Here is a 72,089-nt window from a genome sequence, read left to right as displayed (position 1 = left end):
GAAGCCGAAATACTTCATGAAAATATTCAACTTTTTTGAAGCCGAAATCTTTTCATGAAAATGTTCAACTTTTTTGAAGCTGAAATCCTGTCGTGAAAATTTTCAACTTTTTTGAAGCTGAAATACTGCATGAAAATGTTCAACTTTTTGAAGCCGAATTCTTTTCATGAAAATATTCAACTTTTTTGAAGCTGAAATACTGCATGAAAATGTTCAACTTTTTGAAGCCGAAATACTTCATGAAAATTTTCAACTTTTTTGAATCCGAAATACTTCATGAAAATTTTCAATTGTTTTGATGCCGAAATGTTTTCATGAAAATTTTCAACTTTTTTAAAGCCGAAAACCTGACATGAAAATGTTCAACTTTTTTGATTCCGAAATACTTCATGAAAATTTTCAACTTTTTAGAAGCTGAAATACTTCATGAAAATATTCAACTTTTTTGAAGCCGAAATCTTGTCGTGAAAATTTTCAACTTTTTTGAATCCGAAATACTTCATGAAAATTTTCAACATTTTTGAAGCCGAAATAGTTCATGAAAATATTCAACTTTTTTGAAGCCGAATTCTTTTCATGAAAATATTCAACTTTTTTGAAGCTGAAATACTGCATGAAAATGTTCAACTTTTTGAAGCCGAAATACTTCATGAAAATTTTCAACTTTTTTGAATCCGAAATACTTCATGAAAATTTTCAATTGTTTTGATGCCGAAATGTTTTCATGAAAATTTTCAACTTTTTTAAAGCCGAAAACCTGACATGAAAATGTTCAACTTTTTTGATTCCGAAATACTTCATGAAAATTTTCAACTTTTTAGAAGCTGAAATACTTCATGAAAATTTTCAACTTTTTTGAATCCGAAATACTTCATGAAAATTTTCAACATTTTTGAAGCCGAAATAGTTCATGAAAATATTCAACTTTTTTGAAGCCGAATTCTTTTCATGAAAATATTCAACTTTTTTGAAGCTGAAATACTGCATGAAAATGTTCAACTTTTTGAAGCCGAAATACTTCATGAAAATTTTCAACTTTTTTGAATCCGAAATACTTCATGAAAATTTTCAATTGTTTTGATGCCGAAATGTTTTCATGAAAATTTTCAACTTTTTTAAAGCCGAAAACCTGACATGAAAATGTTCAACTTTTTTGATTCCGAAATACTTCATGAAAATTTTCAACTTTTTTGATTCCGAAATACTTCATGAAAATTTTCAACATTTTTGAAGCCGAAATAGTTCATGAAAATATTCAACTTTTTTGAAGCCGAATTCTTTTCATGAAAATATTCAACTTTTTTGAAGCTGAAATACTGCATGAAAATGTTCAACTTTTTGAAGCCGAAATACTTCATGAAAATTTTAAACTTTTTTGAATCCGAAATACTTCATGAAAATTTTCAATTGTTTTGATGCCGAAATCTTTTCATGAAAATTTTCAACATTTTTGAAGCCGAAATACTTCATGAAAATATTCAACTTTTTTGAAGCCGAATTCTTTTCATGAAAATATTCAACTTTTTTGAAGCTGAAATACTGCATGAAAATGTTCAACTTTTTGAAGCCGAAATACTTCATGAAAATTTTCAACTTTTTTGAATCCGAAATACTTCATGAAAATTTTCAATTGTTTTGATGCCGAAATCTTTTCGTGAAAATTTTCAACTTTTTTAAAGCCGAAAACCTGACATGAAAATGTTCAACTTTTTTGATTCCGAAATACTTCATGAAAATTTTCAACTTTTTTGAACCCGAAATACTTCATGAAAATATTCAACTTTTTTGAAGCCGAAATCTTTTCATGAAAATGTTCAACTTTTTTGAAGCTGAAATCCTGTCATGAAAATATTCAACTTTTTTGAAGCCGAAATCTTTTCATGAAAATTTTCAACTTTTTTGAAGCTGAAATCCTGTCGTGAAAATTTTCAACTTTTTTGAAGCTGAAATACTGCATGAAAATGTTCAACTTTTTGAAGCCGAATTCTTTTCATGAAAATATTCAACTTTTTTGAAGCTGAAATACTGCATGAAAATGTTCAACTTTTTGAAGCCGAAATACTTCATGAAAATTTTCAACTTTTTTGAATCCGAAATACTTCATGGAAATTTTCAATTGTTTTGATGCCGAAATGTTTTCATGAAAATTTTCAACTTTTTTAAAGCCGAAAACCTGACATGAAAATGTTCAACTTTTTTGATTCCGAAATACTTCATGAAAATTTTCAACTTTTTTGAAGCTGAAATACTTCATGAAAATATTCAACTTTTTTGAAGCCGAAATCTTGTCGTGAAAATTTTCAACTTTTTTGAATCCGAAATACTTCATGAAAATTTTCAACATTTTTGAAGCCGAAATACTTCATGAAAATATTCAACTTTTTTGAAGCCGAATTCTTTTCATGAAAATATTCAACTTTTTTGAAGCTGAAATACTGCATGAAAATGTTCAACTTTTTGAAGCCGAAATACTTCATGAAAATTTTAAACTTTTTTGAATCCGAAATACTTCATGAAAATTTTCAATTGTTTTGATGCCGAAATCTTTTCATGAAAATTTTCAACATTTTTGAAGCCGAAATACTTCATGAAAATATTCAACTTTTTTGAAGCCGAATTCTTTTCATGAAAATATTCAACTTTTTTGAAGCTGAAATACTGCATGAAAATGTTCAACTTTTTGAAGCCGAAATACTTCATGAAAATATTCAACTTTTTTGAAGCTGAAATCCTGTCATGAAAATATTCAACTTTTTTGAATCCGAAATCTTTTCATGAAAATTTTCAACTTTTTTGAAGCTGAAATCCTGTCGTGAAAATTTTCAACTTTTTTGAAGCCGAAATCTTTTCATGAAAATTTTGAACTTTTTTAAAGCCGAAAAGCTGACATGAAAATTTTCAACATTTTTGAAGCCGAAATACTTCATGAAAATATTCAACTTTTTTGAAGCCGAATTCTTTTCATGAAAATATTCAACTTTTTTGAAGCTGAAATACTGCATGAAAATGTTCAACTTTTTGAAGCCGAAATACTTCATGAAAATTTTCAACTTTTTTGAATCCGAAATACTTCATGAAAATTTTCAATTGTTTTGATGCCGAAATCTTTTCATGAAAATTTTCAACTTTTTTAAAGCCGAAAACCTGACATGAAAATGTTCAACTTTTTTGATTCCGAAATACTTCATGAAAATTTTCAACTTTTTTGAAGCCGAAATACTTCATGAAAATATTCAACTTTTTTGAAGCCGAAATCTTTTCATGAAAATGTTCAACTTTTTTGAAGCTGAAATCCTGTCGTGAAAATTTTCAACTTTTTTGAAGCTGAAATACTGCATGAAAATGTTCAACTTTTTGAAGCCGAATTCTTTTCATGAAAATATTCAACTTTTTTGAAGCTGAAATACTGCATGAAAATGTTCAACTTTTTGAAGCCGAAATACTTCATGAAAATTTTCAACTTTTTTGAATCCGAAATACTTCATGAAAATTTTCAATTGTTTTGATGCCGAAATGTTTTCATGAAAATTTTCAACTTTTTTAAAGCCGAAAACCTGACATGAAAATGTTCAAATTTTTTGATTCCGAAATACTTCATGAAAATTTTCAACTTTTTTGAAGCTGAAATACTTCATGAAAATATTCAACTTTTTTGAAGCCGAAATCTTGTCGTGAAAATTTTCAACTTTTTGAATCCGAAATACTTCATGAAAATTTTCAACATTTTTGAAGCCGAAATACTTCATGAAAATATTCAACTTTTTTGAAGCCGAATTCTTTTCATGAAAATATTCAACTTTTTTGAAGCTGAAATACTGCATGAAAATGTTCAACTTTTTGAAGCCGAAATACTTCATGAAAATTTTAAACTTTTTTGATTCCGAAATACTTCATGAAAATTTTCAACATTTTTGAAGCCGAAATACTTCATGAAAATATTCAACTTTTTTGAAGCCGAATTCTTTTCATGAAAATATTCAACTTTTTTGAAGCTGAAATACTGCATGAAAATGTTCAACTTTTTGAAGCCGAAATACTTCATGAAAATTTTAAACTTTTTTGAATCCGAAATACTTCATGAAAATTTTCAATTGTTTTGATGCCGAAATCTTTTCATGAAAATTTTCAACATTTTTGAAGCCGAAATACTTCATGAAAATATTCAACTTTTTTGAAGCCGAATTCTTTTCATGAAAATATTCAACTTTTTTGAAGCCGAAATACTTCATGAAAATATTCAACTTTTTTGAAGCCGAAATCTTTTCATGAAAATATTCAACTTTTTTGAAGCTGAAATCCTGTCATGAAAATATTCAACTTTTTTGAAGCCGAAATCTTTTCATGAAAATTTTCAACTTTTTTGAAGCTGAAATCCTGTCGTGAAAATTTTCAACTTTTTTGAAGCCGAAATCTTTTCATGAAAATTTTGAACTTTTTTAAAGCCGAAAAGCTGACATGAAAATTTTCAACATTTTTGAAGCCGAAATACTTCATGAAAATATTCAACTTTTTTGAAGCCGAATTCTTTTCATGAAAATATTCAACTTTTTTGAAGCTGAAATACTGCATGAAAATGTTTAACTTTTTGAAGTCGAAATACTTCATGAAAATTTTCAACTTTTTTGAATCCGAAATACTTCATGAAAATTTTCAATTGTTTTGATGCCGAAATCTTTTCATGAAAATTTTCAACTTTTTTAAAGCCGAAAACCTGACATGAAAATTTTCAACTTTTTTGATTCCGAAATACTTCATGAAAATTTTAAACTTTTTTGAAGCCGAAATACTTCATGAAAATATTCAACTTTTTTGAAGCCGAAATCTTTTCATGAAAATATTCAACTTTTTTGAAGCTGAAATCCTGTCATGAAAATATTCAACTTTTTTGAAGCCGAAATCTTTTCATGAAAATTTTCAACTTTTTTGAAGCTGAAATCCTGTCGTGAAAATTTTCAACTTTTTTGAAGCCGAAATCTTTTCATGAAAATTTTGAACTTTTTTAAAGCCGAAAAGCTGACATGAAAATTTTCAACATTTTTGAAGCCGAAATACTTCATGAAAATATTCAACTTTTTTGAAGCCGAATTCTTTTCATGAAAATATTCAACTTTTTTGAAGCTGAAATACTGCATGAAAATGTTCAACTTTTTGAAGCCGAAATACTTCATGAAAATTTTAAACTTTTTTGAATCCGAAATACTTCATGAAAATTTTCAATTGTTTTGATGCCGAAATCTTTTCATGAAAATTTTCAACATTTTTGAAGCCGAAATACTTCATGAAAATATTCAACTTTTTTGAAGCCGAATTCTTTTCATGAAAATATTCAACTTTTTTGAAGCTGAAATACTGCATGAAAATGTTCAACTTTTTGAAGCCGAAATACTTCATGAAAATATTCAACTTTTTTGAAGCTGAAATCCTGTCATGAAAATATTCAACTTTTTTGAAGCCGAAATCTTTTCATGAAAATTTTCAACTTTTTTGAAGCTGAAATCCTGTCGTGAAAATTTTCAACTTTTTTGAAGCCGAAATCTTTTCATGAAAATTTTGAACTTTTTTAAAGCCGAAAAGCTGACATGAAAATTTTCAACATTTTTGAAGCCGAAATACTTCATGAAAATATTCAACTTTTTTGAAGCCGAATTCTTTTCATGAAAATATTCAACTTTTTTGAAGCTGAAATACTGCATGAAAATGTTCAACTTTTTGAAGCCGAAATACTTCATGAAAATTTTAAACTTTTTTGAATCCGAAATACTTCATGAAAATTTTCAATTGTTTTGATGCCGAAATCTTTTCATGAAAATTTTCAACATTTTTGAAGCCGAAATACTTCATGAAAATATTCAATTGTTTTGATGCCGAAATCTTTTCATGAAAATTTTCAACATTTTTGAAGCCGAAATACTTCATGAAAATATTCAACTTTTTTGAAGCCGAATTCTTTTCATGAAAATATTCAACTTTTTTGAAGCTGAAATACTGCATGAAAATGTTCAACTTTTTGAAGCCGAAATACTTCATGAAAATTTTCAACTTTTTTGAATCCGAAATACTTCATGAAAATTTTCAATTGTTTTGATGCCGAAATCTTTTCATGAAAATTTTCAACTTTTTTAAAGCCGAAAACCTGACATGAAAATGTTCAACTTTTTTGATTCCGAAATACTTCATGAAAATTTTCAACTTTTTTGAAGCCGAAATACTTCATGAAAATATTCAACTTTTTTGAAGCCGAAATCTTTTCATGAAAATGTTCAACTTTTTTGAAGCTGAAATCCTGTCATGAAAATATTCAACTTTTTTGAAGCCGAAATCTTTTCATGAAAATTTTCAACTTTTTTGAAGCTGAAATCCTGTCGTGAAAATTTTCAACTTTTTTGAAGCTGAAATACTGCATGAAAATGTTCAACTTTTTGAAGCCGAATTCTTTTCATGAAAATATTCAACTTTTTTGAAGCTGAAATACTGCATGAAAATGTTCAACTTTTTGAAGCCGAAATACTTCATGAAAATTTTCAACTTTTTTGAATCCGAAATAGTTCATGAAAATTTTCAATTGTTTTGATGCCGAAATGTTTTCATGAAAATTTTCAACTTTTTTAAAGCCGAAAACCTGACATGAAAATGTTCAACTTTTTTGATTCCGAAATACTTCATGAAAATTTTCAACATTTTTGAAGCCGAAATACTTCATGAAAATATTCAACTTTTTTGAAGCCGAATTCTTTTCATGAAAATATTCAACTTTTTTGAAGCTGAAATACTCCATGAAAATGTTCAACTTTTTGAAGCCGAAATACTTCATGAAAATATTCAACTTTTTTGAAGCTGAAATCCTGTCATGAAAATATTTAACTTTTTTGAAGCCGAAATCTTTTCATGAAAATTTTCAACTTTTTTGAAGCTGAAATCCTGTCGTGAAAATTTTCAACTTTTTTGAAGCCGAAATCTTTTCATGAAAATTTTGAACTTTTTTAAAGCCGAAAAGCTGACATGAAAATTTTCAACATTTTTGAAGCCGAAATACTTCATGAAAATATTCAACTTTTTTGAAGCCGAATTCTTTTCATGAAAATATTAAACTTTTTTGAAGCTGAAATACTGCATGAAAATGTTTAACTTTTTGAAGTCGAAATACTTCATGAAAATTTTCAACTTTTTTGAATCCGAAATACTTCATGAAAATTTTCAATTGTTTTGATGCCGAAATCTTTTCATGAAAATTTTCAACTTTTTTAAAGCCGAAAACCTGACATGAAAATTTTCAACTTTTTTGATTCCGAAATACTTCATGAAAATTTTAAACTTTTTTGAAGCCGAAATACTTCATGAAAATATTCAACTTTTTTGAAGCCGAAATCTTTTCATGAAAATATTCAACTTTTTTGAAGCTGAAATCCTGTCATGAAAATATTCAACTTTTTTGAAGCCGAAATCTTTTCATGAAAATTTTCAACTTTTTTGAAGCTGAAATCCTGTCGTGAAAATTTTCAACTTTTTTGAAGCCGAAATCTTTTCATGAAAATTTTGAACTTTTTTAAAGCCGAAAAGCTGACATGAAAATTTTCAACATTTTTGAAGCCGAAATACTTCATGAAAATATTCAACTTTTTTGAAGCCGAATTCTTTTCATGAAAATATTCAACTTTTTTGAAGCTGAAATACTGCATGAAAATGTTCAACTTTTTGAAGCCGAAATACTTCATGAAAATTTTAAACTTTTTTGAATCCGAAATACTTCATGAAAATTTTCAATTGTTTTGATGCCGAAATCTTTTCATGAAAATTTTCAACATTTTTGAAGCCGAAATACTTCATGAAAATATTCAACTTTTTTGAAGCCGAATTCTTTTCATGAAAATATTCAACTTTTTTGAAGCTGAAATACTGCATGAAAATGTTCAACTTTTTGAAGCCGAAATACTTCATGAAAATATTCAACTTTTTTGAAGCTGAAATCCTGTCATGAAAATATTCAACTTTTTTGAAGCCGAAATCTTTTCATGAAAATTTTCAACTTTTTTGAAGCTGAAATCCTGTCGTGAAAATTTTCAACTTTTTTGAAGCCGAAATCTTTTCATGAAAATTTTGAACTTTTTTAAAGCCGAAAAGCTGACATGAAAATTTTCAACATTTTTGAAGCCGAAATACTTCATGAAAATATTCAACTTTTTTGAAGCCGAATTCTTTTCATGAAAATATTCAACTTTTTTGAAGCTGAAATACTGCATGAAAATGTTCAACTTTTTGAAGCCGAAATACTTCATGAAAATTTTAAACTTTTTTGAATCCGAAATACTTCATGAAAATTTTCAATTGTTTTGATGCCGAAATCTTTTCATGAAAATTTTCAACATTTTTGAAGCCGAAATACTTCATGAAAATATTCAACTTTTTTGAAGCCGAATTCTTTTCATGAAAATATTCAACTTTTTTGAAGCTGAAATACTGCATGAAAATGTTTAACTTTTTGAAGTCGAAATACTTCATGAAAATTTTCAACTTTTTTGAATCCGAAATACTTCATGAAAATTTTCAATTGTTTTGATGCCGAAATCTTTTCATGAAAATTTTCAACTTTTTTAAAGCCGAAAACCTGACATGAAAATTTTCAACTTTTTTGATTCCGAAATACTTCATGAAAATTTTAAACTTTTTTGAAGCCGAAATACTTCATGAAAATATTCAACTTTTTTGAAGCCGAAATCTTTTCATGAAAATATTCAACTTTTTTGAAGCTGAAATCCTGTCATGAAAATATTCAACTTTTTTGAAGCCGAAATCTTTTCATGAAAATTTTCAACTTTTTTGAAGCTGAAATCCTGTCGTGAAAATTTTCAACTTTTTTGAAGCCGAAATCTTTTCATGAAAATTTTGAACTTTTTTAAAGCCGAAAAGCTGACATGAAAATTTTCAACATTTTTGAAGCCGAAATACTTCATGAAAATATTCAACTTTTTTGAAGCCGAATTCTTTTCATGAAAATATTCAACTTTTTTGAAGCTGAAATACTGCATGAAAATGTTCAACTTTTTGAAGCCGAAATACTTCATGAAAATTTTAAACTTTTTTGAATCCGAAATACTTCATGAAAATTTTCAATTGTTTTGATGCCGAAATCTTTTCATGAAAATTTTCAACATTTTTGAAGCCGAAATACTTCATGAAAATATTCAACTTTTTTGAAGCCGAATTCTTTTCATGAAAATATTCAACTTTTTTGAAGCTGAAATACTGCATGAAAATGTTCAACTTTTTGAAGCCGAAATACTTCATGAAAATATTCAACTTTTTTGAAGCTGAAATCCTGTCATGAAAATATTCAACTTTTTTGAAGCCGAAATCTTTTCATGAAAATTTTCAACTTTTTTGAAGCTGAAATCCTGTCGTGAAAATTTTCAACTTTTTTGAAGCCGAAATCTTTTCATGAAAATTTTGAACTTTTTTAAAGCCGAAAAGCTGACATGAAAATTTTCAACATTTTTGAAGCCGAAATACTTCATGAAAATATTCAACTTTTTTGAAGCCGAATTCTTTTCATGAAAATATTCAACTTTTTTGAAGCTGAAATACTGCATGAAAATGTTCAACTTTTTGAAGCCGAAATACTTCATGAAAATTTTAAACTTTTTTGAATCCGAAATACTTCATGAAAATTTTCAATTGTTTTGATGCCGAAATCTTTTCATGAAAATTTTCAACATTTTTGAAGCCGAAATACTTCATGAAAATATTCAACTTTTTTGAAGCCGAATTCTTTTCATGAAAATATTCAACTTTTTTGAAGCTGAAATACTGCATGAAAATGTTCAACTTTTTGAAGCCGAAATACTTCATGAAAATTTTCAACTTTTTTGAATCCGAAATACTTCATGAAAATTTTCAATTGTTTTGATGCCGAAATCTTTTCATGAAAATTTTCAACTTTTTTAAAGCCGAAAACCTGACATGAAAATGTTCAACTTTTTTGATTCCGAAATACTTCATGAAAATTTTCAACTTTTTTGAAGCCGAAATACTTCATGAAAATATTCAACTTTTTTGAAGCCGAAATCTTTTCATGAAAATGTTCAACTTTTTTGAAGCTGAAATCCTGTCATGAAAATATTCAACTTTTTTGAAGCCGAAATCTTTTCATGAAAATTTTCAACTTTTTTGAAGCTGAAATCCTGTCGTGAAAATTTTCAACTTTTTTGAAGCTGAAATACTGCATGAAAATGTTCAACTTTTTGAAGCCGAATTCTTTTCATGAAAATATTCAACTTTTTTGAAGCTGAAATACTGCATGAAAATGTTCAACTTTTTGAAGCCGAAATACTTCATGAAAATTTTCAACTTTTTTGAATCCGAAATAGTTCATGAAAATTTTCAATTGTTTTGATGCCGAAATGTTTTCATGAAAATTTTCAACTTTTTTAAAGCCGAAAACCTGACATGAAAATGTTCAACTTTTTTGATTCAGAAATACTTCATGAAAATTTTCAACTTTTTTGAAGCTGAAATACTTCATGAAAATATTCAACTTTTTTGAAGCCGAAATCTTGTCGTGAAAATTTTCAACTTTTTTTAATCCGAAATACTTCATGAAAATTTTCAACATTTTTGAAGCCGAAATACTTCATGAAAATATTCAACTTTTTTGAAGCCGAATTCTTTTCATGAAAATATTCAACTTTTTTGAAGCTGAAATACTCCATGAAAATGTTCAACTTTTTGAAGCCGAAATACTTCATGAAAATATTCAACTTTTTTGAAGCTGAAATCCTGTCATGAAAATATTTAACTTTTTTGAAGCCGAAATCTTTTCATGAAAATTTTCAACTTTTTTGAAGCTGAAATCCTGTCGTGAAAATTTTCAACTTTTTTGAAGCCGAAATCTTTTCATGAAAATTTTGAACTTTTTTAAAGCCGAAAAGCTGACATGAAAATTTTCAACATTTTTGAAGCCGAAATACTTCATGAAAATATTCAACTTTTTTGAAGCCGAATTCTTTTCATGAAAATATTCAACTTTTTTGAAGCTGAAATACTGCATGAAAATGTTCAACTTTTTGAAGCCGAAATAATTCATGAAAATTTTAAACTTTTTTGAATCCGAAATACTTCATGAAAATTTTCAATTGTTTTGATGCCGAAATCTTTTCATGAAAATTTTCAACATTTTTGAAGCCGAAATACTTCATGAAAATATTCAACTTTTTTGATGCCGAATTCTTTTCATGAAAATATTCAACTTTTTTGAAGCTGAAATACTGCATGAAAATGTTCAACTTTTTGAAGCCGAAATACTTCATGAAAATTTTCAACTTTTTTGAATCCGAAATACTTCATGAAAATTTTCAATTGTTTTGATGCCGAAATCTTTTCATGAAAATTTTCAACTTTTTTAAAGCCGAAAACCTGACATGAAAATGTTCAACTTTTTTGATTCCGAAATACTTCATGAAAATTTTCAACTTTTTTGAAGCCGAAATACTTCATGAAAATATTCAACTTTTTTGAAGCCGAAATCTTTTCATGAAAATGTTCAACTTTTTTGAAGCTGAAATCCTGTCATGAAAATATTCAACTTTTTTGAAGCCGAAATCTTTTCATGAAAATTTTCAACTTTTTTGAAGCTGAAATCCTGTCGTGAAAATTTTCAACTTTTTTGAAGCTGAAATACTGCATGAAAATGTTCAACTTTTTGAAGCCGAATTCTTTTCATGAAAATATTCAACTTTTTTGAAGCTGAAATACTGCATGAAAATGTTCAACTTTTTGAAGCCGAAATACTTCATGAAAATATTCAACTTTTTTGAAGCTGAAATACTGCATGAAAATGTTTAACTTTTTGAAGTCGAAATACTTCATGAAAATTTTCAACTTTTTTGAATCCGAAATACTTCATGAAAATTTTCAATTGTTTTGATGCCGAAATCTTTTCATGAAAATTTTCAACTTTTTTAAAGCCGAAAACCTGACATGAAAATTTTCAACTTTTTTGATTCCGAAATACTTCATGAAAATTTTCAACTTTTTTGAAGCCGAAATACTTCATGAAAATATTCAACTTTTTTGAAGCAGAAATCTTTTCATGAAAATATTCAACTTTTTTGAAGCTGAAATCCTGTCATGAAAATATTCAACTTTTTTGAAGCCGAAATCTTTTCATGAAAATTTTCAACTTTTTTGAAGCTGAAATCCTGTCGTGAAAATTTTCAACTTTTTTGAAGCCGAAATCTTTTCATGAAAATTTTGAACTTTTTTAAAGCCGAAAAGCTGACATGAAAATTTTCAACATTTTTGAAGCCGAAATACTTCATGAAAATATTCAACTTTTTTGAAGCCGAATTCTTTTCATGAAAATATTCAACTTTTTTGAAGCTGAAATACTGCATGAAAATGTTCAACTTTTTGAAGCCGAAATACTTCATGAAAATTTTAAACTTTTTTGAATCCGAAATACTTCATGAAAATTTTCAATTGTTTTGATGCCGAAATCTTTTCATGAAAATTTTCAACATTTTTGAAGCCGAAATACTTCATGAAAATATTCAACTTTTTTGAAGCCGAATTCTTTTCATGAAAATATTCAACTTTTTTGAAGCTGAAATACTGCATGAAAATGTTCAACTTTTTGAAGCCGAAATACTTCATGAAAATATTCAACTTTTTTGAAGCTGAAATCCTGTCATGAAAATATTCAACTTTTTTGAAGCCGAAATCTTTTCATGAAAATTTTCAACTTTTTTGAAGCTGAAATCCTGTCGTGAAAATTTTCAACTTTTTTGAAGCCGAAATCTTTTCATGAAAATTTTGAACTTTTTTAAAGCCGAAAAGCTGACATGAAAATTTTCAACATTTTTGAAGCCGAAATACTTCATGAAAATATTCAACTTTTTTGAAGCCGAATTCTTTTCATGAAAATATTCAACTTTTTTGAAGCTGAAATACTGCATGAAAATGTTCAACTTTTTGAAGCCGAAATACTTCATGAAAATTTTAAACTTTTTTGAATCCGAAATACTTCATGAAAATTTTCAATTGTTTTGATGCCGAAATCTTTTCATGAAAATTTTCAACATTTTTGAAGCCGAAATACTTCATGAAAATATTCAACTTTTTTGAAGCCGAATTCTTTTCATGAAAATATTCAACTTTTTTGAAGCTGAAATACTGCATGAAAATGTTCAACTTTTTGAAGCCGAAATACTTCATGAAAATTTTCAACTTTTTTGAATCCGAAATACTTCATGAAAATTTTCAATTGTTTTGATGCCGAAATCTTTTCATGAAAATTTTCAACTTTTTTAAAGCCGAAAACCTGACATGAAAATGTTCAACTTTTTTGATTCCGAAATACTTCATGAAAATTTTCAACTTTTTTGAAGCCGAAATACTTCATGAAAATATTCAACTTTTTTGAAGCCGAAATCTTTTCATGAAAATGTTCAACTTTTTTGAAGCTGAAATCCTGTCATGAAAATATTCAACTTTTTTGAAGCCGAAATCTTTTCATGAAAATTTTCAACTTTTTTGAAGCTGAAATCCTGTCGTGAAAATTTTCAACTTTTTTGAAGCTGAAATACTGCATGAAAATGTTCAACTTTTTGAAGCCGAATTCTTTTCATGAAAATATTCAACTTTTTTGAAGCTGAAATACTTCATGAAAATTTTCAATTGTTTTGATGCCGAAATGTTTTCATGAAAATTTTCAACTTTTTTAAAGCCGAAAACCTGACATGAAAATGTTCAACTTTTTTGATTCCGAAATACTTCATGAAAATTTTCAACTTTTTTGAAGCTGAAATACTTCATGAAAATATTCAACTTTTTTGAAGCCGAAATCTTGTCGTGAAAATTTTCAACTTTTTTGAATCCGAAATACTTCATGAAAATTTTCAACATTTTTGAAGCCGAAATACTTCATGAAAATATTCAACTTTTTTGAAGCCGAATTCTTTTCATGAAAATATTCAACTTTTTTGAAGCTGAAATACTGCATGAAAATGTTCAACTTTTTGAAGCCGAAATACTTCATGAAAATATTCAACTTTTTTGAAGCTGAAATCCTGTCATGAAAATATTTAACTTTTTTGAAGCCGAAATCTTTTCATGAAAATTTTCAACTTTTTTGAAGCTGAAATCCTGTCGTGAAAATTTTCAACTTTTTTGAAGCCGAAATCTTTTCATGAAAATTTTGAACTTTTTTAAAGCCGAAAAGCTGACATGAAAATTTTCAACATTTTTGAAGCCGAAATACTTCATGAAAATATTCAACTTTTTTGAAGCCGAATTCTTTTCATGAAAATATTCAACTTTTTTGAAGCTGAAATACTGCATGAAAATGTTCAACTTTTTGAAGCCGAAATACTTCATGAAAATTTTAAACTTTTTTGAATCCGAAATACTTCATGAAAATTTTCAATTGTTTTGATGCCGAAATCTTTTCATGAAAATTTTCAACATTTTTGAAGCCGAAATACTTCATGAAAATATTCAACTTTTTTGATGCCGAATTCTTTTCATGAAAATATTCAACTTTTTTGAAGCTGAAATACTGCATGAAAATGTTCAACTTTTTGAAGCCGAAATACTTCATGAAAATTTTCAACTTTTTTGAATCCGAAATACTTCATGAAAATTTTCAATTGTTTTGATGCCGAAATACTTCATGAAAATATTCAACTTTTTTGAAGCCGAATTCTTTTCATGAAAATATTCAACTTTTTTGAAGCTGAAATACTGCATGAAAATGTTCAACTTTTTGAAGCCGAAATACTTCATGAAAATATTCAACTTTTTTGAAGCTGAAATCCTGTCATGAAAATATTTAACTTTTTTGAAGCCGAAATCTTTTCATGAAAATTTTCAACTTTTTTGAAGCTGAAATCCTGTCGTGAAAATTTTCAACTTTTTTGAAGCCGAAATCTTTTCATGAAAATTTTGAACTTTTTTAAAGCCGAAAAGCTGACATGAAAATTTTCAACATTTTTGAAGCCGAAATACTTCATGAAAATATTCAACTTTTTTGAAGCCGAATTCTTTTCATGAAAATATTCAACTTTTTTGAAGCTGAAATACTGCATGAAAATGTTCAACTTTTTGAAGCCGAAATACTTCATGAAAATTTTAAACTTTTTTGAATCCGAAATACTTCATGAAAATTTTCAATTGTTTTGATGCCGAAATCTTTTCATGAAAATTTTCAACATTTTTGAGGCCGAAATACTTCATGAAAATATTCAACTTTTTTGATGCCGAATTCTTTTCATGAAAATATTCAACTTTTTTGAAGCTGAAATACTGCATGAAAATGTTCAACTTTTTGAAGCCGAAATACTTCATGAAAATTTTCAACTTTTTTGAATCCGAAATACTTCATGAAAATTTTCAATTGTTTTGATGCCGAAATCTTTTCATGAAAATTTTCAACTTTTTTAAAGCCGAAAACCTGACATGAAAATGTTCAACTTTTTTGATTCCGAAATACTTCATGAAAATTTTCAACTTTTTTGAAGCCGAAATACTTCATGAAAATATTCAACTTTTTTGAAGCCGAAATCTTTTCATGAAAATGTTCAACTTTTTTGATTCCGAAATACTTCATGAAAATTTTCAACTTTTTTGAAGCCGAAATACTTCATGAAAATATTCAACTTTTTTGAAGCCGAAATCTTTTCATGAAAATGTTCAACTTTTTTGAAGCTGAAATCCTGTCATGAAAATATTCAACTTTTTTGAAGCCGAAATCTTTTCATGAAAATTTTCAACTTTTTTGAAGCTGAAATCCTGTCGTGAAAATTTTCAACTTTTTTGAAGCTGAAATACTGCATGAAAATGTTCAACTTTTTGAAGCCGAATTCTTTTCATGAAAATATTCAACTTTTTTGAAGCTGAAATACTGCATGAAAATGTTCAACTTTTTGAAGCCGAAATACTTCATGAAAATATTCAACTTTTTTGAAGCTGAAATACTGCATGAAAATGTTTAACTTTTTGAAGTCGAAATACTTCATGAAAATTTTCAACTTTTTTGAATCCGAAATACTTCATGAAAATTTTCAATTGTTTTGATGCCGAAATCTTTTCATGAAAATTTTCAACTTTTTTAAAGCCGAAAACCTGACATGAAAATTTTCAACTTTTTTGATTCCGAAATACTTCATGAAAATTTTCAACTTTTTTGAAGCCGAAATACTTCATGAAAATATTCAACTTTTTTGAAGCAGAAATCTTTTCATGAAAATATTCAACTTTTTTGAAGCTGAAATCCTGTCATGAAAATATTCAACTTTTTTGAAGCCGAAATCTTTTCATGAAAATTTTCAACTTTTTTGAAGCTGAAATCCTGTCGTGAAAATTTTCAACTTTTTTGAAGCCGAAATCTTTTCATGAAAATTTTGAACTTTTTTAAAGCCGAAAAGCTGACATGAAAATTTTCAACATTTTTGAAGCCGAAATACTTCATGAAAATATTCAACTTTTTTGAAGCCGAATTCTTTTCATGAAAATATTCAACTTTTTTGAAGCTGAAATACTGCATGAAAATGTTCAACTTTTTGAAGCCGAAATACTTCATGAAAATTTTAAACTTTTTTGAATCCGAAATACTTCATGAAAATTTTCAATTGTTTTGATGCCGAAATCTTTTCATGAAAATTTTCAACTTTTTTAAAGCCGAAAACCTGACATGAAAATGTTCAACTTTTTTGATTCCGAAATACTTCATGAAAATTTTCAACTTTTTTGAAGCCGAAATACTTCATGAAAATATTCAACTTTTTTGAAGCCGAAATCTTTTCATGAAAATGTTCAACTTTTTTGAAGCTGAAATCCTGTCGTGAAAATTTTCAACTTTTTTGAAGCTGAAATACTGCATGAAAATGTTCAACTTTTTGAAGCCGAATTCTTTTCATGAAAATATTCAACTTTTTTGAAGCTGAAATACTGCATGAAAATGTTCAACTTTTTGAAGCCGAAATACTTCATGAAAATTTTCAACTTTTTTGAATCCGAAATACTTCATGAAAATTTTCAATTGTTTTGATGCCGAAATGTTTTCATGAAAATTTTCAACTTTTTTAAAGCCGAAAACCTGACATGAAAATGTTCAAATTTTTTGATTCCGAAATACTTCATGAAAATTTTCAACTTTTTTGAAGCTGAAATACTTCATGAAAATATTCAACTTTTTTGAAGCCGAAATCTTGTCGTGAAAATTTTCAACTTTTTGAATCCGAAATACTTCATGAAAATTTTCAACATTTTTGAAGCCGAAATACTTCATGAAAATATTCAACTTTTTTGAAGCCGAATTCTTTTCATGAAAATATTCAACTTTTTTGAAGCTGAAATACTGCATGAAAATGTTCAACTTTTTGAAGCCGAAATACTTCATGAAAATTTTAAACTTTTTTGATTCCGAAATACTTCATGAAAATTTTCAACATTTTTGAAGCCGAAATACTTCATGAAAATATTCAACTTTTTTGAAGCCGAATTCTTTTCATGAAAATATTCAACTTTTTTGAAGCTGAAATACTGCATGAAAATGTTCAACTTTTTGAAGCCGAAATACTTCATGAAAATTTTAAACTTTTTTGAATCCGAAATACTTCATGAAAATTTTCAATTGTTTTGATGCCGAAATCTTTTCATGAAAATTTTCAACATTTTTGAAGCCGAAATACTTCATGAAAATATTCAACTTTTTTGAAGCCGAATTCTTTTCATGAAAATATTCAACTTTTTTGAAGCCGAAATACTTCATGAAAATATTCAACTTTTTTGAAGCCGAAATCTTTTCATGAAAATATTCAACTTTTTTGAAGCTGAAATCCTGTCATGAAAATATTCAACTTTTTTGAAGCCGAAATCTTTTCATGAAAATTTTCAACTTTTTTGAAGCTGAAATCCTGTCGTGAAAATTTTCAACTTTTTTGAAGCCGAAATCTTTTCATGAAAATTTTGAACTTTTTTAAAGCCGAAAAGCTGACATGAAAATTTTCAACATTTTTGAAGCCGAAATACTTCATGAAAATTTTAAACTTTTTTGATTCCGAAATACTTCATGAAAATTTTCAACATTTTTGAAGCCGAAATACTTCATGAAAATATTCAACTTTTTTGAAGCCGAATTCTTTTCATGAAAATATTCAACTTTTTTGAAGCTGAAATACTGCATGAAAATGTTCAACTTTTTGAAGCCGAAATACTTCATGAAAATTTTAAACTTTTTTGAATCCGAAATACTTCATGAAAATTTTCAATTGTTTTGATGCCGAAATCTTTTCATGAAAATTTTCAACATTTTTGAAGCCGAAATACTTCATGAAAATATTCAACTTTTTTGAAGCCGAATTCTTTTCATGAAAATATTCAACTTTTTTGAAGCCGAAATACTTCATGAAAATATTCAACTTTTTTGAAGCCGAAATCTTTTCATGAAAATATTCAACTTTTTTGAAGCTGAAATCCTGTCATGAAAATATTCAACTTTTTTGAAGCCGAAATCTTTTCATGAAAATTTTCAACTTTTTTGAAGCTGAAATCCTGTCGTGAAAATTTTCAACTTTTTTGAAGCCGAAATCTTTTCATGAAAATTTTGAACTTTTTTAAAGCCGAAAAGCTGACATGAAAATTTTCAACATTTTTGAAGCCGAAATACTTCATGAAAATATTCAACTTTTTTGAAGCCGAATTCTTTTCATGAAAATATTCAACTTTTTTGAAGCTGAAATACTGCATGAAAATGTTTAACTTTTTGAAGTCGAAATACTTCATGAAAATTTTCAACTTTTTTGAATCCGAAATACTTCATGAAAATTTTCAATTGTTTTGATGCCGAAATCTTTTCATGAAAATTTTCAACTTTTTTAAAGCCGAAAACCTGACATGAAAATTTTCAACTTTTTTGATTCCGAAATACTTCATGAAAATTTTAAACTTTTTTGAAGCCGAAATACTTCATGAAAATATTCAACTTTTTTGAAGCCGAAATCTTTTCATGAAAATATTCAACTTTTTTGAAGCTGAAATCCTGTCATGAAAATATTCAACTTTTTTGAAGCCGAAATCTTTTCATGAAAATTTTCAACTTTTTTGAAGCTGAAATCCTGTCGTGAAAATTTTCAACTTTTTTGAAGCCGAAATCTTTTCATGAAAATTTTGAACTTTTTTAAAGCCGAAAAGCTGACATGAAAATTTTCAACATTTTTGAAGCCGAAATACTTCATGAAAATATTCAACTTTTTTGAAGCCGAATTCTTTTCATGAAAATATTCAACTTTTTTGAAGCTGAAATACTGCATGAAAATGTTCAACTTTTTGAAGCCGAAATACTTCATGAAAATTTTAAACTTTTTTGAATCCGAAATACTTCATGAAAATTTTCAATTGTTTTGATGCCGAAATCTTTTCATGAAAATTTTCAACTTTTTTGAAGCTGAAATCCTGTCGTGAAAATTTTCAACTTTTTTGAAGCTGAAATACTGCATGAAAATGTTCAACTTTTTGAAGCCGAATTCTTTTCATGAAAATATTCAACTTTTTTGAAGCTGAAATACTGCATGAAAATGTTCAACTTTTTGAAGCCGAAATACTTCATGAAAATATTCAACTTTTTTGAAGCTGAAATACTGCATGAAAATGTTTAACTTTTTGAAGTCGAAATACTTCATGAAAATTTTCAACTTTTTTGAATCCGAAATACTTCATGAAAATTTTCAATTGTTTTGATGCCGAAATCTTTTCATGAAAATTTTCAACTTTTTTAAAGCCGAAAACCTGACATGAAAATTTTCAACTTTTTTGATTCCGAAATACTTCATGAAAATTTTCAACTTTTTTGAAGCCGAAATACTTCATGAAAATATTCAACTTTTTTGAAGCAGAAATCTTTTCATGAAAATATTCAACTTTTTTGAAGCTGAAATCCTGTCATGAAAATATTCAACTTTTTTGAAGCCGAAATCTTTTCATGAAAATTTTCAACTTTTTTGAAGCTGAAATCCTGTCGTGAAAATTTTCAACTTTTTTGAAGCCGAAATCTTTTCATGAAAATTTTGAACTTTTTTAAAGCCGAAAAGCTGACATGAAAATTTTCAACATTTTTGAAGCCGAAATACTTCATGAAAATATTCAACTTTTTTGAAGCCGAATTCTTTTCATGAAAATATTCAACTTTTTTGAAGCTGAAATACTGCATGAAAATGTTCAACTTTTTGAAGCCGAAATACTTCATGAAAATTTTAAACTTTTTTGAATCCGAAATACTTCATGAAAATTTTCAATTGTTTTGATGCCGAAATCTTTTCATGAAAATTTTCAACATTTTTGAAGCCGAAATACTTCATGAAAATATTCAACTTTTTTGAAGCCGAATTCTTTTCATGAAAATATTCAACTTTTTTGAAGCTGAAATACTGCATGAAAATGTTCAACTTTTTGAAGCCGAAATACTTCATGAAAATATTCAACTTTTTTGAAGCTGAAATCCTGTCATGAAAATATTCAACTTTTTTGAAGCCGAAATCTTTTCATGAAAATTTTCAACTTTTTTGAAGCTGAAATCCTGTCGTGAAAATTTTCAACTTTTTTGAAGCCGAAATCTTTTCATGAAAATTTTGAACTTTTTTAAAGCCGAAAAGCTGACATGAAAATTTTCAACATTTTTGAAGCCGAAATACTTCATGAAAATATTCAACTTTTTTGAAGCCGAATTCTTTTCATGAAAATATTCAACTTTTTTGAAGCTGAAATACTGCATGAAAATGTTCAACTTTTTGAAGCCGAAATACTTCATGAAAATTTTAAACTTTTTTGAATCCGAAATACTTCATGAAAATTTTCAATTGTTTTGATGCCGAAATCTTTTCATGAAAATTTTCAACATTTTTGAAGCCGAAATACTTCATGAAAATATTCAACTTTTTTGAAGCCGAATTCTTTTCATGAAAATATTCAACTTTTTTGAAGCTGAAATACTGCATGAAAATGTTCAACTTTTTGAAGCCGAAATACTTCATGAAAATTTTCAACTTTTTTGAATCCGAAATACTTCATGAAAATTTTCAATTGTTTTGATGCCGAAATCTTTTCATGAAAATTTTCAACTTTTTTAAAGCCGAAAACCTGACATGAAAATGTTCAACTTTTTTGATTCCGAAATACTTCATGAAAATTTTCAACTTTTTTGAAGCCGAAATACTTCATGAAAATATTCAACTTTTTTGAAGCCGAAATCTTTTCATGAAAATGTTCAACTTTTTTGAAGCTGAAATCCTGTCATGAAAATATTCAACTTTTTTGAAGCCGAAATCTTTTCATGAAAATTTTCAACTTTTTTGAAGCTGAAATCCTGTCGTGAAAATTTTCAACTTTTTTGAAGCTGAAATACTGCATGAAAATGTTCAACTTTTTGAAGCCGAATTCTTTTCATGAAAATATTCAACTTTTTTGAAGCTGAAATACTTCATGAAAATTTTCAATTGTTTTGATGCCGAAATGTTTTCATGAAAATTTTCAACTTTTTTAAAGCCGAAAACCTGACATGAAAATGTTCAACTTTTTTGATTCCGAAATACTTCATGAAAATTTTCAACTTTTTTGAAGCTGAAATACTTCATGAAAATATTCAACTTTTTTGAAGCCGAAATCTTGTCGTGAAAATTTTCAACTTTTTTGAATCCGAAATACTTCATGAAAATTTTCAACATTTTTGAAGCCGAAATACTTCATGAAAATATTCAACTTTTTTGAAGCCGAATTCTTTTCATGAAAATATTCAACTTTTTTGAAGCTGAAATACTGCATGAAAATGTTCAACTTTTTGAAGCCGAAATACTTCATGAAAATATTCAACTTTTTTGAAGCTGAAATCCTGTCATGAAAATATTTAACTTTTTTGAAGCCGAAATCTTTTCATGAAAATTTTCAACTTTTTTGAAGCTGAAATCCTGTCGTGAAAATTTTCAACTTTTTTGAAGCCGAAATCTTTTCATGAAAATTTTGAACTTTTTTAAAGCCGAAAAGCTGACATGAAAATTTTCAACATTTTTGAAGCCGAAATACTTCATGAAAATATTCAACTTTTTTGAAGCCGAATTCTTTTCATGAAAATATTCAACTTTTTTGAAGCTGAAATACTGCATGAAAATGTTCAACTTTTTGAAGCCGAAATACTTCATGAAAATTTTAAACTTTTTTGAATCCGAAATACTTCATGAAAATTTTCAATTGTTTTGATGCCGAAATCTTTTCATGAAAATTTTCAACATTTTTGAAGCCGAAATACTTCATGAAAATATTCAACTTTTTTGATGCCGAATTCTTTTCATGAAAATATTCAACTTTTTTGAAGCTGAAATACTGCATGAAAATGTTCAACTTTTTGAAGCCGAAATACTTCATGAAAATTTTCAACTTTTTTGAATCCGAAATACTTCATGAAAATTTTCAATTGTTTTGATGCCGAAATACTTCATGAAAATATTCAACTTTTTTGAAGCCGAATTCTTTTCATGAAAATATTCAACTTTTTTGAAGCTGAAATACTGCATGAAAATGTTCAACTTTTTGAAGCCGAAATACTTCATGAAAATATTCAACTTTTTTGAAGCTGAAATCCTGTCATGAAAATATTTAACTTTTTTGAAGCCGAAATCTTTTCATGAAAATTTTCAACTTTTTTGAAGCTGAAATCCTGTCGTGAAAATTTTCAACTTTTTTGAAGCCGAAATCTTTTCATGAAAATTTTGAACTTTTTTAAAGCCGAAAAGCTGACATGAAAATTTTCAACATTTTTGAAGCCGAAATACTTCATGAAAATATTCAACTTTTTTGAAGCCGAATTCTTTTCATGAAAATATTCAACTTTTTTGAAGCTGAAATACTGCATGAAAATGTTCAACTTTTTGAAGCCGAAATACTTCATGAAAATTTTAAACTTTTTTGAATCCGAAATACTTCATGAAAATTTTCAATTGTTTTGATGCCGAAATCTTTTCATGAAAATTTTCAACATTTTTGAGGCCGAAATACTTCATGAAAATATTCAACTTTTTTGATGCCGAATTCTTTTCATGAAAATATTCAACTTTTTTGAAGCTGAAATACTGCATGAAAATGTTCAACTTTTTGAAGCCGAAATACTTCATGAAAATTTTCAACTTTTTTGAATCCGAAATACTTCATGAAAATTTTCAATTGTTTTGATGGCGAAATCTTTTCATGAAAATTTTCAACTTTTTTAAAGCCGAAAACCTGACATGAAAATGTTCAACTTTTTTGATTCCGAAATACTTCATGAAAATTTTCAACTTTTTTGAAGCCGAAATACTTCATGAAAATATTCAACTTTTTTGAAGCCGAAATCTTTTCATGAAAATGTTCAACTTTTTTGAAGCTGAAATCCTGTCATGAAAATATTCAACTTTTTTGAAGCCGAAATCTTTTCATGAAAATTTTCAACTTTTTTGAAGCTGAAATCCTGTCGTGAAAATTTTCAACTTTTTTGAAGCTGAAATACTGCATGAAAATGTTCAACTTTTTGAAGCCGAATTCTTTTCATGAAAATATTCAACTTTTTTGAAGCTGAAATACTGCATGAAAATGTTCAACTTTTTGAAGCCGAAATACTTCATGAAAATTTTCAACTTTTTTGAATCCGAAATACTTCATGAAAATTTTCAATTGTTTTGATGCCGAAATCTTTTCATGAAAATTTTCAACTTTTTTAAAGCCGAAAACCTGACATGAAAATGTTCAACTTTTTTGATTCCGAAATACTTCATGAAAATTTTCAACTTTTTTGAAGCCGAAATACTTCATGAAAATATTCAACTTTTTTGAAGCCGAAATCTTTTCATGAAAATGTTCAACTTTTTTGAAGCTGAAATCCTGTCATGAAAATATTCAACTTTTTTGAAGCCGAAATCTTTTCATGAAAATTTTCAACTTTTTTGAAGCTGAAATCCTGTCGTGAAAATTTTCAACTTTTTTGAAGCTGAAATACTGCATGAAAATGTTCAACTTTTTGAAGCCGAATTCTTTTCATGAAAATATTCAACTTTTTTGAAGCTGAAATACTGCATGAAAATGTTCAACTTTTTGAAGCCGAAATACTTCATGAAAATATTCAACTTTTTTGAAGCTGAAATACTGCATGAAAATGTTTAACTTTTTGAAGTCGAAATACTTCATGAAAATTTTCAACTTTTTTGAATCCGAAATACTTCATGAAAATTTTCAATTGTTTTGATGCCGAAATCTTTTCATGAAAATTTTCAACTTTTTTAAAGCCGAAAACCTGACATGAAAATTTTCAACTTTTTTGATTCCGAAATACTTCATGAAAATTTTCAACTTTTTTGAAGCCGAAATACTTCATGAAAATATTCAACTTTTTTGAAGCAGAAATCTTTTCATGAAAATATTCAACTTTTTTGAAGCTGAAATCCTGTCATGAAAATATTCAACTTTTTTGAAGCCGAAATCTTTTCATGAAAATTTTCAACTTTTTTGAAGCTGAAATCCTGTCGTGAAAATTTTCAACTTTTTTGAAGCCGAAATCTTTTCATGAAAATTTTGAACTTTTTTAAAGCCGAAAAGCTGACATGAAAATTTTCAACATTTTTGAAGCCGAAATACTTCATGAAAATATTCAACTTTTTTGAAGCCGAATTCTTTTCATGAAAATATTCAACTTTTTTGAAGCTGAAATACTGCATGAAAATGTTCAACTTTTTGAAGCCGAAATACTTCATGAAAATTTTAAACTTTTTTGAATCCGAAATACTTCATGAAAATTTTCAATTGTTTTGATGCCGAAATCTTTTCATGAAAATTTTCAACATTTTTGAAGCCGAAATACTTCATGAAAATATTCAACTTTTTTGAAGCCGAATTCTTTTCATGAAAATATTCAACTTTTTTGAAGCTGAAATACTGCATGAAAATGTTCAACTTTTTGAAGCCGAAATACTTCATGAAAATATTCAACTTTTTTGAAGCTGAAATCCTGTCATGAAAATATTCAACTTTTTTGAAGCCGAAATCTTTTCATGAAAATTTTCAACTTTTTTGAAGCTGAAATCCTGTCGTGAAAATTTTCAACTTTTTTGAAGCCGAAATCTTTTCATGAAAATTTTGAACTTTTTTAAAGCCGAAAAGCTGACATGAAAATTTTCAACATTTTTGAAGCCGAAATACTTCATGAAAATATTCAACTTTTTTGAAGCCGAATTCTTTTCATGAAAATATTCAACTTTTTTGAAGCTGAAATACTGCATGAAAATGTTCAACTTTTTGAAGCCGAAATACTTCATGAAAATTTTAAACTTTTTTGAATCCGAAATACTTCATGAAAATTTTCAATTGTTTTGATGCCGAAATCTTTTCATGAAAATTTTCAACATTTTTGAAGCCGAAATACTTCATGAAAATATTCAACTTTTTTGAAGCCGAATTCTTTTCATGAAAATATTCAACTTTTTTGAAGCTGAAATACTGCATGAAAATGTTCAACTTTTTGAAGCCGAAATACTTCATGAAAATTTTCAACTTTTTTGAATCCGAAATACTTCATGAAAATTTTCAATTGTTTTGATGCCGAAATCTTTTCATGAAAATTTTCAACTTTTTTAAAGCCGAAAACCTGACATGAAAATGTTCAACTTTTTTGATTCCGAAATACTTCATGAAAATTTTCAACTTTTTTGAAGCCGAAATACTTCATGAAAATATTCAACTTTTTTGAAGCCGAAATCTTTTCATGAAAATGTTCAACTTTTTTGAAGCTGAAATCCTGTCATGAAAATATTCAACTTTTTTGAAGCCGAAATCTTTTCATGAAAATTTTCAACTTTTTTGAAGCTGAAATCCTGTCGTGAAAATTTTCAACTTTTTTGAAGCTGAAATACTGCATGAAAATGTTCAACTTTTTGAAGCCGAATTCTTTTCATGAAAATATTCAACTTTTTTGAAGCTGAAATACTTCATGAAAATTTTCAATTGTTTTGATGCCGAAATGTTTTCATGAAAATTTTCAACTTTTTTAAAGCCGAAAACCTGACATGAAAATGTTCAACTTTTTTGATTCCGAAATACTTCATGAAAATTTTCAACTTTTTTGAAGCTGAAATACTTCATGAAAATATTCAACTTTTTTGAAGCCGAAATCTTGTCGTGAAAATTTTCAACTTTTTTGAATCCGAAATACTTCATGAAAATTTTCAACATTTTTGAAGCCGAAATACTTCATGAAAATATTCAACTTTTTTGAAGCCGAATTCTTTTCATGAAAATATTCAACTTTTTTGAAGCTGAAATACTGCATGAAAATGTTCAACTTTTTGAAGCCGAAATACTTCATGAAAATATTCAACTTTTTTGAAGCTGAAATCCTGTCATGAAAATATTTAACTTTTTTGAAGCCGAAATCTTTTCATGAAAATTTTCAACTTTTTTGAAGCTGAAATCCTGTCGTGAAAATTTTCAACTTTTTTGAAGCCGAAATCTTTTCATGAAAATTTTGAACTTTTTTAAAGCCGAAAAGCTGACATGAAAATTTTCAACATTTTTGAAGCCGAAATACTTCATGAAAATATTCAACTTTTTTGAAGCCGAATTCTTTTCATGAAAATATTCAACTTTTTTGAAGCTGAAATACTGCATGAAAATGTTCAACTTTTTGAAGCCGAAATACTTCATGAAAATTTTAAACTTTTTTGAATCCGAAATACTTCATGAAAATTTTCAATTGTTTTGATGCCGAAATCTTTTCATGAAAATTTTCAACATTTTTGAAGCCGAAATACTTCATGAAAATATTCAACTTTTTTGATGCCGAATTCTTTTCATGAAAATATTCAACTTTTTTGAAGCTGAAATACTGCATGAAAATGTTCAACTTTTTGAAGCCGAAATACTTCATGAAAATTTTCAACTTTTTTGAATCCGAAATACTTCATGAAAATTTTCAATTGTTTTGATGCCGAAATACTTCATGAAAATATTCAACTTTTTTGAAGCCGAAATCTTGTCGTGAAAATTTTCAACTTTTTTGAATCCGAAATACTTCATGAAAATTTTCAACATTTTTGAAGCCGAAATACTTCATGAAAATATTCAACTTTTTTGAAGCCGAATTCTTTTCATGAAAATATTCAACTTTTTTGAAGCTGAAATACTGCATGAAAATGTTCAACTTTTTGAAGCCGAAATACTTCATGAAAATATTCAACTTTTTTGAAGCTGAAATCCTGTCATGAAAATATTTAACTTTTTTGAAGCCGAAATCTTTTCATGAAAATTTTCAACTTTTTTGAAGCTGAAATCCTGTCGTGAAAATTTTCAACTTTTTTGAAGCCGAAATCTTTTCATGAAAATTTTGAACTTTTTTAAAGCCGAAAAGCTGACATGAAAATTTTCAACATTTTTGAAGCCGAAATACTTCATGAAAATATTCAACTTTTTTGAAGCCGAATTCTTTTCATGAAAATATTCAACTTTTTTGAAGCTGAAATACTGCATGAAAATGTTCAACTTTTTGAAGCCGAAATACTTCATGAAAATTTTAAACTTTTTTGAATCCGAAATACTTCATGAAAATTTTCAATTGTTTTGATGCCGAAATCTTTTCATGAAAATTTTCAACATTTTTGAGGCCGAAATACTTCATGAAAATATTCAACTTTTTTGATGCCGAATTCTTTTCATGAAAATATTCAACTTTTTTGAAGCTGAAATACTGCATGAAAATGTTCAACTTTTTGAAGCCGAAATACTTCATGAAAATTTTCAACTTTTTTGAATCCGAAATACTTCATGAAAATTTTCAATTGTTTTGATGCCGAAATCTTTTCATGAAAATTTTCAACTTTTTTAAAGCCGAAAACCTGACATGAAAATGTTCAACTTTTTTGATTCCGAAATACTTCATGAAAATTTTCAACTTTTTTGAAGCCGAAATACTTCATGAAAATATTCAACTTTTTTGAAGCCGAAATCTTTTCATGAAAATGTTCAACTTTTTTGAAGCTGAAATCCTGTCATGAAAATATTCAACTTTTTTGAAGCCGAAATCTTTTCATGAAAATTTTCAACTTTTTTGAAGCTGAAATCCTGTCGTGAAAATTTTCAACTTTTTTGAAGCTGAAATACTGCATGAAAATGTTCAACTTTTTGAAGCCGAATTCTTTTCATGAAAATATTCAACTTTTTTGAAGCTGAAATACTGCATGAAAATGTTCAACTTTTTGAAGCCGAAATACTTCATGAAAATTTTCAACTTTTTTGAATCCGAAATACTTCATGAAAATTTTCAATTGTTTTGATGCCGAAATGTTTTCATGAAAATTTTCAACTTTTTTAAAGCCGAAAACCTGACATGAAAATGTTCAACTTTTTTGATTCCGAAATACTTCATGAAAATTTTCAACTTTTTTGAAGCTGAAATACTTCATGAAAATATTCAACTTTTTTGAAGCCGAAATCTTGTCGTGAAAATTTTCAACTTTTTTGAATCCGAAATACTTCATGAAAATTTTCAACATTTTTGAAGCCGAAATACTTCATGAAAATATTCAACTTTTTTGAAGCCGAATTCTTTTCATGAAAATATTCAACTTTTTTGAAGCTGAAATACTGCATGAAAATGTTCAACTTTTTGAAGCCGAAATACTTCATGAAAATTTTAAACTTTTTTGAATCCGAAATACTTCATGAAAATTTTCAATTGTTTTGATGCCGAAATCTTTTCATGAAAATTTTCAACATTTTTGAAGCCGAAATACTTCATGAAAATATTCAACTTTTTTGAAGCCGAATTCTTTTCATGAAAATATTCAACTTTTTTGAAGCTGAAATACTGCATGAAAATGTTCAACTTTTTGAAGCCGAAATACCTCATGAAAATTTTCAACTTTTTTGAATCCGAAATACTTCATGAAAATTTTCAATTGTTTTGATGCCGAAATCTTTTCATGAAAATTTTCAACTTTTTTAAAGCCGAAAACCTGACATGAAAATTTTCAACTTTTTTGAATCCGAAATACTTCATGAAAATTTTCAACTTTTTTGAAGCCGAAATACTTCATGAAAATATTCAACTTTTTTGAAGCCGAAATCTTTTCATGAAAATGTTCAACTTTTTTGAAGCTGAAATCCTGTCATGAAAATATTCAACTTTTTTGAAGCCGAAATCTTTTCATGAAAATTTTCAACTTTTTTGAAGCTGAAATCCTGTCGTGAAAATTTTCAACTTTTTTGAAGCCGAAATCTTTTCATGAAAATTTTGAACTTTTTTAAAGCCGAAAAGCTGACATGAAAATTTTCAACATTTTTGAAGCCGAAATACTTCATGAAAATATTCAACTTTTTTGAAGCCGAATTCTTTTCATGAAAATATTCAACTTTTTTGAAGCTGAAATACTGCATGAAAATGTTCAACTTTTTGAAGCCGAAATACTTCATGAAAATTTTCAACTTTTTTGAATCCGAAATACTTCATGAAAATTTTCAATTGTTTTGATGCCGAAATCTTTTCATGAAAATTTTCAACTTTTTTAAAGCCGAAAACCTGACATGAAAATTTTCAACTTTTTTGATTCCGAAATACTTCATGAAAATTTTCAACTTTTTTGAAGCCGAAATACTTCATGAAAATATTCAACTTTTTTGAAGCCGAAATCTTTTCATGAAAATGTTCAACTTTTTTGAAGCTGAAATCCTGTCATGAAAATATTCAACTTTTTTGAAGCCGAAATCTTTTCATGAAAATTTTCAACTTTTTTGAAGCTGAAATCCTGTCGTGAAAATTTTCAAGTTTTTTGAAGCCGAAATCTTTTCATGAAAATTTTGAACTTTTTTAAAGCCGAAAAGCTGACATGAAAATTTTCAACATTTTTGAAGCCGAACGACTTCATGAAAATATTCAACTTTTTTGAAGCCGAATTCTTTTCATGAAAATATTCAACTTTTTTGAAGCTGAAATACTGCATGAAAATGTTCAACTTTTTGAAGCCGAAATACTTCATGAAAATTTTAAACTTTTTTGAATCCACAATACTTCATGAAAATTTTCAATTGTTTTGATGCCGAAATCTTTTCTTGAAAATTTTCAACTTTTTTAAAGCCGAAAACCTGACATGAAAATGTTGAACTTTTTGGATTCCGAAATACTTCATGAAAATATTCAACTTTTTTGAAGCCGAATTCTTTTCATGAAAATATTCAACTTTTTTGAAGCTGAAATACTGCATGAAAATGTTCAACTTTTTGAAGCCGAAATACTTCATGAAAATTTTAAACTTTTTTGAATCCGAAATACTTCATGAAAATTTTCAATTGTTTTGATGCCGAAATCTTTTCATGAAAATTTTCAACATTTTTGAAGCCGAAATACTTCATGAAAATATTCAACTTTTTTGAAGCCGAATTCTTTTCATGAAAATATTCAACTTTTTTGAAGCTGAAATACTGCATGAAAATGTTCAACTTTTTGAAGCCGAAATACTTCATGAAAATTTTCAACTTTTTTGAATCCGAAATACTTCATGAAAATTTTCAATTGTTTTGATGCCGAAATCTTTTCATGAAAATTTTCAACTTTTTTAAAGCCGAAAACCTGACATGAAAATTTTCAACTTTTTTGATTCCGAAATACTTCATGAAAATTTTCAACTTTTTTGAAGCCGAAATACTTCATGAAAATATTCAACTTTTTTGAAGCCGAAATCTTTTCATGAAAATGTTCAACTTTTTTGAAGCTGAAATCCTGTCATGAAAATATTCAACTTTTTTGAAGCCGAAATCTTTTCATGAAAATTTTCAACTTTTTTGAAGCTGAAATCCTGTCGTGAAAATTTTCAAGTTTTTTGAAGCCGAAATCTTTTCATGAAAATTTTGAACTTTTTTAAAGCCGAAAAGCTGACATGAAAATTTTCAACATTTTTGAAGCCGAACGACTTCATGAAAATATTCAACTTTTTTGAAGCCGAATTCTTTTCATGAAAATATTCAACTTTTTTGAAGCTGAAATACTGCATGAAAATGTTCAACTTTTTGAAGCCGAAATACTTCATGAAAATTTTAAACTTTTTTGAATCCACAATACTTCATGAAAATTTTCAATTGTTTTGATGCCGAAATCTTTTCTTGAAAATTTTCAACTTTTTTAAAGCCGAAAACCTGACATGAAAATGTTGAACTTTTTGGATTCCGAAATACTTCATGAAAATATTCAACTTTTTTGAAGCCGAATTCTTTTCATGAAAATATTCAACTTTTTTGAAGCTGAAATACTGCATGAAAATGTTCAACTTTTTGAAGCCGAAATACTTCATGAAAATTTTAAACTTTTTTGAATCCGAAATACTTCATGAAAATTTTCAATTGTTTTGATGCCGAAATCTTTTCATGAAAATTTTCAACATTTTTGAAGCCGAAATACTTCATGAAAATATTCAACTTTTTTGAAGCCGAATTCTTTTCATGAAAATATTCAACTTTTTTGAAGCTGAAATACTGCATGAAAATGTTCAACTTTTTGAAGCCGAAATACTTCATGAAAATATTCAACTTTTTTGAAGCTGAAATCCTGTCATGAAAATATTCAACTTTTTTGAAGCCGAAATCTTTTCATGAAAATTTTCAACTTTTTTGAAGCTGAAATCCTGTCATGAAAATTTTCAACTTTTTTGAAGCCGAAATCTTTTCATGAAAATTTTGAACTTTTTTAAAGCCGAAAAGCTGACATGAAAATTTTCAACATTTTTGAAGCCGAAATACTTCATGAAAATATTCAACTTTTTTGAATCCGAATTCTTTTCATGAAAATATTCAACTTTTTTGAAGCTGAAATACTGCATGAAAATGTTCAACTTTTTGAAGCCGAAATACTTCATGAAAATTTTCAACTTTTTTGAATCCGAAATACTTCATGAAAATTTTCAATTGTTTTGATGCCGAAATCTTTTCATGAAAATTTTCAACTTTTTTAAAGCCGAAAACCTGACATGAAAATGTTCAACTTTTTTGATTCCGAAATACTTCATGAAAATTTTCAACTTTTTTGAAGCCGAAATGCTTCATGAAAATTTTCAACATTTTTGAAGCCGAAATACTTCACGAAAATATTCAACTTTTTTGAAGCCGAATTCTTTTCATGAAAATATTCAACTTTTTTGAAGCTGAAATACTGCATGAAAATGTTCAACTTTTTGAAGCCGAAATACTTCATGAAAATTTTCTACTTTTTTGAATCCGAAATACTTCATGAAAATTTTCAACTTTTTTGAATCCGAAATACTTCATGAAAATTTTCAATTGTTTTGATGCCGAAATCTTTTCATGAAAATTTTCAACTTTTTTAAAGCCGAAAACCTGACATGAAAATTTTCAACTTTTTTGATTCCGAAATACTTCATGAAAATATTCAACTTTTTTGAAGCTGAAATACTGCATGAAAATGTTCAACTTTTTGAAGCCGAAATACTTCATGAAAATTTTCAACTTTTTTGAATCCGAAATACTTCATGAAAATTTTCAATTGTTTTGATGCCGAAATCTTTTCATGAAAATTTTCAACTTTTTTAAAGCCGAAAACCTGACATGAAAATTTTCAACTTTTTTGATTCCGAAATACTTCATGAAAATTTTCAACTTTTTTGAAGCCGAAATACTTCATGAAAATATTCAACTTTTTTGAAGCCGAAATCTTTTCATGAAAATGTTCAACTTTTTTGAAGCTGAAATCCTGTCATGAAAATATTCAACTTTTTTGAAGTCGAAATCTTTTCATGAAAATTTTCAACTTTTTTGAAGCTGAAATCCTGTCGTGAAAATTTTCAACTTTTTTGAAGCCGAAATCTTTTCATGAAAATTTTGAAATTTTTTAAAGCCGAAAAGCTGACATGAAAATTTTCAACATTTTTGAAGCCGAAATACTTCATGAAAATATTCAACTTTTTTGAAGCCGAATTCTTTTCATGAAAATATTCAACTTTTTTGAAGCTGAAATACTGCATGAAAATGTTCAACTTTTTGAAGCCGAAATACTTCATGAAAATTTTCAACTTTTTTGAATCCGAAATACTTCATGAAAATTTTCAATTGTTTTGATGCCGAAATCTTTTCATGAAAATTTTCAACTTTTTTAAAGCCGAAAACCTGACATGAAAATGTTCAACTTTTTTGATTCCGAAATACTTCATGAAAATTTTCAACTTTTTTGAAGCCGAAATACTTCATGAAAATATTCAACTTTTTTGAAGCCGAAATCTTTTCATGAAAATGTTCAACTTTTTTGAAGCTGAAATCCTGTCATGAAAATATTCAACTTTTTTGAAGCCGAAATCTTTTCATGAAAATTTTCAACTTTTTTGAAGCTGAAATCCTGTCGTGAAAATTTTCAACTTTTTTGAAGCTGAAATACTGCATGAAAATGTTCAACTTTTTGAAGCCGAATTCTTTTCATGAAAATATTCAACTTTTTTGAAGCTGAAATACTGCATGAAAATGTTCAACTTTTTGAAGCCGAAATACTTCATGAAAATTTTCAACTTTTTTGAATCCGAAATACTTCATGAAAATTTTCAATTGTTTTGATGCCGAAATCTTTTCATGAAAATTTTCAACTTTTTTAAAGCCGAAAACCTGACATGAAAATGTTCAACTTTTTTGATTCCGAAATACTTCATGAAAATTTTCAACTTTTTTGAAGCTGAAATCTTGTCGTGAAAATTTTCAACTTTTTTGAAGCCGAAATGCTTCATGAAAATTTTCAATTGTTTTGATGCCGAAATCTTTTCATGAAAATTTTCAACTTTTTTAAAGCCGAAAACCTGACATGAAAATGTTCAACTTTTTTGATTCCGAAATACTTCATGAAAATTTTCAACTTTTTTGAAGCCGAAATCTTGTCGTGAAAATTTTCAACTTTTTTGAAGCCGAAATGCTTCATGAAAATTTTCAACATTTTTGAAGCCGAAATACTTCACGAAAATATTCAACTTTTTTGAAGCCGAATTCTTTTCATGAAAATATTCAACTTTTTTGAAGCTGAAATACTGCATGAAAATGTTCAACTTTTTGAAGCCGAAATACTTCATGAAAATTTTCAACTTTTTTGAATCCGAAATACTTCATGAAAATTTTTAATTGTTTTGATGCCGAAATCTTTTCATGAAAATTTTCAACTTTTTTAAAGCCGAAAACCTGACATGAAAATTTTCAACTTTTTTGATTCCGAAATACTTCATGAAAATATTCAACTTTTTTGAAGCTGAAATACTGCATGAAAATGTTCAACTTTTTGAAGCCGAAATACTTCATGAAAATTTTCAACTTTTTTGAATCCGAAATACTTCATGAAAATTTTCAATTGTTTTGATGCCGAAATCTTTTCATGAAAATTTTCAACATTTTTGAAGCCGAAATACTTCATGAAAATATTCAACTTTTTTGAAGTCGAAATCTTTTCATGAAAATTTTCAACTTTTTTGAAGCTGAAATCCTGTCGTGAAAATTTTCAACTTTTTTGAAGCCGAAATCTTTCCATGAAAATTTTGAACTTTTTTAAAGCCGAAAAGCTGACATGAAAATTTTCAACATTTTTGAAGCCGAAATACTTCATGAAAATATTCAACTTTTTTGAAGCCGAATTCTTTTCATGAAAATATTCAACTTTTTTGAAGCTGAAATACTGCATGAAAATGTTCAACTTTTTGAAGCCGAAATACTTCATGAAAATTTTCAACTTTTTTGAATCCGAAATACTTCATGAAAATTTTCAATTGTTTTGATGCCGAAATCTTTTCATGAAAATTTTCAACTTTTTTAAAGCCGAAAACCTGACATGAAAATGTTCAACTTTTTTGATTCCGAAATACTTCATGAAAATTTTCAACTTTTTTGAAGCCGAAATACTTCATGAAAATATTCAACTTTTTTGAAGCCGAAATCTTTTCATGAAAATGTTCAACTTTTTTGAAGCTGAAATCCTGTCATGAAAATATTCAACTTTTTTGAAGCCGAAATCTTTTCATGAAAATTTTCAACTTTTTTGAAGCTGAAATCCTGTCGTGAAAATTTTCAACTTTTTTGAAGCTGAAATACTGCATGAAAATGTTCAACTTTTTGAAGCCGAATTCTTTTCATGAAAATATTCAACTTTTTTGAAGCTGAAATACTGCATGAAAATGTTCAACTTTTTGAAGCCGAAATACTTCATGAAAATTTTCAACTTTTTTGAATCCGAAATACTTCATGAAAATTTTCAATTGTTTTGATGCCGAAATCTTTTCATGAAAATTTTCAACTTTTTTAAAGCCGAAAACCTGACATGAAAATGTTCAACTTTTTTGATTCCGAAATACTTCATGAAAATTTTCAACTTTTTTGAAGCTGAAATCTTGTCGTGAAAATTTTCAACTTTTTTGAAGCCGAAATGCTTCATGAAAATTTTCAATTGTTTTGATGCCGAAATCTTTTCATGAAAATTTTCAACTTTTTTAAAGCCGAAAACCTGACATGAAAATGTTCAACTTTTTTGATTCCGAAATACTTCATGAAAATTTTCAACTTTTTTGAAGCCGAAATCTTGTCGTGAAAATTTTCAACTTTTTTGAAGCCGAAATGCTTCATGAAAATTTTCAACATTTTTGAAGCCGAAATACTTCACGAAAATATTCAACTTTTTTGAAGCCGAATTCTTTTCATGAAAATATTCAACTTTTTTGAAGCTGAAATACTGCATGAAAATGTTCAACTTTTTGAAGCCGAAATACTTCATGAAAATTTTCAACTTTTTTGAATCCGAAATACTTCATGAAAATTTTCAATTGTTTTGATGCCGAAATCTTTTCATGAAAATTTTCAACTTTTTTAAAGCCGAAAACCTGACATGAAAATTTTCAACTTTTTTGATTCCGAAATACTTCATGAAAATATTCAACTTTTTTGAAGCTGAAATACTGCATGAAAATGTTCAACTTTTTGAAGCCGAAATACTTCATGAAAATTATCAACTTTTTTGAATCCGAAATACTTCATGAAAATTTTCAATTGTTTTGATGCCGAAATCTTTTCATGAAAATTTTCAACTTTTTTAAAGCCGAAAACCTGACATGAAAATTTTCAACTTTTTTGATTCCGAAATACTTCATGAAAATTTTCAACTTTTTTGAAGCCGAAATACTTCATGACAATATTCAACTTTTTTGAATCCGAAATCTTTTCATGAAAATGTTCAACTTTTTTGAAGCTGAAATCCTGTCATGAAAATATTCAACTTTTTTGAAGCCGAAATCTTTTCATGAAAATTTTCAACTTTTTTGAAGCTGAAATCCTGTCGTGAAAATTTTCAAATTTTTTGAAGCCGAAATCTTTTCATGAAAATTTTCAACTTTTTTAAAGCCGAAAAGCTGACATGAAAATTTTCAACATTTTTGAAGCCGAAATACTTCATGAAAACATTCAACTTTTTTGAAGCCGAATTCTTTTCATGAAAATATTCAACTTTTTTGAAGCTGAAATACTTCATGAAAATGTTCAACTTTTTGAAGCCGAAATACTTCATGAAAATTTTAAACTTTTTTGAATCCGAAATACTTCATGAAAAATTTCAATTGTTTTGATGCTGAAATCTTTTCATGAAAATTTTCAACTTTTTTAAAGCCGAAAACCTGACATGAAAATGTTCAATTTTTTTGATTCCGAAATACTTCATGAAAATTTTCAACTTTTTTGAAGCCGAAATACTTCATGAAAATTTTCAACTTTTTTGATGCCGAAATACTTCATGACAATATTCAACTTTTTTGAATCCGAAATCTTTTCATGAAAATGTTCAACTTTTTTGAAGCTGAAATCCTGTCATGAAAATATTCAACTTTTTTGAAGCCGAAATCTTTTCATGAAAATTTTCAACTTTTTTGAAGCTGAAATCCTGTCGTGAAAATTTTCAAATTTTTTGAAGCCGAAATCTTTTCATGAAAATTTTCAACTTTTTTAAAGCCGAAAAGCTGACATGAAAATTTTCAACATTTTTGAAGCCGAAATACTTCATGAAAACATTCAACTTTTTTGAAGCCGAATTCTTTTCATGAAAATATTCAACTTTTTTGAAGCTGAAATACTTCATGAAAATGTTCAACTTTTTGAAGCCGAAATACTTCATGAAAATTTTAAACTTTTTTGATGCCGAAATCTTTTCATGAAAATTTTCAACTTTTTTAAAGCCGAAAACCTGACATGAAAATGTTCAACTTTTTTGATTCCGAAATACTTCATGAAAATTTTCAACTTTTTTGAAGCTGAAATCTTGTCGTGAAAATTTTCAACTTTTTTGAAGCCGAAATGCTTCATGAAAATTTTCAATTGTTTTGATGCCGAAATCTTTTCATGAAAATTTTCAACTTTTTTAAAGCCGAAAACCTGACATGAAAATGTTCAACTTTTTTGATTCCGAAATACTTCATGAAAATTTTCAACTTTTTTGAAGCCGAAATCTTGTCGTGAAAATTTTCAACTTTTTTGAAGCCGAAATGCTTCATGAAAATTTTCAACATTTTTGAAGCCGAAATACTTCACGAAAATATTCAACTTTTTTGAAGCCGAATTCTTTTCATGAAAATATTCAACTTTTTTGAAGCTGAAATACTGCATGAAAATGTTCAACTTTTTGAAGCCGAAATACTTCATGAAAATTTTCAACTTTTTTGAATCCGAAATACTTCATGAAAATTTTCAATTGTTTTGATGCCGAAATCTTTTCATGAAAATTTTCAACTTTTTTAAAGCCGAAAACCTGACATGAAAATTTTCAACTTTTTTGATTCCGAAATACTTCATGAAAATATTCAACTTTTTTGAAGCTGAAATACTGCATGAAAATGTTCAACTTTTTGAAGCCGAAATACTTCATGAAAATTATCAACTTTTTTGAATCCGAAATACTTCATGAAAATTTTCAATTGTTTTGATGCCGAAATCTTTTCATGAAAATTTTCAACTTTTTTAAAGCCGAAAACCTGACATGAAAATTTTCAACTTTTTTGATTCCGAAATACTTCATGAAAATTTTCAACTTTTTTGAAGCCGAAATACTTCATGACAATATTCAACTTTTTTGAATCCGAAATCTTTTCATGAAAATGTTCAACTTTTTTGAAGCTGAAATCCTGTCATGAAAATATTCAACTTTTTTGAAGCCGAAATCTTTTCATGAAAATTTTCAACTTTTTTGAAGCTGAAATCCTGTCGTGAAAATTTTCAAATTTTTTGAAGCCGAAATCTTTTCATGAAAATTTTCAACTTTTTTAAAGCCGAAAAGCTGACATGAAAATTTTCAACATTTTTGAAGCCGAAATACTTCATGAAAACATTCAACTTTTTTGAAGCCGAATTCTTTTCATGAAAATATTCAACTTTTTTGAAGCTGAAATACTTCATGAAAATGTTCAACTTTTTGAAGCCGAAATACTTCATGAAAATTTTAAACTTTTTTGAAGCCGAAATACTTCATGAAAATTTTCAATTGTTTTGATGCCGAAATGTTTTCATGAAGATTTTGAACTTTTTTAAAGCCGAAAACCTGACGTGAAAATGTTCAACTTTTTTGATTCCGAAATACTTCATGAAAATTTTCAACTTTTTTGAAGCCGAAATGCTTCATGAAAATTTTCAACATTTTTGAAGCCGAAATACTTCATGAAAATATTCAACTTTTTTGAAGCCGAATTCTTTTCATGAAAATATTCAACTTTTTTGAAGCTGAAATACTGCATGAAAATGTTCAACTTTTTGAAGCCGAAATACTTCATGAAAATTTTCAACTTTTTTGAATCCGAAATACTTCATGAAAATTTTCAATTGTTTTGATGCCGAAATCTTTTCATGAAAATTTTCAACTTTTTTAAAGCCGAAAACCTGACATGAAAATTTTCAACTTTTTTGATTCCGAAATACTTCATGAAAATGTTCAACTTTTTTGAAGCTGAAATACTTCATGAAAATATTCAACTTTTTTGAAGCCGAAATCTTGTCGTGAAAATTTTCAACATTTTTGAAGCCGAAATACTTCATGAAAATATTCAACTTTTTTGAAGCCGAATTCTTTTCATGAAAATATTCAACTTTTTTGAAGCTGAAATCCTGTCGTGAAAATATTCAACTTTTTTGAAGCCGAAATCTTTTCATGAAAATTTTCAACTTTTTTGAAGCTGAAATCCTGTCGTGAAAATTTTCAACTTTTTTGAAGCCGAAATCTTTTCATGAAAATTTTGAACTTTTTTAAAGCCAAAAAGCTGACATGAAAATTTTCAACTTTTTTGAAGCCGAAATACTTCATGAAAATGTTCGACTTTTTTAAAGCCGAAATCCTGTCGTGAAAATGTTCAACTTTTTTGAAGCCGAAATCTTTTCATGAAAATGTTCAACTTTTTTGAAGCCGAAATCCTGTCATGAAAATGTTCAACTTTTTTGAAGTTGTAATACTTCATCAAAATGTTCTACTTTTTTAAAGCCGAAATCCTGTCGTGAAAATTTTAAACTTTTTTGAATCCGAAATACTTCATGAAAATTTTCAATTGTTTTGATGCCGAAATCTTTTCATGAAAATTTTCAACATTTTTGAAGCCGAAATACTTCATGAAAATATTCAACTTTTTTGAAGCCGAATTCTTTTCATGAAAATATTCAACTTTTTTGAAGCTGAAATACTGCATGAAAATGTTCAACTTTTTGAAGCCGAAATACTTCATGAAAATTTTCAACTTTTTTGAATCCGAAAACCTGACATGAAAATTTTCAACTTTTTTGATTCCGAAATACTTCATGAAAATTTTCAACTTTTTTGAAGCCGAAATACTTCATGAAAATATTCAACTTTTTTGAAGCCGAAATCTTTTCATGAAAATGTTCAACTTTTTTGAAGCTGAAATCCTGTCGTGAAAATATTCAACTTTTTTGAAGCCGAAATCTTTTCATGAAAATTTTCAACTTTTTTGAAGCTGAAATCCTGTCGTGAAAATTTTCAACTTTTTTGAAGCCGAAATCTTTTCATGAAAATTTTGAACTTTTTTAAAGCCAAAAAGCTGACATGAAAATTTTCAACTTTTTTGAAGCCGAAATACTTCATGAAAATGTTCGACTTTTTTAAAGCCGAAATCCTGTCGTGAAAATGTTCAACTTTTTTGAAGCCGAAATCTTTTCATGAAAATGTTCAACTTTTTTGAAGCCGAAATCCTGTCATGAAAATGTTCAACTTTTTTGAAGCTGTAATACTTCATCAAAATGTTCTACTTTTTTAAAGCCGAAATCCTGTCGTGAAAATTTTCAACTTTTTTGAATCCGAAATACTTCATGAAAATTTTCAACATTTTTGAAGCCGAAATACTTCATGAAAATTTTCAACTTTTTTGAAGCCGAAATCTTTTCATTTAAAATGTTGAACTTTTTTGAAGCCGAAATCTTTTCATGAAAATTTTCAACTTTTTTGAAGCTGAAATACTTCATGAAAATATTCAACTTTTTTGAAGCCGAAATCTTTTCATGAAAATGTTCAACTTTTTTGAAGCCGAAATCCTGTCATGAAAATATTCAACTTTTTTGAAGCCGAATTCTTTTCATGAAAATATTCAACTTTTTTGAAGCTGAAATACTGCATGAAAATTTTCAACTTTTTTGAAGCCGAAATGCTTCATGAAAATTTTCAACTTTTTTGAAGCCGAAATCTTTTCATGAAAATGTTCAACTTTTTTAAAGCCGAAAACCTGACATGAAAATGTTCAACTTTTTTGATTCCGAAATACTTCATGAAAATGTTCAACTTTTTTGAAGCCGAAATGCTTCATGAAAATTTACAACATTTTTGAAGCCGAAATACTTCATGAAAATATTCAACTTTTTCGAAGCCGAATTCTTTTCATGAAAATGTTCAACTTTTTTGAAGTTGTAATACTTCATCAAAATGTTCTACTTTTTTAAAGCCGAAATCCTGTCGTGAAAATTTTAAACTTTTTTGAATCCGAAATACTTCATGAAAATTTTCAATTGTTTTGATGCCGAAATCTTTTCATGAAAATTTTCAACATTTTTGAAGCCGAAATACTTCATGAAAATATTCAACTTTTTTGAAGCCGAATTCTTTTCATGAAAATATTCAACTTTTTTGAAGCTGAAATACTGCATGAAAATGTTCAACTTTTTTGAAGCTGAAATACTGCATGAAAATGTTCAACTTTTTGAATCCGAAATACTTCATGAAAATGTTCAATTGTTTTGATGCCGAAATCTTTTCATGAAAATTTTGAACTTTTTTAATGCCGAAAACCTGACATGAAAATGTTCAACTTTTTTGATTCCGAAATACTTCATGAAAATTTTCAACTTTTTTGAAGCCGAAATGCTTCATGAAAATTTTCAACATTTTTGAAGCCGAAATACTTCATGAAAATATTCATCTTTTTTGAAGCCGAATTCTTTTCATGAAAATATTCAACTTTTTTGAAGCTGAAATACTGCATGAAAATGTTCAACTTTTTGAATCCGAAATACTTCATGAAAATTTTCAATTGTTTTGATGCCGAAATCTTTTCATGAAAATTTTCAACTTTTTTAAAGCCGAAAACCTGACATGAAAATATTCAACTTTTTTGAAGCCGAAATCTTGTCGTGAAAATTTTCAACTTTTTTGAATCCGAAATACTTCATGAAAATATTCAACTTTTTTAAAGCCGAATTCTTTTCATGAAAATGTTCAACTTTTTTGAAGCTGAAATACTGCATGAAAATGTTCAACTTTTTGAAGCCGAAATATTTCATGAAAATTTTTAACTTTTTTGAATCCGAAATACTTCATGAAAATTTTAAATTGTTTTGATGCCGAAATCTTTTCATGAAAATTTTGAACTTTTTTAAAGCTGAAAACCTGACATGAAAATGTTCAACTTTTTTGATTCCAAAATACTTCATGAAAATTTTCAACTTTTTTGAAGCCGAAATCTTTTCATGAAAATGTTCAACTTTTTTGAAGCCGAAATCCTGTCATGAAAATGTTCAACTTTTTTGAAGCTGAAATACTTCAGGGAAATGTTAGACTTTTTTAAAGCCGAAATCCTGTCGTGAAAATTTTCAACTTTTTTGAAGCCGAAATATTTTCATGAAAATTTTCAACTTTTTTGAAGCCGAAATCTTTTCGTGAAAATGTTCAACTTTTTTGAAGCTGAAATACTTCATGAAAATATTCAATTGTTTTGATGCCGAAATCTTTTCATGAAAATTTAGAACTTTTTTAAAGCCGAAAACCTGACATGAAAATTTTCAACTTTTTTGATTCCGAAATACTTCATGAAAATTTTCAACTTTTTTGAAGCCGAAATCTTTTCATGAAAATGTTCAACTTTTTTGAAGCCGAATTCTTTTCATGAAAATATACAACTTTTTTGAAGCTGAAATACTGCATGAAAATGTTCAACTTTTTTAAATCTGAAATCCTGTCGTGAAAATTTTAAACTTTTTTGAATCCGAAATACTTCATGAAAATTTTCAATTGTTTTGATGCCGAAATCTTTTCATGAAAATTTTCAACATTTTTGAAGCCGAAATACTTCATGAAAATATTCAACTTTTTTGAAGCCGAATTCTTTTCATGAAAATATTCAACTTTTTTGAAGCTGAAATACTGCATGAAAATGTTCAACTTTTTGAAGCCGAAATACTTCATGAAAATTTTCAACTTTTTTGAATCCGAAATACTTCATGAAAATGTTCAATTGTTTTGATGCCGAAATCTTTTCATGAAAATTTTGAACTTTTTTAATGCCGAAAACCTGACATGAAAATGTTCAACTTTTTTGATTCCGAAATACTTCATGAAAATTTTCAACTTTTTTGAAGCCGAAATGCTTCATGAAAATTTTCAACATTTTTGAAGCCGAAATACTTCATGAAAATATTCATCTTTTTTGAAGCCGAATTCTTTTCATGAAAATGTTCAACTTTTTTGATTCCAAAATACTTCATGAAAATTTTCAACTTTTTTGAAGCCGAAATCTTTTCATGAAAATGTTCAACTTTTTTGAAGCCGAAATCCTGTCATGAAAATGTTCAACTTTTTTGAAGCTGAAATACTTCAGGGAAATGTTCGACTTTTTTAAAGCCGAAATCCTGTCGTGAAAATTTTCAACTTTTTTGAAGCCGAAATCTTTTCATGAAAATTTTCAACTTTTTTGAAGCCGAAATCTTTTCGTGAAAATGTTCAACTTTTTTGAAGCTGAAATACTTCATGAAAATATTCAATTGTTTTGATGCCGAAATCTTTTCATGAAAATTTAGAACTTTTTTAAAGCCGAAAACCTGACATGAAAATTTTCAACTTTTTTGATTCCGAAATACTTCATGAAAATTTTCAACTTTTTTGAAGCCGAAATCTTTTCATGAAAATGTTCAACTTTTTTGAAGCCGAATTCTTTTCATGAAAATATACAACTTTTTTGAAGCTGAAATACTGCATGAAAATGTTCAACTTTTTTAAATCTGAAATCCTGTCGTTAAAATTTTCAACTTTTTTGAATGCGAAATACTTCATGAAAATCTTAAATTGTTTTGATGCCGAAATCTTTTCATGAACATTTTGAACTTTTTTAAAGCCGAAATCCTGTCGTGAAAATTTTCAACTTTTTTGAAGCCGAAATCTTTTCATGAAAATTTTAAACTTTTTTGAATCCGAAATACTTCATGAAAATTTTCAATTGTTTTGAAGCCGAAATACTTCATGAAAATATTCAACTTTTTTGAAGCCGAATTCTTTTCATGAAAATATTCAACTTTTTTGAAGCTGAAATACTGCATGAAAATATTCAACTTTTTTGAAGCCGAAATCTTTTCATGAAAATGTTCAACTTTTTTGAAGCTGAAATCCTGTCATGAAAATATTCAACTTTTTTGAAGCCGAAATCTTTTCATGAAAATTTTCAACTTTTTTGAAACTGAAATCCTTTCGTGAAAATTTTCAACTTTTTTGAAGCCGAAATCTTTTCATGAAAATTTTGAACTTTTTTAAAGCCGAAAAGCTGACATGAAAATTTTCAACTTTTTTGAAGCCGAAATACTTCATGATAATGTTCGACTTTTTTAAAGCCGAAATCCTGTCGTGAAAATGTTCAACTTTTTTGAAGCCGAAATCTTTTCATGAAAATGTTCAACTTTTTTGAAGCCGAAATCCTGTCATGAAAATGTTCAACTTTTTTGAAGCTGTAATACTTCATCAAAATGTTCTACTTTTTTAAAGCCGAAATCCTGTCGTGAAAATTTTCAACATTTTTGAAGCCGAAATACTTCATGAAAATTTTCAACTTTTTTGAAGCCGAAATCTTTTCATTTAAAATGTTGAACTTTTTTGAAGCCGAAATCTTTTCATGAAAATTTTGAACTTTTTTGAAGCTGAAATACTTCATGAAAATATTCAACTTTTTTGAAGCCGAAATCTTTTCATGAAAATGTTCAACTTTTTTGAAGCCGAAATCCTGTCATGAAAATATTCAACTTTTTTGAAGCCGAATTCTTTTCATGAAAATATTCAACTTTTTTGAAGCTGAAATACTGCATGAAAATTTTCAATTTTTTTGAAGCCGAAATGCTTCATGAAAATGTTCAACTTTTTTGAAGCCGAAATCTTTTCATGAAAATGTTCAACTTTTTTAAAGCCGAAAACCTGACATGAAAATGTTCAACTTTTTTGATTCCGAAATACTTCATGAAAATTTTAAACTTTTTTGAAGCCGAAGTGCTTCATGAAAATTTTCAACATTTTTGAAGCCGAAATACTTCATGAAAATATTCAACTTTTTTCAAGCCGAATTCTTTTCATGAAAATATTCAACTTTTTTGAAGCTGAAATACTGCATGAAAATGTTCAACTTTTTGAAGCCGAAATCTTTTCATGAAAATTTTCAACTTTTTTGAATCTGAAATACTTCATGAAAATTTTCAATTGTTTTGATGCCGAAATCTTTTCATGAAAATTTTCAACTTTTTTAAAGCCGAAAACCTGACATGAAAATTTTCAACTTTTTTGATTCCGAAATACTTCATGAAAATTTTCAACTTTTTTGAAGCCGAAATACTTCATGAAAATATTCAACTTTTTTGAAGCCGAAATCTTTTCATGAAAATTTTCAACTTTTTTGAAGCCGAAATCTTTTCGTGAAAATGTTCAACTTTTTTGAAGCTGAAATACTTCATGAAAATATTCAACTTTTTTGAAGCCGAATTCTTTTCATGAAAATATTCAACTTTTTTGAAGCTGAAATACTGCATGAAAATGTTCAACTTTTTGAAGCCGAAATACTTCATGAAAATTTTCAACTTTTTTGAATCCGAAATACTTCATGAAAATGTTCAATTGTTTTGATGCCGAAATCTTTTCATGAAAATTTTGAACTTTTTTAATGCCGAAAACCTGACATGAAAATGTTCAACTTTTTTGATTCCGAAATACTTCATGAAAATTTTCAACTTTTTTGAAGCCGAAATGCTTCATGAAAATTTTCAACATTTTTGAAGCCGAAATACTTCATGAAAATATTCATCTTTTTTGAAGCCGAATTCTTTTCATGAAAATATTCAACTTTTTTGAAGCTGAAATACTGCATGAAAATGTTCAACTTTTTGAATCCGAAATACTTCATGAAAATTTTCAATTGTTTTGATGCCGAAATCTTTTCATGAAAATTTTCAACTTTTTTAAAGCCGAAAACCTGACATGAAAATATTCAACTTTTTTGAAGCCGAAATCTTGTCGTGAAAATTTTCAACTTTTTTGAATCCGAAATACTTCATGAAAATATTCAACTTTTTTGAAGCCGAATTCTTTTCATGAAAATGTTCAACTTTTTTGAAGCTGAAATACTGCATGAAAATGTTCAACTTTTTGAAGCCGAAATATTTCATGAAAATTTTTAACTTTTTTGAATCCGAAATACTTCATGAAAATTTTAAATTGTTTTGATGCCGAAATCTTTTCATGAAAATTTTGAACTTTTTTAAAGCTGAAAACCTGACATGAAAATGTTCAACTTTTTTGATTCCAAAATACTTCATGAAAATTTTCAACTTTTTTGAAGCCGAAATCTTTTCATGAAAATGTTCAACTTTTTTGAAGCCGAAATCCTGTCATGAAAATGTTCAACTTTTTTGAAGCTGAAATACTTCAGGGAAATGTTCGACTTTTTTAAAGCCGAAATCCTGTCGTGAAAATTTTCAACATTTTTGAAGCCGAAATCTTTTCATGAAAATTTTCAACTTTTTTGAAGCCGAAATCTTTTCGTGAAAATGTTCAACTTTTTTGAAGCTGAAATACTTCATGAAAATATTCAATTGTTTTGATGCCGAAATCTTTTCATGAAAATTTAGAACTTTTTTAAAGCCGAAAACCTGACATGAAAATTTTCAACTTTTTTGATTCCGAAATACTTCATGAAAATTTTCAACTTTTTTGAAGCCGAAATCTTTTCATGAAAATGTTCAACTTTTTTGAAGCCGAATTCTTTTCATGAAAATATACAACTTTTTTGAAGCTGAAATACTGCATGAAAATGTTCAACTTTTTTAAATCTGAAATCCTGTCGTTAAAATTTTCAACTTTTTTGAATGCGAAATACTTCATGAAAATCTTAAATTGTTTTGATGCCGAAATCTTTTCATGAACATTTTGAACTTTTTTAAAGCCGAAATCCTGTCGTGAAAATTTTCAACTTTTTTGAAGCCGAAATCTTTTCATGAAAATTTTAAACTTTTTTGAATCCGAAATACTTCATGAAAATTTTCAATTGTTTTGAAGCCGAAATACTTCATGAAAATATTCAACTTTTTTGAAGCCGAATTCTTTTCATGAAAATATTCAACTTTTTTGAAGCTGAAATACTGCATGAAAATATTCAACTTTTTTGAAGCCGAAATCTTTTCATGAAAATGTTCAACTTTTTTGAAGCTGAAATCCTGTCATGAAAATATTCAACTTTTTTGAAGCCGAAATCTTTTCATGAAAATTTTCAACTTTTTTGAAACTGAAATCCTTTCGTGAAAATTTTCAACTTTTTTGAAGCCGAAATCTTTTCATGAAAATTTTGAACTTTTTTAAAGCCGAAAAGCTGACATGAAAATTTTCAACTTTTTTGAAGCCGAAATACTTCATGATAATGTTCGACTTTTTTAAAGCCGAAATCCTGTCGTGAAAATGTTCAACTTTTTTGAAGCCGAAATCTTTTCATGAAAATGTTCAACTTTTTTGAAGCCGAAATCCTGTCATGAAAATGTTCAACTTTTTTGAAGCTGTAATACTTCATCAAAATGTTCTACTTTTTTAAAGCCGAAATCCTGTCGTGAAAATTTTCAACATTTTTGAAGCCGAAATACTTCATGAAAATTTTCAACTTTTTTGAAGCCGAAATCTTTTCATTTAAAATGTTGAACTTTTTTGAAGCCGAAATCTTTTCATGAAAATTTTGAACTTTTTTGAAGCTGAAATACTTCATGAAAATATTCAACTTTTTTGAAGCCGAAATCTTTTCATGAAAATGTTCAACTTTTTTGAAGCCGAAATCCTGTCATGAAAATATTCAACTTTTTTGAAGCCGAATTCTTTTCATGAAAATATTCAACTTTTTTGAAGCTGAAATACTGCATGAAAATTTTCAATTTTTTTGAAGCCGAAATGCTTCATGAAAATGTTCAACTTTTTTGAAGCCGAAATCTTTTCATGAAAATGTTCAACTTTTTTAAAGCCGAAAACCTGACATGAAAATGTTCAACTTTTTTGATTCCGAAATACTTCATGAAAATTTTAAACTTTTTTGAAGCCGAAGTGCTTCATGAAAATTTTCAACATTTTTGAAGCCGAAATACTTCATGAAAATATTCAACTTTTTTCAAGCCGAATTCTTTTCATGAAAATATTCAACTTTTTTGAAGCTGAAATACTGCATGAAAATGTTCAACTTTTTGAAGCCGAAATCTTTTCATGAAAATTTTCAACTTTTTTGAATCTGAAATACTTCATGAAAATTTTCAATTGTTTTGATGCCGAAATCTTTTCATGAAAATTTTCAACTTTTTTAAAGCCGAAAACCTGACATGAAAATTTTCAACTTTTTTGATTCCGAAATACTTCATGAAAATTTTCAACTTTTTTAAAGCCGAAAACCTGACATGAAAATTTTCAACTTTTTTGATTCCGAAATACTTCATGAAAATTTTCAACTTTTTTGAAGCCGAAATACTTCATGAAAATATTCAACTTTTTTGAAGCCGAAATCTTTTCATGAAAATTTTCAACTTTTTTGAAGCCGAAATCTTTTCGTGAAAATGTTCAACTTTTTTGAAGCTGAAATACTTCATGAAAATATTCAACTTTTTTGAAGCCGAATTCTTTTCATGAAAATATTCAACTTTTTTGAAGCTGAAATACTGCATGAAAATGTTCAACTTTTTGAAGCCGAAATACTTCATGAAAATTTTCAACTTTTTTGAATCCGAAATACTTCATGAAAATGTTCAATTGTTTTGATGCCGAAATCTTTTCATGAAAATTTTGAACTTTTTTAATGCCGAAAACCTGACATGAAAATGTTCAACTTTTTTGATTCCGAAATACTTCATGAAAATTTTCAACTTTTTTGAAGCCGAAATGCTTCATGAAAATTTTCAACATTTTTGAAGCCGAAATACTTCATGAAAATATTCATCTTTTTTGAAGCCGAATTCTTTTCATGAAAATATTCAACTTTTTTGAAGCTGAAATACTGCATGAAAATGTTCAACTTTTTGAATCCGAAATACTTCATGAAAATTTTCAATTGTTTTGATGCCGAAATCTTTTCATGAAAATTTTCAACTTTTTTAAAGCCGAAAACCTGACATGAAAATATTCAACTTTTTTGAAGCCGAAATCTTGTCGTGAAAATTTTCAACTTTTTTGAATCCGAAATACTTCATGAAAATATTCAACTTTTTTGAAGCCGAATTCTTTTCATGAAAATGTTCAACTTTTTTGAAGCTGAAATACTGCATGAAAATGTTCAACTTTTTGAAGCCGAAATATTTCATGAAAATTTTTAACTTTTTTGAATCCGAAATACTTCATGAAAATTTTAAATTGTTTTGATGCCGAAATCTTTTCATGAAAATTTTGAACTTTTTTAAAGCTGAAAACCTGACATGAAAATGTTCAACTTTTTTGATTCCAAAATACTTCATGAAAATTTTCAACTTTTTTGAAGCCGAAATCTTTTCATGAAAATGTTCAACTTTTTTGAAGCCGAAATCCTGTCATGAAAATGTTCAACTTTTTTGAAGCTGAAATACTTCAGGGAAATGTTCGACTTTTTTAAAGCCGAAATCCTGTCGTGAAAATTTTCAACTTTTTTGAAGCCGAAATCTTTTCATGAAAATTTTCAACTTTTTTGAAGCCGAAATCTTTTCGTGAAAATGTTCAACTTTTTTGAAGCTGAAATACTTCATGAAAATATTCAATTGTTTTGATGCCGAAATCTTTTCATGAAAATTTAGAACTTTTTTAAAGCCGAAAACCTGACATGAAAATTTTCAACTTTTTTGATTCCGAAATACTTCATGAAAATTTTCAACTTTTTTGAAGCCGAAATCTTTTCATGAAAATGTTCAACTTTTTTGAAGCCGAATTCTTTTCATGAAAATATACAACTTTTTTGAAGCTGAAATACTGCATGAAAATGTTCAACTTTTTTAAATCTGAAATCCTGTCGTTAAAATTTTCAACTTTTTTGAATGCGAAATACTTCATGAAAATCTTAAATTGTTTTGATGCCGAAATCTTTTCATGAACATTTTGAACTTTTTTAAAGCCGAAATCCTGTCGTGAAAATTTTCAACTTTTTTGAAGCCGAAATCTTTTCATGAAAATTTTAAACTTTTTTGAATCCGAAATACTTCATGAAAATTTTCAATTGTTTTGAAGCCGAAATACTTCATGAAAATATTCAACTTTTTTGAAGCCGAATTCTTTTCATGAAAATATTCAACTTTTTTGAAGCTGAAATACTGCATGAAAATATTCAACTTTTTTGAAGCCGAAATCTTTTCATGAAAATGTTCAACTTTTTTGAAGCTGAAATCCTGTCATGAAAATATTCAACTTTTTTGAAGCCGAAATCTTTTCATGAAAATTTTCAACTTTTTTGAAACTGAAATCCTTTCGTGAAAATTTTCAACTTTTTTGAAGCCGAAATCTTTTCATGAAAATTTTGAACTTTTTTAAAGCCGAAAAGCTGACATGAAAATTTTCAACTTTTTTGAAGCCGAAATACTTCATGATAATGTTCGACTTTTTTAAAGCCGAAATCCTGTCGTGAAAATGTTCAACTTTTTTGAAGCCGAAATCTTTTCATGAAAATGTTCAACTTTTTTGAAGCCGAAATCCTGTCATGAAAATGTTCAACTTTTTTGAAGCTGTAATACTTCATCAAAATGTTCTACTTTTTTAAAGCCGAAATCCTGTCGTGAAAATTTTCAACATTTTTGAAGCCGAAATACTTCATGAAAATTTTCAACTTTTTTGAAGCCGAAATCTTTTCATTTAAAATGTTGAACTTTTTTGAAGCCGAAATCTTTTCATGAAAATTTTGAACTTTTTTGAAGCTGAAATACTTCATGAAAATATTCAACTTTTTTGAAGCCGAAATCTTTTCATGAAAATGTTCAACTTTTTTGAAGCCGAAATCCTGTCATGAAAATATTCAACTTTTTTGAAGCCGAATTCTTTTCATGAAAATATTCAACTTTTTTGAAGCTGAAATACTGCATGAAAATTTTCAATTTTTTTGAAGCCGAAATGCTTCATGAAAATGTTCAACTTTTTTGAAGCCGAAATCTTTTCATGAAAATGTTCAACTTTTTTAAAGCCGAAAACCTGACATGAAAATGTTCAACTTTTTTGATTCCGAAATACTTCATGAAAATTTTAAACTTTTTTGAAGCCGAAGTGCTTCATGAAAATTTTCAACATTTTTGAAGCCGAAATACTTCATGAAAATATTCAACTTTTTTCAAGCCGAATTCTTTTCATGAAAATATTCAACTTTTTTGAAGCTGAAATACTGCATGAAAATGTTCAACTTTTTGAAGCCGAAATCTTTTCATGAAAATTTTCAACTTTTTTGAATCTGAAATACTTCATGAAAATTTTCAATTGTTTTGATGCCGAAATCTTTTCATGAAAATTTTCAACTTTTTTAAAGCCGAAAACCTGACATGAAAATTTTCAACTTTTTTGATTCCGAAATACTTCATGAAAATTTTCAACTTTTTTGAAGCCGAAATACTTCATGAAAATATTCAACTTTTTTGAAGCCGAAATCTTTTCATGAAAATTTTCAACTTTTTTGAAGCCGAAATCTTTTCGTGAAAATGTTCAACTTTTTTGAAGCTGAAATACTTCATGAAAATATTCAACTTTTTTGAAGCCGAATTCTTTTCATGAAAATATTCAACTTTTTTGAAGCTGAAATACTGCATGAAAATGTTCAACTTTTTGAAGCCGAAATACTTCATGAAAATTTTCAACTTTTTTGAATCCGAAATACTTCATGAAAATGTTCAATTGTTTTGATGCCGAAATCTTTTCATGAAAATTTTGAACTTTTTTAATGCCGAAAACCTGACATGAAAATGTTCAACTTTTTTGATTCCGAAATACTTCATGAAAATTTTCAACTTTTTTGAAGCCGAAATGCTTCATGAAAATTTTCAACATTTTTGAAGCCGAAATACTTCATGAAAATATTCATCTTTTTTGAAGCCGAATTCTTTTCATGAAAATATTCAACTTTTTTGAAGCTGAAATACTGCATGAAAATGTTCAACTTTTTGAATCCGAAATACTTCATGAAAATTTTCAATTGTTTTGATGCCGAAATCTTTTCATGAAAATTTTCAACTTTTTTAAAGCCGAAAACCTGACATGAAAATATTCAACTTTTTTGAAGCCGAAATCTTGTCGTGAAAATTTTCAACTTTTTTGAATCCGAAATACTTCATGAAAATATTCAACTTTTTTGAAGCCGAATTCTTTTCATGAAAATGTTCAACTTTTTTGAAGCTGAAATACTGCATGAAAATGTTCAACTTTTTGAAGCCGAAATATTTCATGAAAATTTTTAACTTTTTTGAATCCGAAATACTTCATGAAAATTTTAAATTGTTTTGATGCCGAAATCTTTTCATGAAAATTTTGAACTTTTTTAAAGCTGAAAACCTGACATGAAAATGTTCAACTTTTTTGATTCCAAAATACTTCATGAAAATTTTCAACTTTTTTGAAGCCGAAATCTTTTCATGAAAATGTTCAACTTTTTTGAAGCCGAAATCCTGTCATGAAAATGTTCAACTTTTTTGAAGCTGAAATACTTCAGGGAAATGTTCGACTTTTTTAAAGCCGAAATCCTGTCGTGAAAATTTTCAACTTTTTTGAAGCCGAAATCTTTTCATGAAAATTTTCAACTTTTTTGAAGCCGAAATCTTTTCGTGAAAATGTTCAACTTTTTTGAAGCTGAAATACTTCATGAAAATATTCAATTGTTTTGATGCCGAAATCTTTTCATGAAAATTTAGAACTTTTTTAAAGCCGAAAACCTGACATGAAAATTTTCAACTTTTTTGATTCCGAAATACTTCATGAAAATTTTCAACTTTTTTGAAGCCGAAATCTTTTCATGAAAATGTTCAACTTTTTTGAAGCCGAATTCTTTTCATGAAAATATACAACTTTTTTGAAGCTGAAATACTGCATGAAAATGTTCAACTTTTTTAAATCTGAAATCCTGTCGTTAAAATTTTCAACTTTTTTGAATGCGAAATACTTCATGAAAATCTTAAATTGTTTTGATGCCGAAATCTTTTCATGAACATTTTGAACTTTTTTAAAGCCAAAATCCTGTCGTGAAAATTTTCAACTTTTTTGAAGCCGAAATCTTTTCATGAAAATTTTAAACTTTTTTGAATCCGAAATACTTCATGAAAATTTTCAATTGTTTTGAAGCCGAAATACTTCATGAAAATATTCAACTTTTTTGAAGCCGAATTCTTTTCATGAAAATATTCAACTTTTTTGAAGCTGAAATACTGCATGAAAATATTCAACTTTTTTGAAGCCGAAATCTTTTCATGAAAATGTTCAACTTTTTTGAAGCTGAAATCCTGTCATGAAAATATTCAACTTTTTTGAAGCCGAAATCTTTTCATGAAAATTTTCAACTTTTTTGAAACTGAAATCCTTTCGTGAAAATTTTCAACTTTTTTGAAGCCGAAATCTTTTCATGAAAATTTTGAACTTTTTTAAAGCCGAAAAGCTGACATGAAAATTTTCAACTTTTTTGAAGCCGAAATACTTCATGATAATGTTCGACTTTTTTAAAGCCGAAATCCTGTCGTGAAAATGTTCAACTTTTTTGAAGCCGAAATCTTTTCATGAAAATGTTCAACTTTTTTGAAGCCGAAATCCTGTCATGAAAATGTTCAACTTTTTTGAAGCTGTAATACTTCATCAAAATGTTCTACTTTTTTAAAGCCGAAATCCTGTCGTGAAAATTTTCAACATTTTTGAAGCCGAAATACTTCATGAAAATTTTCAACTTTTTTGAAGCCGAAATCTTTTCATTTAAAATGTTGAACTTTTTTGAAGCCGAAATCTTTTCATGAAAATTTTCAACTTTTTTGAAGCTGAAATACTTCATGAAAATATTCAACTTTTTTGAAGCCGAAATCTTTTCATGAAAATGTTCAACTTTTTTGAAGCCGAAATCCTGTCATGAAAATATTCAACTTTTTTGAAGCCGAATTCTTTTCATGAAAATATTCAACTTTTTTGAAGCTGAAATACTGCATGAAAATTTTCAATTTTTTTGAAACCGAAATGCTTCATGAAAATGTTCAACTTTTTTGAAGCCGAAATCTTTTCATGAAAATGTTCAACTTTTTTAAAGCCGAAAACCTGACATGAAAATGTTCAACTTTTTTGATTCCGAAATACTTCATGAAAATTTTCAACTTTTTTGAAGCCGAAGTGCTTCATGAAAATTTTCAACATTTTTGAAGCCGAAATACTTCATGAAAATATTCAACTTTTTTCAAGCCGAATTCTTTTCATGAAAATATTCAACTTTTTTGAAGCTGAAATACTGCATGAAAATGTTCAACTTTTTGAAGCCGAAATCTTTTCATGAAAATTTTCAACTTTTTTGAATCTGAAATACTTCATGAAAATTTTCAATTGTTTTGATGCCGAAATCTTTTCATGAAAATTTTCAACTTTTTTAAAGCCGAAAACCTGACATGAAAATTTTCAACTTTTTTGATTCCGAAATACTTCATGAAAATTTTCAACTTTTTTGAAGCCGAAATACTTCATGAAAATATTCAACTTTTTTGAAGCCGAAATCTTTTCATGAAAATTTTCAACTTTTTTGAAGCCGAAATCTTTTCGTGAAAATGTTCAACTTTTTTGAAGCTGAAATACTTCATGAAAATATTCAATTGTTTTGATGCCGAAATCTTTTCATGAAAATTTAGAACTTTTTTAAAGCCGAAAACCTGACATGAAAATTTTCAACTTTTTTGATTCCGAAATACTTCATGAAAATTTTCAACTTTTTTGAAGCCGAAATCTTTTCATGAAAATGTTCAACTTTTTTGAAGCCGAATTCTTTTCATGAAAATATTCAACTTTTTTGAAGCTGAAATACTGCATGAAAATGTTCAACTTTTTTAAATCTGAAATCCTGTCGTTAAAATTTTCAACTTTTTTGAAGCCGAAATCTTTTCATGAAAATATTGAACTTTTTTAAAGCCGAAAAGCTGACATGAAAATTTTCAACTTTTTTGAAGCCGAAATACTTCATGAAAATGTTCGACTTTTTTAAAGCCGAAATCCTGTCGTGAAAATGTTCAACTTTTTTGAAGCCGAAATCTTTTCATGAAAATGTTCAACTTTTTTGAAGCCGAAATCCTGTCATGAAAATGTTCAACTTTTTTGAAGCTGTAATACTTCATCAAAATGTTCTACTTTTTTAAAGCCGAAATCCTGTCGTTAAAATTTTCAACTTTTTTGAATGCGAAATACTTCATGAAAATCTTAAATTGTATTGATGCCGAAATCTTTTCATGAACATTTTGAACTTTTTTAAAGCCGAAATCCTGTCGTGAAAATTTTCAACTTTTTTGAAGCCGAAATCTTTTCATGAAAATTTTAAACTTTTTTGAATCCGAAATACTTCATGAAAATTTTCAATTGTTTTGATGCCGAAATCTTTTCATGAAAATTTTCAACATTTTTGAAGCCGAAATACTTCATGAAAATATTCAACTTTTTTGAAGCCGAATTCTTTTCATGAAAATATTCAACTTTTTTGAAGCTGAAATACTGCATGAAAATATTCAACTTTTTTGAAGCCGAAATCTTTTCATGAAAATGTTCAACTTTTTTGAAGCTGAAATCCTGTCATGAAAATATTCAACTTTTTTGAAGCCGAAATCTTTTCATGAAAATTTACAACTTTTTTGAAGCTGAAATCCTGTCGTGAAAATTTTCAACTTTTTTGAAGCCGAAATCTTTTCATGAAAATTTTGAACTTTTTTAAAGCCGAAAAGCTGACATGAAAATTTTCAACTTTTTTGAAGCCGAAATACGTCATGAAAATGTTCGACTTTTTTAAAGCCGAAATCCTGTCGTGAAAATGTTCAACTTTTTTGAAGCCGAAATCTTTTCATGAAAATGTTCAACTTTTTTGAAGCCGAAATCCTGTCATGAAAATGTTCAACTTTTTTGAAGCTGTAATACTTCATCAAAATGTTCTACTTTTTTAAAGCCGAAATCCTGTCGTGAAAATTTTCAACTTTTTTGAATCCGAAATACTTCATGAAAATTTTCAACATTTTTGAAGCCGAAATACTTCATGAAAATTTTCAACTTTTTTGAAGCCGAAATCTTTTCATTTAAAATGTTGAACTTTTTTGAAGCCGAAATCTTTTCATGAAAATTTTCAACTTTTTTGAAGCTGAAATACTTCATGAAAATATTCAACTTTTTTGAAGCCGAAATCTTTTCATGAAAATGTTCAACTTTTTTGAAGCCGAAATCCTGTCATGAAAATATTCAACTTTTTTGAAGCCGAATTCTTTTCATGAAAATATTCAACTTTTTTGAAGCTGAAATACTGCATGAAAATTTTCAACTTTTTTGAAGCCGAAATGCTTCATGAAAATTTTCAACTTTTTTGAAGCCGAAATCTTTTCATGAAAATGTTCAACTTTTTTAAAGCCGAAAACCTGACATGAAAATGTTCAACTTTTTTGATTCCGAAATACTTCATGAAAATTTTCAACTTTTTTAAGCCGAAATACTTCATGAAAATATTCAACTTTTTTGAAGCCGAAATCTTTTCATGAAAATGTTCAACTTTTTTGAAGCTGAAATCCTGTCATGAAAATATTCAACTTTTTTGAAGCCGAAATCTTTTCATGAAAATTTTCAACTTTTTTGAAGCTGAAATCCTGTCGTGAAAATTTTCAACTTTTTTGAAGCCGAAATCTTTTCATGAAAATTTTGAACTTTTTTAAAGCCGAGAAGCTGACATGAAAATTTTCAACATTTTTGAAGCCGAAATACTTCATGAAAATTTTCAACTTTTTTGAATCCGAAATACTTCATGAAAATTTTCAATTGTTTTGATGCCGAAATCTTTTCATGAAAATTTTCAACTTTTTTAAAGCCGAAAACCTGACATGAAAATGTTCAACTTTTTTGATTCCGAAATACTTCATGAAAATTTTCAACTTTTTTGAAGCCGAAATACTTCATGAAAATTTTCAATTGTTTTGATGCCGAAATGTTTTCATGAAAATTTTTGAACTTTTTTAAAGCCGAAAACCTGACATGAAAATGTTCAACTTTTTTGATTCCGAAATACTTCATGAAAATTTTCAACTTTTTTGAAGCCGAAATGCTTCATGAAAATTTTCAACATTTTTGAAGCCGAAATACTTCATGAAAATATTCAACTTTTTTCAAGCCGAATTCTTTTCATGAAAATATTCAACTTTTTTGAAGCTGAAATACTGCATGAAAATGTTCAACTTTTTGAAGCCGAAATCTTTTCATGAAAATTTTCAACTTTTTTGAATCTGAAATACTTCATGAAAATTTTCAATTGTTTTGATGCCGAAATCTTTTCATGAAAATTTTCAACTTTTTTAAAGCCGAAAACCTGACATGAAAATTTTCAACTTTTTTGATTCCGAAATACTTCATGAAAATTTTCAACTTTTTTGAAGCCGAAATACTTCATGAAAATATTCAACTTTTTTGAAGCCGAAATCTTTTCATGAAAATTTTCAACTTTTTTGAAGCCGAAATCTTTTCGTGAAAATGTTCAACTTTTTTGAAGCTGAAATACTTCATGAAAATATTCAATTGTTTTGATGCCGAAATCTTTTCATGAAAATTTAGAACTTTTTTAAAGCCGAAAACCTGACATGAAAATTTTCAACTTTTTTGATTCCGAAATACTTCATGAAAATTTTCAACTTTTTTGAAGCCGAAATCTTTTCATGAAAATGTTCAACTTTTTTGAAGCCGAATTCTTTTCATGAAAATATTCAACTTTTTTGAAGCTGAAATACTGCATGAAAATGTTCAACTTTTTTAAATCTGAAATCCTGTCGTTAAAATTTTCAACTTTTTTGAATGCGAAATACTTCATGAAAATCTTAAATTGTATTGATGCCGAAATCTTTTCATGAACATTTTGAACTTTTTTAAAGCCGAAATCCTGTCGTGAAAATTTTCAACTTTTTTGAAGCCGAAATCTTTTCATGAAAATTTTAAACTTTTTTGAATCCGAAATACTTCATGAAAATTTTCAATTGTTTTGATGCCGAAATCTTTTCATGAAAATTTTCAACATTTTTGAAGCCGAAATACTTCATGAAAATATTCAACTTTTTTGAAGCCGAATTCTTTTCATGAAAATATTCAACTTTTTTGAAGCTGAAATACTGCATGAAAATATTCAACTTTTTTGAAGCCGAAATCTTTTCATGAAAATGTTCAACTTTTTTGAAGCTGAAATCCTGTCATGAAAATATTCAACTTTTTTGAAGCCGAAATCTTTTCATGAAAATTTACAACTTTTTTGAAGCTGAAATCCTGTCGTGAAAATTTTCAACTTTTTTGAAGCCGAAATCTTTTCATGAAAATTTTGAACTTTTTTAAAGCCGAAAAGCTGACATGAAAATTTTCAACTTTTTTGAAGCCGAAATACTTCATGAAAATGTTCGACTTTTTTAAAGCCGAAATCCTGTCGTGAAAATGTTCAACTTTTTTGAAGCCGAAATCTTTTCATGAAAATGTTCAACTTTTTTGAAGCCGAAATCCTGTCATGAAAATGTTCAACTTTTTTGAAGCTGTAATACTTCATCAAAATGTTCTACTTTTTTAAAGCCGAAATCCTGTCGTGAAAATTTTCAACTTTTTTGAATCCGAAATACTTCATGAAAATTTTCAACATTTTTGAAGCCGAAATACTTCATGAAAATTTTCAACTTTTTTGAAGCCGAAATCTTTTCATTTAAAATGTTGAACTTTTTTGAAGCCGAAATCTTTTCATGAAAATTTTCAACTTTTTTGAAGCTGAAATACTTCATGAAAATATTCAACTTTTTTGAAGCCGAAATCTTTTCATGAAAATGTTCAACTTTTTTGAAGCCGAAATCCTGTCATGAAAATATTCAACTTTTTTGAAGCCGAATTCTTTTCATGAAAATATTCAACTTTTTTGAAGCTGAAATACTGCATGAAAATTTTCAACTTTTTTGAAGCCGAAATGCTTCATGAAAATTTTCAACTTTTTTGAAGCCGAAATCTTTTCATGAAAATGTTCAACTTTTTTAAAGCCGAAAACCTGACATGAAAATGTTCAACTTTTTTGATTCCGAAATACTTCATGAAAATTTTCAACTTTTTTAAGCCGAAATACTTCATGAAAATATTCAACTTTTTTGAAGCCGAAATCTTTTCATGAAAATGTTCAACTTTTTTGAAGCTGAAATCCTGTCATGAAAATATTCAACTTTTTTGAAGCCGAAATCTTTTCATGAAAATTTTCAACTTTTTTGAAGCTGAAATCCTGTCGTGAAAATTTTCAACTTTTTTGAAGCCGAAATCTTTTCATGAAAATTTTGAACTTTTTTAAAGCCGAAAAGCTGACATGAAAATTTTCAACATTTTTGAAGCCGAAATACTTCATGAAAATATTCAACTTTTTTGAAGCCGAATTCTTTTCATGAAAATATTCAACTTTTTTGAAGCTGAAATACTGCATGAAAATTTTCAACTTTTTGAAGCCGAAATACTTCATGAAAATTTTCAACTTTTTTGAATCCGAAATACTTCATGAAAATTTTCAATTGTTTTGATGCCGAAATCTTTTCATGAAAATTTTCAACTTTTTTAAAGCCGAAAACCTGACATGAAAATGTTCAACTTTTTTGATGCCGAAATCTTTTCATGAAAATTTTCAACATTTTTGAAGCCGAAATACTTCATGAAAATATTCAACTTTTTTGAAGCCGAATTCTTTTCATGAAAATATTCAACTTTTTTGAAGCTGAAATACTGCATGAAAATATTCAACTTTTTTGAAGCCGAAATCTTTTCATGAAAATGTTCAACTTTTTTGAAGCTGAAATCCTGTCATGAAAATATTCAACTTTTTTGAAGCCGAAATCTTTTCATGAAAATTTACAACTTTTTTGAAGCTGAAATCCTGTCGTGAAAATTTTCAACTTTTTTGAAGCCGAAATCTTTTCATGAAAATTTTGAACTTTTTTAAAGCCGAAAAGCTGACATGAAAATTTTAAACTTTTTTGAAGCCGAAATACTTCATGAAAATGTTCGACTTTTTTAAAGCCGAAATCCTGTCGTGAAAATGTTCAACTTTTTTGAAGCCGAAATCTTTTCATGAAAATGTTCAACTTTTTTGAAGCCGAAATCCTGTCATGAAAATGTTCAACTTTTTTGAAGCTGTAATACTTCATCAAAATGTTCTACTTTTTTAAAGCCGAAATCCTGTCGTGAAAATTTTCAACTTTTTTGAATCCGAAATACTTCATGAAAATTTTCAACATTTTTGAAGCTGAAATACTTCATGAAAATTTTCAACTTTTTTGAAGCCGAAATCTTTTCATTTAAAATGTTGAACTTTTTTGAAGCCGAAATCTTTTCATGAAAATTTTCAACTTTTTTGAAGCTGAAATACTTCATGAAAATATTCAACTTTTTTGAAGCCGAAATCTTTTCATGAAAATGTTCAACTTTTTTGAAGCCGAAATCCTGTCATGAAAATATTCAACTTTTTTGAAGCCGAATTCTTTTCATGAAAATATTCAACTTTTTTGAAGCTGAAATACTGCATGAAAATTTTCAACTTTTTTGAAGCCGAAATGCTTCATGAAAATTTTCAACTTTTTTGAAGCCGAAATCTTTTCATGAAAATGTTCAACTTTTTTAAAGCCGAAAACCTGACATGAAAATGTTCAACTTTTTTGATTCCGAAATACTTCATGAAAATTTTCAACTTTTTTAAGCCGAAATACTTCATGAAAATATTCAACTTTTTTGAAGCCGAAATCTTTTCATGAAAATGTTCAACTTTTTTGAAGCTGAAATCCTGTCATGAAAATATTCAACTTTTTTGAAGCCGAAATCTTTTCATGAAAATTTTCAACTTTTTTGAAGCTGAAATCCTGTCGTGAAAATTTTCAACTTTTTTGAAGCCGAAATCTTTTCATGAAAATTTTGAACTTTTTTAAAGCCGAAAAGCTGACATGAAAATTTTCAACATTTTTGAAGCCGAAATACTTCATGAAAATATTCAACTTTTTTGAAGCCGAATTCTTTTCATGAAAATATTCAACTTTTTTGAAGCTGAAATACTGCATGAAAATGTTCAACTTTTTGAAGCCGAAATACTTCATGAAAATTTTCAACTTTTTTGAATCCGAAATACTTCATGAAAATTTTCAATTGTTTTGATGCCGAAATCTTTTCATGAAAATTTTCAACTTTTTTAAAGCCGAAAACCTGACATGAAAATGTTCAACTTTTTTGATTCCGAAATACTTCATGAAAATTTTCAACTTTTTTGAAGCCGAAATACTTCATGAAAATTTTCAATTGTTTTGATGCCGAAATGTTTTCATGAAAATTTTGAACTTTTTTAAAGCCGAAAACCTGACATGAAAATGTTCAACTTTTTTGATTCCGAAATACTTCATGAAAATTTTCAACTTTTTTGAAGCCGAAATGCTTCATGAAAATTTTCAACATTTTTGAAGCCGAAATACTTCATGAAAATATTCAACTTTTTTCAAGCCGAATTCTTTTCATGAAAATATTCAACTTTTTTGAAGCTGAAATACTGCATGAAAATGTTCAACTTTTTGAAGCCGAAATCTTTTCATGAAAATTTTCAACTTTTTTGAATCTGAAATACTTCATGAAAATTTTCAATTGTTTTGATGCCGAAATCTTTTCATGAAAATTTTCAACTTTTTTAAAGCCGAAAACCTGACATGAAAATTTTCAACTTTTTTGATTCCGAAATACTTCATGAAAATTTTCAACTTTTTTGAAGCCGAAATACTTCATGAAAATATTCAACTTTTTTGAAGCCGAAATCTTTTCATGAAAATTTTCAACTTTTTTGAAGCCGAAATCTTTTCGTGAAAATGTTCAACTTTTTTGAAGCTGAAATACTTCATGAAAATATTCAATTGTTTTGATGCCGAAATCTTTTCATGAAAATTTAGAACTTTTTTAAAGCCGAAAACCTGACATGAAAATTTTCAACTTTTTTGATTCCGAAATACTTCATGAAAATTTTCAACTTTTTTGAAGCCGAAATCTTTTCATGAAAATGTTCAACTTTTTTGAAGCCGAATTCTTTTCATGAAAATATTCAACTTTTTTGAAGCTGAAATACTGCATGAAAATGTTCAACTTTTTTAAATCTGAAATCCTGTCGTTAAAATTTTCAACTTTTTTGAATGCGAAATACTTCATGAAAATCTTAAATTGTATTGATGCCGAAATCTTTTCATGAACATTTTGAACTTTTTTAAAGCCGAAATCCTGTCGTGAAAATTTTCAACTTTTTTGAAGCCGAAATCTTTTCATGAAAATTTTAAACTTTTTTGAATCCGAAATACTTCATGAAAATTTTCAATTGTTTTGATGCCGAAATCTTTTCATGAAAATTTTCAACATTTTTGAAGCCGAAATACTTCATGAAAATATTCAACTTTTTTGAAGCCGAATTCTTTTCATGAAAATATTCAACTTTTTTGAAGCTGAAATACTGCATGAAAATATTCAACTTTTTTGAAGCCGAAATCTTTTCATGAAAATGTTCAACTTTTTTGAAGCTGAAATCCTGTCATGAAAATATTCAACTTTTTTGAAGCCGAAATCTTTTCATGAAAATTTACAACTTTTTTGAAGCTGAAATCCTGTCGTGAAAATTTTCAACTTTTTTGAAGCCGAAATCTTTTCATGAAAATTTTGAACTTTTTTAAAGCCGAAAAGCTGACATGAAAATTTTCAACTTTTTTGAAGCCGAAATACTTCATGAAAATGTTCGACTTTTTTAAAGCCGAAATCCTGTCGTGAAAATGTTCAACTTTTTTGAAGCCGAAATCTTTTCATGAAAATGTTCAACTTTTTTGAAGCCGAAATCCTGTCATGAAAATGTTCAACTTTTTTGAAGCTGTAATACTTCATCAAAATGTTCTACTTTTTTAAAGCCGAAATCCTGTCGTGAAAATTTTCAACTTTTTTGAATCCGAAATACTTCATGAAAATTTTCAACATTTTTGAAGCCGAAATACTTCATGAAAATTTTCAACTTTTTTGAAGCCGAAATCTTTTCATTTAAAATGTTGAACTTTTTTGAAGCCGAAATCTTTTCATGAAAATTTTCAACTTTTTTGAAGCTGAAATACTTCATGAAAATATTCAACTTTTTTGAAGCCGAAATCTTTTCATGAAAATGTTCAACTTTTTTGAAGCCGAAATCCTGTCATGAAAATATTCAACTTTTTTGAAGCCGAATTCTTTTCATGAAAATATTCAACTTTTTTGAAGCTGAAATACTGCATGAAAATTTTCAACTTTTTTGAAGCCGAAATGCTTCATGAAAATTTTCAACTTTTTTGAAGCCGAAATCTTTTCATGAAAATGTTCAACTTTTTTAAAGCCGAAAACCTGACATGAAAATGTTCAACTTTTTTGATTCCGAAATACTTCATGAAAATTTTCAACTTTTTTAAGCCGAAATACTTCATGAAAATATTCAACTTTTTTGAAGCCGAAATCTTTTCATGAAAATGTTCAACTTTTTTGAAGCTGAAATCCTGTCATGAAAATATTCAACTTTTTTGAAGCCGAAATCTTTTCATGAAAATTTTCAACTTTTTTGAAGCTGAAATCCTGTCGTGAAAATTTTCAACTTTTTTGAAGCCGAAATCTTTTCATGAAAATTTTGAACTTTTTTAAAGCCGAAAAGCTGACATGAAAATTTTCAACATTTTTGAAGCCGAAATACTTCATGAAAATATTCAACTTTTTTGAAGCCGAATTCTTTTCATGAAAATATTCAACTTTTTTGAAGCTGAAATACTGCATGAAAATTTTCAACTTTTTGAAGCCGAAATACTTCATGAAAATTTTCAACTTTTTTGAATCCGAAATACTTCATGAAAATTTTCAATTGTTTTGATGCCGAAATCTTTTCATGAAAATTTTCAACTTTTTTAAAGCCGAAAACCTGACATGAAAATGTTCAACTTTTTTGATTCCGAAATACTTCATGAAAATTTTCAACTTTTTTGAAGCCGAAATACTTCATGAAAATTTTCAATTGTTTTGATGCCGAAATGTTTTCATGAAAATTTTGAACTTTTTTAAAGCCGAAAACCTGACATGAAAATGTTCAACTTTTTTGATTCCGAAATACTTCATGAAAATTTTCAACTTTTTTGAAGCCGAAATGCTTCATGAAAATTTTCAACATTTTTGAAGCCGAAATACTTCATGAAAATATTCAACTTTTTTGAAGCCGAATTCTTTTCATGAAAATATTCAACTTTTTTGAAGCTGAAATACTGCATGAAAATGTTCAACTTTTTGAAGTCGAAATACTTCATGAAAATTTTCAACTTTTTTGAATCCGAAATCTTTTCATGAAAATTTTAAACGTTTTTGAATCCGAAATACTTCATGAAAATTTTCAATTGTTTTGATGCCGAAATCTTTTCATGAAAATTTTCAACATTTTTGAAGCCGAAATACTTCATGAAAATATTCAACTTTTTTGAAGCCGAATTCTTTTCATGAAAATATTCAACTTTTTTGAAGCTGAAATACTGCATGAAAATATTCAACTTTTTTGAAGCCGAAATCTTTTCATGAAAATGTTCAACTTTTTTGAAGCTGAAATCCTGTCATGAAAATATTCAACTTTTTTGAAGCCGAAATCTTTTCATGAAAATTTACAACTTTTTTGAAGCTGAAATCCTGTCGTGAAAATTTTCAACTTTTTTGAAGCCGAAATCTTTTCATGAAAATTTTGAACTTTTTTAAAGCCGAAAAGCTGACATGAAAATTTTCAACTTTTTTGAAGCCGAAATACTTCATGAAAATGTTCGACTTTTTTAAAGCCGAAATCCTGTCGTGAAAATGTTCAACTTTTTTGAAGCCGAAATCTTTTCATGAAAATGTTCAACTTTTTTGAAGCCGAAATCCTGTCATGAAAATGTTCAACTTTTTTGAAGCTGTAATACTTCATCAAAATGTTCTACTTTTTTAAAGCCGAAATCCTGTCGTGAAAATTTTCAACTTTTTTGAATCCGAAATACTTCATGAAAATTTTCAACATTTTTGAAGCCGAAATACTTCATGAAAATTTTCAACTTTTTTGAAGCCGAAATCTTTTCATTTAAAATGTTGAACTTTTTTGAAGCCGAAATCTTTTCATGAAAATTTTCAACTTTTTTGAAGCTGAAATACTTCATGAAAATATTCAACTTTTTTGAAGCCGAAATCTTTTCATGAAAATGTTCAACTTTTTTGAAGCCGAAATCCTGTCATGAAAATATTCAACTTTTTTGAAGCCGAATTCTTTTCATGAAAATATTCAACTTTTTTGAAGCTGAAATACTGCATGAAAATTTTCAACTTTTTTGAAGCCGAAATGCTTCATGAAAATTTTCAACTTTTTTGAAGCCGAAATCTTTTCATGAAAATGTTCAACTTTTTTAAAGCCGAAAACCTGACATGAAAATGTTCTACTTTTTTGATTCCGAAATACTTCATGAAAATTTTCAACTTTTTTAAGCCGAAATACTTCATGAAAATATTCAACTTTTTTGAAGCCGAAATCTTTTCATGAAAATGTTCAACTTTTTTGAAGCTGAAATCCTGTCATGAAAATATTCAACTTTTTTGAAGCCGAAATCTTTTCATGAAAATTTTCAACTTTTTTGAAGCTGAAATCCTGTCGTGAAAATTTTCAACTTTTTTGAAGCCGAAATCTTTTCATGAAAATTTTGAACTTTTTTAAAGCCGAAAAGCTGACATGAAAATTTTCAACATTTTTGAAGCCGAAATACTTCATGAAAATATTCAACTTTTTTGAAGCCGAATTCTTTTCATGAAAATATTCAACTTTTTTGAAGCTGAAATACTGCATGAAAATTTTCAACTTTTTGAAGCCGAAATACTTCATGAAAATTTTCAACTTTTTTGAATCCGAAATACTTCATGAAAATTTTCAATTGTTTTGATGCCGAAATCTTTTCATGAAAATTTTCAACTTTTTTAAAGCCGAAAACCTGACATGAAAATGTTCAACTTTTTTGATTCCGAAATACTTCATGAAAATTTTCAACTTTTTTGAAGCCGAAATACTTCATGAAAATTTTCAATTGTTTTGAAGCCGAAATGTTTTCATGAAAATTTTGAACTTTTTTAAAGCCGAAAACCTGACATGAAAATGTTCAACTTTTTTGATTCCGAAATACTTCATGAAAATTTTCAACTTTTTTGAAGCCGAAATGCTTCATGAAAATTTTCAACATTTTTGAAGCCGAAATACTTCATGAAAATATTCAACTTTTTTGAAGCCGAAATCCTGTCATGAAAATGTTCAACTTTTTTGAAGCTGTAATACTTCATCAAAATGTTCTACTTTTTTAAAGCCGAAATCCTGTCGTGAAAATTTTCAACTTTTTTGAATCCGAAATACTTCATGAAAATTTTCAACATTTTTGAAGCCGACATACTTCATGAAAATTTTCAACTTTTTTGAAGCCGAAATCTTTTCATTTAAAATGTTGAACTTTTTTGAAGCCGAAATCTTTTCATGAAAATGTTCAACTTTTTTGAAGCTGAAATACTTCATGAAAATATTCAACTTTTTTGAAGCCGAAATCCTGTCATGAAAATATTCAACTTTTTTGAAGCCGAATTCTTTTCATGAAAATATTCAACTTTTTTGAAGCTGAAATACTGCATGAAAATTTTCAATTTTTTTGAAGCCGAAATGCTTCATGAAAATTTTCAACTTTTTTGAAGCCGAAATCTTTTCATGAAAATGTTCAACTTTTTTAAAGCCGAAAACCTGACATGAAAATGTTCAACTTTTTTGATTCCGAAATACTTCATGAAAATTTTCAACTTTTTTGAAGCCGAAGTGCTTCATGAAAATTTTCAACATTTTTGAAGCCGAAATACTTCATGAAAATTGTCAACTTTTTTCAAGCCGAATTCTTTTCATGAAAATATTCAACTTTTTTGAAGCTGAAATACTGCATGAAAATGTTCAACTTTTTGAAGCCGAAATACTTCATGAAAATTTTCAACTTTTTTGAATCTGAAATACTTCATCAAAATGTTCTACTTTTTTAAAGCCGAAATCCTGTCGTGAAAATTTTCAACTTTTTTGAATCCGAAATACTTCATGAAAATTTTCAACATTTTTGAAGCCGAAATACTTCATGAAAATTTTCAACTTTTTTGAAGCCGAAATCTTTTCATTTAAAATGTTGAACTTTTTTGAAGCCGAAATCTTTTCATGAAAATTTTCAACTTTTTTGAAGCTGAAATACTTCATGAAAATATTCAACTTTTTTGAAGCCGAAATCTTTTCATGAAAATGTTCAACTTTTTTGAAGCCGAAATCCTGTCATGAAAATATTCAACTTTTTTGAAGCCGAATTCTTTTCATGAAAATATTCAACTTTTTTGAAGCTGAAATACTGCATGAAAATTTTCAATTTTTTTGAAGCCGAAATGCTTCATGAAAATTTTCAACTTTTTTGAAGCCGAAATCTTTTCATGAAAATGTTCAACTTTTTTAAAGCCGAAAACCTGACATGAAAATGTTCAACTTTTTTAAAGCCGAAAACCTGACATGAAAATGTTCAACTTTTTTGAAGCCGAAGTGCTTCATGAAAATTTTCAACATTTTTGAAGCCGAAATACTTCATGAAAATTGTCAACTTTTTTCAAGCCGAATTCTTTTCATGAAAATATTCAACTTTTTTGAAGCTGAAATACTGCATGAAAATGTTCAACTTTTTGAAGCCGAAATACTTCATAAAAATTTTCAACTTTTTTGAATCTGAAATACTTCATGAAAATTTTCAATTGTTTTGATGCCGAAATCTTTTCATGAAAATTTTCAACTTTTTTAAAGCCGAAAACCTGACATGAAAATTTTCAACTTTTTTGATTCCGAAATACTTCATGAAAATTTTCAACTTTTTTGAAGACGAAATACTTCATGAAAATATTCAACTTTTTTGAAGCCGAAATCTTTTCATGAAAATTTTCAACTTTTTTGAAGCCGAAATCTTTTCGTGAAAATGTTCAACTTTTTTGAAGCTGAAATACTGCATGAAAATATTCAACTTTTTTGAAGCCGAAATCTTTTCATGAAAATGTTCAACTTTTTTGAAGCTGAAATCCTGTCATGAAAATATTCAACTTTTTTGAAGCCGAAATCTTTTCATGAAAATTTTCAACTTTTTTGAAGCTGAAATCCTGTCGTGAAAATTTTCAACTTTTTTGAAGCCGAAATCTTTTCATGAAAATTTTGAACTTTTTTAAAGCCGAAAAGCTGACATGAACATTTTCAACTTTTTTGAAGCCGAAATACTTCATGAAAATGTTCGACTTTTTTAAAGCCGAAATCCTGTCGTGAAAATGTTCAACTTTTTTGAAGCCGAAATCTTTTCATGAAAATGTTCAACTTTTTTGAAGCCGAAATCCTGTCATGAAAATGTTCAACTTTTTTGAAGCTGTAATACTTCATCAAAATGTTCTACTTTTTTAAAGCCGAAATCCTGTCGTGAAAATTTTCAACTTTTTTGAATCCGAAATACTTCATGAAAATTTTCAACATTTTTGAAGCCGAAATACTTCATGAAAATTTTCAACTTTTTTGAAGCCGAAATCTTTTCATTTAAAATGTTGAACTTTTTTGAAGCCGAAATCTTTTCATGAAAATTTTCAACTTTTTTGAAGCTGAAATACTTCATGAAAATATTCAACTTTTTTGAAGCCGAAATCTTTTCATGAAAATTTTCAACTTTTTTGAAGCCGAAATCCTGTCATGAAAATATTCAACTTTTTTGAAGCCGAATTCTTTTCATGAAAATATTCAACTTTTTTGAAGCTGAAATACTGCATGAAAATTTTCAACTTTTTTGAAGCCGAAATGCTTCATGAAAATTTTCAACTTTTTTGAAGCCGAAATCTTTTCATGGAAATGTTCAACTTTTTTAAAGCCGAAAACCTGACATGAAAATGTTCAACTTTTTTGATTCCGAAATACTTCATGAAAATTTTCAACTTTTTTGAAGCCGAAGTGCTTCATGAAAATTTTCAACATTTTTGAAGCCGAAATACTTCATGAAAATATTCAACTTTTTTGAAGCCGAATTCTTTTCATGAAAATATTCAACTTTTTTGAAGCTGAAATACTGCATGAAAATGTTCAACTTTTTGAAGCCGAAATACTTCATGAAAATTTTCAACTTTTTTAAATCTGAAATACTTCATGAAAATTTTCAATTGTTTTGATGCCGAAATCTTTTCATGAAAATTTTCAACTTTTTTAAAGCCGAAAACCTGACATGAAAATTTTCAACTTTTTTGATTCCGAAATACTTCATGAAAATTTTCAACTTTTTTGAAGCCGAAATACTTCATGAAAATATTCAACTTTTTTGAAGCCGAAATCTTTTCATGAAAATGTTCAACTTTTTTGAAGCTGAAATCTTTTCGTGAAAATGTTCAACTTTTTTGAAGCTGAAATACTTCATGAAAATATTCAATTGTTTTGTTGCCGAAATCTTTTCATGAAAATTTAGAACTTTTTTAAAGCCGAAAACCTGACATGAAAATTTTCAACTTTTTTGATTCCGAAATACTTCATGAAAATTTTCAACTTTTTTGAAGACGAAATACTTCATGAAAATATTCAACTTTTTTGAAGCCGAAATCTTTTCATGAAAATTTTCAACTTTTTTGAAGCTGAAATACTGCATGAAAATGTTCAACTTTTTTAAATCTGAAATCCTGTCGTTAAAATTTTCAACTTTTTTGAATGCGAAATACTTCATGAAAATCTTAAATTGTTTTGATGCCGAAATATTTTCATGAACATTTTGAACTTTTTTAAAGCCGAAATCCTGTCGTGAAAATTTTCAACTTTTTTGAAGCCGAAATCTTTTCATGAAAATTTTAAACTTTTTTGAATCCGAAATACTTCATGAAAATTTTCAATTGTTTTGATGCCGAAATCTTTTCATGAAAATTTTCAACATTTTTGAAGCCGAAATACTTCATGAAAATATTCAACTTTTTTGAAGCCGAATTCTTTTCATGAAAATATTCAACTTTTTTGAAGCTGAAATACTGCATGAAAATATTCAACTTTTTTGAAGCCGAAATCTTTTCATGAAAATATTCAACTTTTTTGAAGCTGAAATCCTGTCATGAAAATATTCAACTTTTTTGAAGCCGAAATCTTTTCATGAAAATTTTCAACTTTTTTGAAGCTGAAATCCTGTCGTGAAAATTTTCAACTTTTTTGAAGCCGAAATCTTTTCATGAAAATTTTGAACTTTTTTAAAGCCGAAAAGCTGACATGAAAATTTTCAACTTTTTTGAAGCCGAAATACTTCATGAAAATGTTCGACTTTTTTAAAGCCGAAATCCTGTCGTGAAAATGTTCAACTTTTTTGAATAAGAAATACTTCATGAAAATTTTCAACATTTTTGAAGCCGAAATACTTCATGAAAATGTTCGACTTTTTTAAAGCCGAAATCCTGTCGTGAAAATGTTCAACTTTTTTGATTCCGAAATACTTCATGAAAATTTTCAACTTTTTTGAAGACGAAATACTTCATGAAAATATTCAACTTTTTTGAAGCCGAAATCTTTTCATGAAAATTTTCAACTTTTTTGAAGCCGAAATCTTTTCGTGAAAATGTTCAACTTTTTTGAAGCTGAAATACTGCATGAAAATATTCAACTTTTTTGAAGCCGAAATCTTTTCATGAAAATGTTCAACTTTTTTGAAGCTGAAATCCTGTCATGAAAATATTCAACTTTTTTGAAGCCGAAATCTTTTCATGAAAATTTTCAACTTTTTTGAAGCTGAAATCCTGTCGTGAAAATTTTCAACTTTTTTGAAGCCGAAATCTTTTCATGAAAATTTTGAACTTTTTTAAAGCCGAAAAGCTGACATGAACATTTTCAACTTTTTTGAAGCCGAAATACTTCATGAAAATGTTCGACTTTTTTAAAGCCGAAATCCTGTCGTGAAAATGTTCAACTTTTTTGAAGCCGAAATCTTTTCATGAAAATGTTCAACTTTTTTGAAGCCGAAATCCTGTCATGAAAATGTTCAACTTTTTTGAAGCTGTAATACTTCATCAAAATGTTCTACTTTTTTAAAGCCGAAATCCTGTCGTGAAAATTTTCAACTTTTTTGAATCCGAAATACTTCATGAAAATTTTCAACATTTTTGAAGCCGAAATACTTCATGAAAATTTTCAACTTTTTTGAAGCCGAAATCTTTTCATTTAAAATGTTGAACTTTTTTGAAGCCGAAATCTTTTCATGAAAATTTTCAACTTTTTTGAAGCTGAAATACTTCATGAAAATATTCAACTTTTTTGAAGCCGAAATCTTTTCATGAAAATTTTCAACTTTTTTGAAGCCGAAATCCTGTCATGAAAATATTCAACTTTTTTGAAGACGAATTCTTTTCATGAAAATATTCAACTTTTTTGAAGCTGAAATACTGCATGAAAATTTTCAACTTTTTTGAAGCCGAAATGCTTCATGAAAATTTTCAACTTTTTTGAAGCCGAAATCTTTTCATGGAAATGTTCAACTTTTTTAAAGCCGAAAACCTGACATGAAAATGTTCAACTTTTTTGATTCCGAAATACTTCATGAAAATTTTCAACTTTTTTGAAGCCGAAGTGCTTCATGAAAATTTTCAACATTTTTGAAGCCGAAATACTTCATGAAAATATTCAACTTTTTTGAAGCCGAATTCTTTTCATGAAAATATTCAACTTTTTTGAAGCTGAAATACTGCATGAAAATGTTCAACTTTTTGAAGCCGAAATACTTCATGAAAATTTTCAACTTTTTTAAATCTGAAATACTTCATGAAAATTTTCAATTGTTTTGATGCCGAAATCTTTTCATGAAAATTTTCAACTTTTTTAAAGCCGAAAACCTGACATGAAAATTTTCAACTTTTTTGATTCCGAAATACTTCATGAAAATTTTCAACTTTTTTGAAGCCGAAATACTTCATGAAAATATTCAACTTTTTTGAAGCCGAAATCTTTTCATGAAAATGTTCAACTTTTTTGAAGCTGAAATCTTTTCGTGAAAATGTTCAACTTTTTTGAAGCTGAAATACT

The sequence above is a fragment of the Labrus mixtus genome, chromosome 15 (assembly GCF_963584025.1).
Source record: "Labrus mixtus chromosome 15, fLabMix1.1, whole genome shotgun sequence".
In the NCBI taxonomy this organism is placed as follows: Eukaryota; Metazoa; Chordata; class Actinopteri; order Labriformes; family Labridae; genus Labrus; species Labrus mixtus.
Note: the sequence above shows the minus strand (reverse complement) of the source record.